Source organism: Leptosomus discolor, chromosome 5 (genome assembly GCF_034619465.1).
Source record: "Leptosomus discolor isolate bLepDis1 chromosome 5, bLepDis1.hap2, whole genome shotgun sequence".
Classification (NCBI taxonomy): Eukaryota; Metazoa; Chordata; class Aves; order Leptosomiformes; family Leptosomidae; genus Leptosomus; species Leptosomus discolor.
Window position 1 is genome coordinate 56,128,565 of NC_141395.1, and position 71,486 is coordinate 56,200,050.

The 71,486-nt window shown below is 41.7% G+C and overlaps 2 protein-coding genes across 3 annotated transcripts; both read left to right on the plus strand.

Annotated features, from left to right (window-relative positions):
- Positions 1 to 655: 655 nt before the first annotated feature.
- Positions 656 to 32,519, plus strand: TMEM67 (transmembrane protein 67). 2 transcript variants are annotated; one of them, XM_086465315.1, is made up of 28 exons: positions 656 to 842; positions 2,943 to 3,031; positions 4,991 to 5,084; positions 6,554 to 6,653; positions 7,093 to 7,162; positions 7,269 to 7,343; positions 8,599 to 8,661; positions 11,012 to 11,166; positions 11,287 to 11,395; positions 12,998 to 13,084; positions 15,068 to 15,133; positions 17,324 to 17,480; positions 17,875 to 17,998; positions 19,180 to 19,285; positions 21,248 to 21,304; positions 21,401 to 21,499; positions 21,986 to 22,084; positions 22,431 to 22,517; positions 23,245 to 23,344; positions 23,446 to 23,585; positions 25,900 to 26,040; positions 26,523 to 26,603; positions 27,754 to 27,870; positions 29,079 to 29,195; positions 29,277 to 29,381; positions 29,736 to 29,838; positions 31,816 to 31,958; positions 32,410 to 32,519. In XM_086465315.1, exons 1-28 carry the CDS (start codon positions 656 to 658, stop codon positions 32,488 to 32,490), a joined length of 2,952 nt encoding a protein of 983 aa, XP_086321441.1. In that variant the 3' UTR covers positions 32,491 to 32,519. The 2 variants fall into 2 exon arrangements, with proteins under 2 accessions (XP_086321441.1, XP_086321442.1); XM_086465316.1 differs by lacking the exons at positions 656 to 842; positions 4,991 to 5,084 and having other exon boundaries at positions 3,016 to 3,031.
- A 30,392-nt stretch (positions 32,520 to 62,911) lies between these two features.
- Positions 62,912 to 68,165, plus strand: PDP1 (pyruvate dehydrogenase phosphatase catalytic subunit 1). The gene is made up of 2 exons (XM_009947724.2): positions 62,912 to 62,972; positions 66,243 to 68,165. The coding sequence occupies exons 1-2, from the start codon at positions 62,912 to 62,914 to the stop codon at positions 67,892 to 67,894; spliced, it is 1,713 nt and encodes a 570-aa protein (XP_009946026.1). The 3' UTR covers positions 67,895 to 68,165.
- Positions 68,166 to 71,486: the final 3,321 nt, after the last annotated feature.

The window sequence follows — 71,486 nt, forward strand, 5'->3', positions numbered from 1 at the left end:
AGCATACAGGCTTCCAAGCAATGCCAATACGAAAACGTAACAGGCGATGAGCACACAGGAAAGGGGCAGTGAGGAACAATTAAAATCTGGGACATGAAGCGCCCTGCACAGCTTACGTAAGGTTTGAGGGAATGTAAACCAGAGCGTCCCGGCAGGTGGAAAAGGTAAAGGGGAGCGGCCGGCTGTACATCCATTCCTCCAGGCGCTGGTGTGTTCGCCCTCCTGCAGCTGCCCCTCGGGGGGAAGGAACGCGCACGCACACGTTGCATTTGTCTGGTACGTTGTGTAACGCTTTTAGAGAGGCGGTACCAGGCAGCGCAGGCTGGACCTCTGGCTCTGGACTGCTTCTTCCCGCTCATCTCGGCCGGCTCCGTGTTCCAAAACAACCCGAACACCCTCCGAGCGCCACTTCTGTTTCCAGCTGCTCCGCCCCCCGCCGCTCCCCGCCCCGCTCGGGCTACCAGAGCTCCCTGCCCCTTTGTAGCCGCTACCGTAAAACCCCCCCGGGCCCGTGCCCCCGCCGCCCTCCCCGGACGCTGCGCCGCCTGGGCGGGCTCCTCGCTCGCCGTACGGGAGGCGCTGACCGGCGGGGACGCGCCGCGGGAGGCCGCGGGCAGCCATGGCGGGGACGCGCCGCGGCAGGCCGCGGGTAGCCATGGCGACGCCGGGCCGCCGGGCCGCCGCTGCGCTGCTCCTGGCGGTGGCGGCGGCGACGGCGCCCCCCGCCCGCGGCTTCTCCCTCCCGCTGCAGCGGCCCGCCGACTGCGGCGACGGCCGCTACTTCGACATCTCCCGCCTGGCCTGCGGGCCCTGCGGAGCCAACCAGCGACAGAGCGCCGGCGGTGAGCGACGCGGCCCCGCCGCGCGGGGGGAGCGGGGCTGCCCGGGCCCGGGGGCCGGCGGAGCACAGGCAGCTCCGCGCCGAAGTCCGCCCCCGCCCCGGCAGCGGGAGGTGCGGGATGCGGGCTCGGGTTTGGGCGGTCAAACAGCAGTCCTGGGCGGCAAGTCTGAGAAGGCAGCGGAAAGAGCCCGGGTCCCGCAAAGGCACGAGTGGCTGCAGCACAACTGTGACCCCTGTGTGCGATGTGCATCCCAGAGAAACGTCCCCAGACCTTTTTTTATAATCTTTTCTTTCCTCAGGCGTTTACGGGGTTATAGGTATTCACATTTTCATCAGTAAAATTCCATGGGGCCCTGAATTTATATTCTTGAACATTTCTGTAACTTGAAACGCCCTGTCAAAACCTGCCCAAGTTGTTAAGTATCGGGTCTTCAGGCTGTGCACATGCTAACCCAAGTCCCACGTGGGAACTTGAAGCATACACGGAATACCCTGACAGCACTAAATGAAAAATACAGACGGTGGTTGGCTTTCTTTAGGAGATAAGATGGTATGACAGTGTCCATCTTTTATAAACACACAGTCCAAGAGAAGTGGGAGTTCAGTGTGGTGTGTAGAGAAACAAATTTGAGACCCAAGAGCCAACAGCATCTTTCTTCATAACTGGTACCTCAGGCAGATGCAGGGATCTGGATGGCTGCATTCATAACTGCTGCGTAAAAGCTGGTCACCTCTCCCACCACTGTCAGGGCATCTTAAAAGAGTAACCACGTAGTTGCAGACAAAAGGCACTGTAATAGTTTTCAGACCCCCTGATACTGTCTAGATCCGTAAGTCCCTTTTGGGCTTGAATCTCCCTCTAACTCAAAGGCTTCAAGGAGAGAGAAATTCCAGGGGAAGGTCAAGGATTTACTTTTTTCCGCAGCATCTGACTGGAGCAGTAGGTTACTGCCACTCAGTCTACTGTTTGCATCTTGTCTGAATTCCGCTTGGGATTGCACAAGTTTGCCCATGCACTCCATGGCTGGCTCATCACTGTGAGTTCTGCTTTCGAGCAACGTGCCTAAAAGCTTAGGTGTCATCCCAGTGAATGTCACAACTCTAGTCTCTTCATTGTTCTAATCCCGTTGGGCTTTTTCTTCTGTATAGTTAAGTATGAAGGGTTGATCATGTTGACAAATGTTGTTTTTGTGAAACTGGTCTCATGAGGATATACTTTAAGCTTATAAAACTTTGCACAGAATTTTACATGATTGTTACATGCACAGTTCAATAAGCTTATTAATAAATACAGTTTATTAGTACATCAAATCAATTTTTGTTTGTAGTATGTGTAAGAAAATACAGAGAGGGTCGTGATAGCGAGACTGAAACAGTTTCTAAAAAGTTGTTGAGCTCTAGCAGATGTGCACTACGATGTGCCATGAAAGCAGTGTTTAATTTCATACTAAGTGTTAAGTATGTTCTGTTATTCACTGAAAACTATTCAGTATAAAGCTTGATCCCCAAGCAACCTGGTCTAGTGGAAGGTGTCCCTGCCCATGGTAGGAGTTTGGAACTAGATGATCTTTAAAGTCCCTTCCACCCCAAACTGTTCTATGATTTTGAAAGCTTTGAGTTGAAAATAGCTTTACGAACAACAGTCATATTTTGAAAAACCTTTGCATGTAAACATGTTTTGTGTTTAGGACTGACTTCCTATTCAAAGGATAAAAGCTGTATATAAATGTATAATGCTGGTGGTGTCGAGAGGATGGGCTGAGAATGGCACTGTGTCAAGATTTAGACGGAGAGATTGTATCTGTCGTTAGGCCAATGGACACAGTTTAAAAAAACTCACAAAACCACAAGCTATGGGTTCCTGTTTCACCGTGGTATCTCAGTCAGCCTAGTAACGTTTTCCTAAAACATCTTTGCACAAACTTTGCATAAACATGAACATTTTTTAGAAAGCAAGATGATTTTCATGCACATCTCAGGTGTTTTATCTATCTAATAATCTAGATCTGTTGTACAATATACAATAGCAGTTGTTCTTAGTATTCTCTGAAAAAAAGTCAGTTTTATATAGATTAAAAGTGCATTTTTATATTTTTTTTAGGTAGTTCATGTGTATGTCAGCCAGGATACAGGATGGTTTCTAGTAGTGGTGGGTCCTCCATTATTTGTGAAAAATGCCCAGAAAATATGGTAAGTATTGAACTTTTCATACTTTGCCATAATAATGATGCATTTTTTAATTTTAAATTTCCTCCTGTCTGCAAGTTATTTTTCATTAATTTAAAGTTGTTTGCATAATAATCTTTGCTTGGAATTTTTAAGACCATGCTTATAGGTAGTATTTTTTCCTCTTTAGAAGTGTTTATTACTGTTATTTTGCAGGAATTTTTAATTATAAATTTGACCCCACAGACAAAGTAAGAGTATTTTAAATCTTTTATTGCCTTCCACTGCTTTTGTTTTCTGCTTCATGCTATCCTTGCCCAGAGACCACTGTTTTACAGAATGCCAAAGATGCTTTTCAGCTCATAGGTATCTTACTTCATTATTTAGATAAATCTTATTATTGTAATATTTAGGCTGTCTCTTTGTAGTTCCTCATACTTTATCTTTTTACTTCTAAATGAGCTGCTGCTATTATGTTACTTTAATTATATATATCTTTGTAGTTTGCTAAGTTTTTTCAACCTTTCTTGACAAATTAAGCTATAATTTTGGGTCATAGTCACAGCATTGAGCCAGAGGTACCAGGCTTAACCAGCTTTTTGCCGCTATAGTAAACAGAGAAATAATTTTTCTCCAGCAAAACCAGCTTTTCAGCATGAAAGCCTTCCTGAGTACTTCTTTCTTTCCAGTAACTGTAGAAGAACTCTCTGTACTTGGTAGAGTAGGGTTGGTGGTTGGACTGGATGATCTCAAAGGTCTTTTCCAACCTGAATGATTCTGTGGTTCAAGAGAGGAGCTTAGTTGTGTTAAGTTAGCTTTTTAATGGCTAATGGGTAATGTAGGTAATTTGCCTCTTCTTTCCATCTTCTTGCTACTTTAGACAAAGACATCAACAAATATCCATGGGCATTTTGATCATTCTGCTGTTTCTCTTTCCTGTAATGGTGGCATTTGACTTTGATCCTATGGCAAGGTTATGCAAAGATAAAACTATGGTAGTGGAGAAGAAAATAACCTCAGTATCACCTGAGGAATGAGCAGTTACCTTCATTTTCCTCATTGCTTTTGATCTGAAGTACAGCTACTTCATAGTACAAAATAAGTGTGGATGTGAACTGTTTGGGTACGTGCAAAATTCCATGCAGTTATAGAAGCTGCTTCGCTTAAACCTCCACCATTTCAATTACTTCTGTATATTTATATGCAAATATGTCTATTTAGTGTTATGTGTCGGGGATAGCCTGACTGAGGAAGATGAAATTGGGCTCGACAGCATCCCAGTATACCCGTGAGAAGATGAAAGAAGTGGATGAAGAATGTTGTAAACAGGTTTGAGGAGGTGATAAGAGACTGAGCAAGAAGAGACTAAACAAGTGAATACCACAGAGCAGAAATTTGGCAAGAGAACAGTAGATGAAGTGGGAAATACAGTAGGAGCTCCAGCCAATCAGTGTGTGAATAGAGGCGAATGGACAGAGCTATTGAGCGAATCATTTTAGCAGCCTTAGTGCAGGAACCGGTGGACAGATAAGAAAGGTTATAAAAGGGTATGCTTTTTCTGCTGCGCCAGCTCGGCCTTGGCTCTTGGCTTTTGTAACTTAATAAAGGCTGCCTTCTTACATATATTTTTGTTGGTGTCAGTCTCTACCGCAACGGTTATGTTTATTGATTTTTTTTTCCCAGTGTAGAACCTCTATATCTTTTTTAAACCTTCCACTTTTAATCAACTCTTATCTTCACTAAACACTGTTAGCTAATGGGTTCAGAAAAACTTAGGAACACTTTTTTTAGTCTGTGTCTGCATAGGAATTTCATTTGCCAGATAGTTTAGCCTTTTTTTTATCTTTGAAAGCTTTGTGAGTGTTATCAATGTTGTTGTATCTGAACACATTTTCTAGTTAATAACATCTAGATCAGACATTCTTCACAGATATCGGTGAGGTCTGTGTTTTTGAAAATTATAATAGTTTTACATTTTTTTAGAGCGGAGTTACTCAAGATGGGTGGAATTGTATTATTTGCCCTAAAGGCCTAACTTCAGAAGGAAAATGTAGATGCCTCAATAATGAAATATTAGGTAAGAAATATGTGCAAGTTATGAGATATTAGTGTTTGTTATACATATTTGAGTTTATTAAGACATGCTCTTCCGTTAAATGAGAAAGGAAATTTAACATATGTTTACATATCTAATGTAAAAATTCAACGTTCCTCTTGATCTTAAACGTCATTCCTGAAGGACAACAGATAAATCTGTACCGTTATTCATTGCAATAAAAACTCTTACGCAAACGTTCAGTGGTGTATCGCTTCCTTTAAGCTGGTTGGCACTGGGCGGAAGCATTAAAATTGGAGTAAGACCAATGTCAGTATCGACTAAGAAAAAACATTAAAATGTTTTGAAGTATATAATGCATAGGTACTCTGCAGTACAGAAATACATATATGAGTAGGTGGAACAGAACGGCCTGAGCAAGCTGAGCAAACTCCTGTGCATTAATATCAGTGGATTTCATGCCTTCTGGAGACACGTGCCTGTATCTGTGCTTTCCTGTGACAGGCTTCCCTATGTCTGTGCCTCTTGCTTGGTGTTCTCTAATAGTTGCAGATTCATTTCAGTAGACACAGAAAATTAATTTTAATGTTAACTTTAGTGTCTGTGTTAGCTATATTTTTGTTTGTCTTGCATAGTAAAAAACAAAGAGCAAAGTGTAATTTTTGTCAAGGATGTGAAACAGAAAAGCTCCTGGGACCTCTAGTTGTCCTTATTTTCAAAGACACAGGATGCAAAAGACTTTCCATGTGCCTGTAATTCTTTGAATAAGTATTACTAATATTCACTTTGATTACATTTCTAACAGAGTATACTGGAGAATCAGTTTTCTAGATCATTAATTTAAAATTTTTCTAGGAATCTCTAAAAAAGTGAATACCAGTCATCTCCCTTAAACTTTATGACAGTTACAAAATACATGCTGAGCCTTTATGGTAAAATATTAAAAGCAAAGCTGATTCTATAATTTAACATGCAGAAAAAATATTAGTATTGTAGTTCTTTTGATTCTCTTTGTTATTTTGGGGGTTTCCTTAATAGTTAGGCTTGAAATCTCTTGCCAAGTGATTTAATTGCTGGAAGATACAGTTTTGAAACTTTGAATTTGTGACATTTGCATGAATCGTTTCAGATGAAAATTAAAAATATTTTTTTCTAGTAAATTTTAATGAGCTTTAGCTTTGCAGTGAAGCCTTGGTTTGAAATTTGGTTCAGAATAAATAACAAAGGAACAGCAAAACTGGGTATGAAATACTGCATTTCTCATTGAAACTAGACTGCATGTGCACCGCTATAAACAATGCACATATACACATATGAATGTGCGTTTATAGTGGGTGTTATTTGCAATTTCTGCTCTTGAGGTTTTTTTAAATAAGATCTTTGCATTTGTTTTAGATCTGCGTAAACACTTTATTTTTTCACGCTTTTCTTGACCTTAACATACTGTGCATCATGCAATTTTATCACAGTTGCTTTTCTTTTCCACTTAGTGGAAAGGACTGTCGATGGCATTTTGCTTAATGAAGCATTGTGCCTACATTGTAATGGAAGTGAGCAATCGTTCTCTGCTTCAGATGCGTCAGGAAATAGGTGAGTAGTCTTTGCCTTTTGTGATGATAAATTTGAACGTCTCATGTTCTGTTTAAATGGAACATTCTTGAGGAACAGCCTGTGTCTTTGGGATGACACTTTTAAAAGCAACCCCATATCAAACTCAGTATGTTTTATGTTAACTAAGGTCCTTATATGACCGGCAGCTTGGTTGGTTTGTTTGTTTTGCTTTAGTGTGACTAAAAAGTGGGCTTTGGATTCGAAGTAGAAACAGAATTCTTATTTTGGTGATTAACTATTTAATTTCTTTTCTACTTCATTGACAGTAGAAACAAATCAGTAATGTCTTTCGGATTTCAGTTCAAGCTAGTGAAGATGCTGACTGTTATCAGGCATACTATGTAATCAGCTTTCATGAAGTACTAGATCTCATGCTTAACTACATTTTAAGTACATTCTTCGTGTTTGGGATCCACAGGTGTGTAAGATGTGAACAATCATTCGTCAATGTAAGCAAGTCTTGTGACTGCAGCAGCCCAAACATTTTAGTAAGTAGAAGAATGCTTGTGGTATTGAAGCTCAGAAAAAGAAAAGTTATGTTGACAGGTGTATAAATTTAAATTTATTATTTATTTATTCATTCATTCATTTCAGACTGGGGGATTGTGTTTCAGTGGTAGCGAAAGCTTGCCCCCAAAGGGAGTTGCAACTGTTCGTTTTGGACAGCTAGTAAGTGCATTTATTCTAAAACGTTTTCAAGCTATCTCATTATTTACTTTCAGTAAGTCTGTTAAATTCTCTTCCTGAAAAACAAAGGTGGTGGTTTGGTGTCTGATCACAGTGATTGTAAAGTAATTTACATCAAGGTAGAGTGTAGACATGTAGACTGGGCAAGCATTGTTCTAATGGAATATGTTTAAAAAATTCATGCCCTCTTGGAAACTGAAAAAGGGAAGTAATTTACGTGGTTTTAGGATCAAACCAAGTAGCATGTGGTCTGTTGCATTAATGGTACAAATGTAAAACACAGTCTTGTAACACAAAAACATGCTGAAGAGTCCATGAGGGCCTCTGGGCACGTTTTTCCTTTCTTCTTTTTTTTTTTTTTAATATGTAAAATTGGTATTCATATAAAATACTTGAAAGAAGATGTAAGGATTGAAATTACATTTTTAGTTGTCAGACAGTTAGAGCTGATAGAAGAAAATGGACACCTGTACGATTTGAGATTGTGTATGAAATCGTTGAACTCCTTGAATTGGCTAATGAATGAAAATATGTTCTATTGAGCAGAATGAAGTTGTTTTCATTGTTTTAGCTAATGAACTTCCATTAGTTGTGAAATCTGCTCAAAGTTAGGACAGTTCTCTAAATAGTTCTGAATTTAGTAAATGCTCTGTGACTAATAAATGTAGTTTGTTCTTAAATGAATTAATGTTGAAAGCTACTGCTTGAAAGAAAGCAAAAAGCAGTCTTCAGTTTTCCTGATAGCAAATAGTGGTCTTGATTTCTGAAAATGCTGTCTTCTAAATAATATTATATTGAAAATGTGTCTTTTCAGTTGCTTACAGTATATATGAAATCTATGGTTAGTTCAAAAATAAGTAGTTATAAAAAGCAGGTTGTGAAATAGTTAATTTGGCAAATTTGGTCCCGAGTTAAATTTACCACCCAGTCAACACTTTACCCTTGAAATTGTTAGTACTTTCCCTTGTGCAGTAAAGAAAACTCCTTTGTCACAGAATCCATATTAAAAACTTAGATATTTCTGCTCTTGTTCTGTATATGTTGTCTAATTTAGTGAATTGGAAGAAATTACTGCATTATAGTTGTGTTTTGAACTGAGCTAGTTTGATAGAGACATTTAGAAAGGACAGAAAGCTCTTAGAAAAAATAAGTAGCAGCTTTTAGCTGACATAGTTTTATAGACTGTTATGGATAAGTTGTTCTGAACAAAGACAGTGAAGCAGTTCCTTATTTTCAGGGTATAACACTGACTTCAGCATGGTTTCTGAAAAACCTACAGTCCTCAGCCTCTGCCTGTTGGGTGAGTTTCATTAATGTTTGCAGTTTGCTTTTTTATACAGAAGTGATACTCTGAATAAAAGCATGACACTAATTTTTGAAAGTTATTTTGCTTATTTGTGACGAATCTTACTTTGAGATGACAGTAGATAAGAAAGAAATATGTATTCAGAATGTTCAGAATGAATATTGAGCCCAGTCAATGTTAATGCAAGTCTCCAGGGCTGGAATCCTTACAAGGTGAATGGTGCTAAAGAAAAAATTCTGCAATAGTCAGTAGGTGTGTGAACTGTTAGTGAGTATACTCAGTAAGGGATCACCCAGAAGATTAGCTTCTTACATATTCCATATTGATTGGCAGCAGGTCTTCATCTCTTATTTGGCTTTCATGTATTCAGTTTGTTTTCTAAGGGTAACCACAGAACCATCCTTTTTAGCTTTGCTTTGCTTTGTGTATGCAAGTCTTATTTACTATTATGTTGCTCTGGGTGGCAGTAACCATGGATGGAAGAGTGGCTGCAGCCACAGAATCGTGCGCATTTGTGAAGGCTATATGCCTCTGCCTCCTTTTTACCAACTCTTTATCATACATCCTCATTTCCCTTCTGTATTACTCTTCTCAAAATCAGATTTTAACTTCTCAGGCCCTACTTTTTCACCCAGTCTGTCACGACCCAAAGGGTTACCTGGCCTACAGATGTATAAAGATCACAACAGCAGAGTTGCAGAATTCCGTAATCACAAGCACACGGAGTCTTTATTTCCAACATTTCTTTGTTACAGATTATTACAAATTACTATTAGTAAAGTGAGTATACTTATGATTAATAAAGCAAGTATATATGTGTTCCAATGATAGCAGCAATCAATAGTAACAGCAAGCATATATTTCAATATTACGAGTTACAACAAAATTATCACTAGTAAATGATCAATTACCATATAGGTAATGCCTATGTATATATGTATATTATTCAAAATAGTACCAGTACAGTGCTTACCAAGCTGCTCCCAGGAGTGGGGCCTCAAAATCAAGGGCAGAGGAAGTCTCACTTCCAAGATGATCCACGTCGCAGAGTCTGGAGTCAACCAGGCATCCCCAGCGATGCCTAGGAGAGCTCATCGAAAAGTTTGTGCAGGGGGAGTTCTCTGTGTGTGTGTGTGTGTGTGAAAGAGAGAGACTGAGAGACAGGGATAGATTCACTCGCCATTTTCGGTAAAAAGTAAGTCATTTTTATATCGCAGAGACATGAGGTGGTGTAGGACACCACCACCTGGAGCAGCCAAAAGGTGGTGATGTTTTATATTCTCTCAGACCATTTTTTATTTTTCCAGACTGTTTTTCTGCTCTTTCAGTGAGAACAGCCAATAGCAGTTGCCAGTTCCTACTTTCTTAGAATGTTATCCCTCTTTTCCAGACTATTTTTCACGTTTCCAGCTAAGTTGCTATTACAGTTCCTTGGTTTTGTGCTTATTGATGGTATCTTAGGATGTCTTTGGTGTTTAGGTACCCAGCTGCACTTCCCAAGGATGTTTCTGATTTCTAGGCCTAGTTCCTAGACTGGCAGGCATTCTCTCTGTCAGTATTTCAGCAGAATTCAGATTTTCCCAGATCAGCTCTGTAGCTGCTCTCGTCACCATCTCATACACACAGCTCTGAGATGTGTTCTCCTACTTAGCCCATTCTTACATACTGAGAGTACGCTCATCATTTACCTAAGTTTATCCTGTTTGTTTACCTCAGCCTGCTCAGCCTTACAGAGCTTCTGCCTGAATGTAACATGCAACTGCTGATCTGGCCCGCACAAAGGCAGTAGGTGGTGGCAAGTTAATACTAGTGCAGTGATCACTGCACACAGATGCCAGGCATCACTTCTGCCTATCACATGGCAGTCGTTTGTTTACCAAAATTCAGCAGTGGTATAAATACAACATAGTTTAGGACAGCAGAGTTGAAAAAGTCCTAAAACTGAAAAGAAGATATTTACGAGACATGCAACTATAGTTGTCAGTCTTAAGTCTTTGATGGAGTCATCCTTGTCATACAGCCTAAGTGGTGTTAAACATTGTGATTCTTACTTCATTTTCTAAATGCAGATTTTGACATTTCTGTTACATCATACCATCTAGCTGCTGCAACTAAAATAAACTGAAAAAGTGAGAGCATTGATTTCATACTGCCATCTGCAGACATATAAAAATATGGAACCTGAATAGCTGGGAGAAAATATTAGGTGTTGACAAAACAAAATTACTTTTAAGTAAAAATTGAGGGTTTAGGAGTGGCTTATTAAAGATAACATTAATTTATGACTGCCTTACAAAAAGGAGGGGTAAATACTTTTCTGTGTTCTTGTGTTTCTTCACTGCAGCTGTACTCTAATCGAACCGCATGCCAAGCTCTTGGAAATATGTGTGTGATGAATATGAACTCACTGAGTTCTTCAAGTACTGATGCCTGTGGTTTATTTCAGTATATTTATGTCAATACAGCAAGGCTAGGTGTTGTTCATTCGATAGCCTTCTGGTAAGTTGCCTTTTCCATAACTTTTGGTCTTTAATAATGTTTTATAGAAATTACTATTCTAAATGTTCTTTGATGTGAAACTTTACGTTTCTTTAGAGAAAACATTGTAATTGTTTTCAGGAGGCATAATCTTCCATGGCTGTATTACGGTGATCAACCAGGATTAGCATCCCAAGTGCTTGAGGCAAACCATTTCCCTACAATCTTCAGTTTTAAAGGAACAGATAAGGTAGGTGTTGGGTAGTAGACCTGGGGAAGCAGGCATTAGGAAGAGGACATAATCACATAAAGAAGTTTAGATTTATTACCGATGTGGCTCTACTAAAGATATTTTTTAGGCAGTTAGTGTAACAAAACCCAGTGTGAGATCTTATGGAAGAGGAAGGTGATATTTATGTAAAATTCTCTAGGTAAATTGATTTTACGGACTTTCACTCACTCACTTGCACATTTGCTTTGCACACGCTCCCATACCCACATTCTCTTAAGTCCAAGATTCCCTTGCCTGAGTGGTCTGACCAGGATCAATTGTGTGTGACGCGAGGAACAAGGGATGCTAGCTATTAAGTTCTCATTGTGTCCCCAAGGTTCTTCTGGATTGGCTGTGATGAACTAGTAATTAGACAAATCTTTTGTACCCCTTAAGAGTTAATAGTTGTTTTGGCATTGTCCTTTGTTTCAGAGTCTTGTTTACTTCAATCTTTGTAAATCTGAGGCAAAGTTGGTCTTTGTCTTTTCCCCTTGTTTGAAATATAGACATCCTTTTGTCAGTTCTCATGGTGAGCTAATTGGAAAAACAGGGGTATATGTGATGTGCTGTAACTCTGCTGCCGTTCTCCTGGTGCGAAAGTGCAAGGTCTTTTGCTGGCAAGTTGGCTGTGCCATGGTTTTATTACAACCCATTTCTCAGCTCTGTTGCTGGGAACAGTCGTCTTCATTATTGCGCTGCTCTTTCTTTCTGTTGGTTCTGATGCTTACACACATATTTCTGTCCCTTATTTATACCAACCTTAATATTTCTGTTACAAATCTCTACAAGCTGAGTTGTATCAGAGATGGATTCAGTCTTATTACTCTAGCCTTTTCCTCTTCCTACAGTGAATTAGAAGAAAAAAAAAATTAAGGAAAAATCATTTCAGTGTTAACAAAGCCAGGTATCCATCCCTGGGCGGGGGATGAACTGCTTAAGTAGCTTGTTACCTGGCACAGTTTTAAGAAGGAATCAAAAGATTCGTTGTAAAACTTGAATGACTGGAACAGTTTATTCAAGTTAAGCTAATCACAGAAAGTAAGTAGTGCTGGTGGTGACCTGTTTGTTGGTTATACTGCCAGATTTGTCTTAAGTTTTCTTATTGACTCAAAACCAAACTGATAGATTTTTTCAGCCGTATTCTAAAAGGTTGTGTTTTAAATTAAACAATGTTGCAACGCAGCAGGTGTTTTAACAACTAAAATACTTGTTACTCTTCCTAACACTGAAGGTCCTGGAAGCCCTCAAGATCCAGCCTGGTACACATTAGAAATCTGCGCTGGTATACATTGGAAATCTGCATAGAATTCCAGTTAGTTTAGGGCATGTCTAACTGAGTAGAAGTTCTTTGGGAACTTTTTCCACCTTACCAGTGAAGCTGTAGGAGAATGGTAAAAGTATGGTTTTTTAGAAAAAGTAAACTACCAAAACCAAGATTAAAAACATCAAATCAAAGGGGAAAAAATGAAGCATTATCCTGGAAATTTTAGGGAAGCATCAAACGATGAAACAGCAGCCCCTAAAACATGTATGTCCACCTTATGGCAGTTTCATTCTTTCTTTATCTTTTTTCATCATCAGGATGTAAAGCTGCAATTTATTGCAGCCTCATTTGATGCAGCAGGAAACTTTCTTAAATGGCAACGTTTGGAAGGAGGCATCTTACAGGTATATGTGATTTTAGTTACCTCTTGTTGATACCATAGTGTTCTGATTGCCTTTAGCCAAATTAAGACAAAAGTCAAGAATTTGGTTACTACAGTCGTGACAGTACGTAAGATGACTGTGAAGCTAGATTAGGGAAAATAGCCCTTGATCCTTGCTCATGATGATCTCTACAAAATCAAAAGTATAAATTGAGCAACATTGCCTTCATCTGTTGGACCAATATAAATTTGGAATATTGGAAAGCTCTCAAAAACAGCGCTAATCATTTAGAACCAGCCATCTCTTTCTTCCATTCAGCATAAAGTTACCCATGTACATAATTTATTATTAGCCCTTCTTTTCTTATCGAGAAAAGTGTATTTAGTTCTCAGTCCACATATGTTTATAGATGATGCTATGAGTATGTCCCAATTAGATGCTGTCACCTGTTTTCACACATTGTGGGGCTGCCAATCAAATCAGTGGTTATGTCACTGTCAAGAGAGGTGGGAAAACTGATCTACCACCTCATTTTCTTTCAGTTCTCTTGGGATTTTTTGTTTGCTTATTTCATTCAGTATTAAATATAAAGTGTGCACTTTGGACACCATCTGTCTGGCTTTTTCATAACAGAAAGTTATAAAAACTTCCTGAGAGACTTTACTTAGAAATGGGGAACACTGGCTAGAAGATTCACAGTACCCTTGGACACTCTACCCTCAGATTTCAGTGGCACACACACATTCTACTTCAGCACTCCCATGCTGTATAGATAGGGTGTGAAAAACACAAGTAAGCAGCAAGTAGAAAGTGCAATAGTAATTAGCCTACCAACAGAAACTGGCAGCTATGAAACATGTTACAGAGTAGAATTTGTTAGCAGTCCAGTGGTGATCTAGGCACTCTCAGCAATTCCCTAGGCAGGCAACAATAGGAACACTAGCAAGAACAATTGGGAATTGTCTGTCACCTTCTCTAGGCTCTTCATGTCACTCTTGGAGCATGTCACTTCAAATGCTCCAGTATCTACAGAAAAGCAGCTGACATTCAGGACTGCTGTTTCTTTTGTCATTGTCTCAGGATGAACTGTCTTGCATCTGCCTCTCAAATTTTAAGGAAAACTAGTGTCTGAGAAAACAGGTTACTAAGCCAATTACTGTGCATAGAAAATTACATATTCTGACATAGATTTAAGGTTTATTGTGACACATTAATTTCCTAAATGCAGAGCTTTTAGTAGCTATAAAATCAATGGGAAAGGAATAGCTTTTCCATTCAAAGCCTCTTTTAATGTAATAGATTGTGCATGATGATAAGGCATCACAGTGCTAAAGCAATCGCAGTGAGTAATTGTAGCAATTCCCAGAATTTCAGTTACACACTAAGAGAATTGTGTTTTATGTAAATGTAGATTTGATTTTCATTTTGGGAAAATGGCTATGGACTCCACTTAGTGCCATGCTTATTTAGTTAGAATTTGGCCCATTTTTCTGGGTTCTGATTAGAATGACTCATTCTTTGCAGAAAAAGTAAAAGTTACATTGAAAAAGGAAAAAAAAATCTTGCCATGATAACTTTGATCCTGTGGGAATGCTAGCTTAAGAGAAAGGGGGCAATATGGAGTTGTTTTCTCATGGGATTCTCAGATTTAGCAGAAGCCACTAATAAAGCTTGAGACAGCACAATGCATTGGACATTCAGTCCCTAAAAGGATTATTCTTGCCTGGTTGGATGCTGCTGTCCACAGATTTCAACTTCAGTGCTGGAACTGAAAAATGCTATGCAAGTGTGAATAAGGTAAAACAGCTTCTTAAGAACATCAGTGTTAGTACAAGAAATAATTGTGTTTACGCTTCAAAACTAATCTCTCTCTTCTTAAAAAAATGGAACAAAATGTCTTTTCTAAGAACTGTGAATACATAAACTGCTTGGGGTACCTGTAAATATTTCATGTGAGAAAATTATACCTTTAACTTAACCTAATTATGAATCTGTTTTGTTCAGCTTTGCCCTGATACCCAAACTAAATTGAATGCAGCTTATGCATTTGGAACAACTTACCAACAAAGTGTAAGTAAGAGACAAAATGCTATTCTGAATTTTGAATTAAGTTGATTTATACATCATCAGTAGTTCAGTGTGTATTGAGGGACCTCTGGAGTTTAGCTGCAACATGGACTTCTTTCTTGTGAAACTGTTGTTTATTTTAATTCCTTTATTATTGAGTGAAATAAATGTGGGGTTTTTTAATTATTTAACTATACATCACAGAACTTGTTTACTACATGGGATAATCAAAATAAATAGAACTGGCATTTCTGTTATTGAGGTTGCCAACTTATCGGTGAAGGAACACAATTTCTGAATTCTGACAGTCATCTACTTTGCGTAGTAACTTCTGATTTTCCTGCCTCCATCTTTGGACAGATTTCCTATGGAAAGAAGGCACATGCAGTCATACCATGCTTGTATGTTGTCCCTGTTAACTCTTTAATGTATGCCCTTATTTCAGTGAATTCAATAAAGAGATTGAAAGCAAGTTTCAGTCGAACAGATGACTCAACAGAGGAAAGAGATTCTTTAGCTGTCTTAACTATGGAAAAAACTGTTGGAGGCTTCATATGTTACTAAACATCAGGAAAGGGAGAGGGAGTAGAGCATTGGAGCTTGTGTATTCTTAGATACTGAATTCAGTCAGCCACAGACATGGTTCTGCCAGCAATAAAACTTCATTAATTTTTGTCACTTACGTGATAAATGGGAGGTGGTGGTCTCTTTGGCAGGGGGGTGGAGAAATAATGTCTTTATTTTTATAAAACTCCATATATGTGTGCAGCATCTAATACCTATGTATCCATTAATATTATTTATTAACTCATCTACATTCAAAACCATTCCCCACATTATGTGTTGCAGTGTAAAAATATATAAACTCTGGCTGCTGTTTGGGTGGTATGAAAGTCTTGTAGCATAATAGCTGTCAAAGCTTTAGTCCTTGAGAACTAAAGCGTTTACCAAATAATTCTGACAAATCTTTGTTAAATAGTTTTACTCTTCCATATTGTTTAATGTTCTTTAATCCATATTTCAGTACTTCAAACAGAATGGGAACTTATTTTTTGTATAGGATCAATGGACTAGTCAAGTATGGTTATTTTTAAAATATTTTTTATTTGATATATTGAGTCTGTAGAACCTGGTTTTAAGTATTAACAGCAGTTAATATTAATGGGTTTAAATACAAACACCAAAAATACTAACTTACTGAGTATTTTTTAAGGGAATTGTTTTCATGGATTGCATGCATCAGTTTTTTTTTTTCCTACAGCTTTGGAGAAAACATGGTTGACTTGTTGTATGAGTATTTAAAGACTGCATGGTTATTCACGTATGAAAAAACTACCTACTTTCACATTTAATTTCTTCACACAATCACAGAACGGTTGAGGTAGGCAGGGACCTCTGGAGATCATCTTGTCCAACCCCCTGCTCAAGCAGGGCCACCTAGAGCAGGTTGCCAGGACCTTGTCCAGATCGCTTTTGAATAACTCCAAGGAGTGAGACTCCACAACCTCTCTGGGCAACCTGTGCTAGTGCTTGGTCAGCCTCACCATGAAAAGGTGTTTTGGTCAGAGGGAGCCTCCTGTTTCAGTTTGTGCCCATTGCCTCTGGTCCTGGCACTGAGCGTCACTGAAAAGAGCCTGGCTCTGTCTTCTACACCCTCCCTGCAGATATTTGTACGCATTGATAAGATCCCCCGTGAGCCTTCTCATCTCCAGGCAAAACAGTCCCAGCTCTCTCAGCCTTTCCTCATAGGAGAGATGCTCCAGTCCCTTCATCATTTTGGTGGCCTAAACGGGACTATATCAAGTAGCTCCATTTCTGTCTTGTACTGATGAGGCCAGAACCAGACACAGTACTCCATGACTTCAGCGTTTGTGTTTCTTGGCTTCAGTGTTTATGCCGTTTCAAATTCTATGTCTGCAAAATTTGCTAGCATTTTTTTTCCTAATCTGTTGAAAAGTGTTAGCAGAGTTTTCTTCTCCACATTAGTCATTCTAGTCAATTGCAATAATTTCCAAGAAGTTTGTATAAAATCATTAGTACTTTGTAATTGCTTGCAAGTAGCTGGAATGCCTTGTCTTTTGGGAAGAAATGGCACAGTTTCCACAATAATTTTGTAGGGGAAGAATCCACACCTTGATAAAAATCATTAAATGGCTGAAGTGATCCTTTTATTTTAACATTTTTTTCTTGTAGTGCAAAATTTCAGTTTCCAAGATTTTATTGGATTTTGCTAATCCAATCTTTTATGACCTATTCCTTGAATATAATGGTGACAATGGACAACCGTATCTTTGGGCTGTGCCAGTTTTAAACTTGAATCTTCAATACAGTGAAATGTTTGTTAATCAAGGTAAGACTGTCATAGTAACATTTCAGTGAATTTAAATAAGCTGAATAACTTAAAATAGAAATAATTTGTCTTAATTACTGTTAACGAGATGTTTTTAGAGATTCCGCAACACACCATAACTTGTTTCTGTTTTAAGAATTTAATATTTTTTGGGCAAGTTCTGATAGTGTTAAGTGCAAGCTGTGGTTGCATACACCAGCCCTGTCAATAATATGCACAAATAAAGTAATCTTATTTCATTATGTATTTGTTTAAGTTGAAAATAAATAATTTTACATCCTGAATACATTTATGTGTATTTTACAGTTATATGTGTCATTTCCAGTAAATTTTATTATTTTTGTATGTTGAATTAGTTTTTTAAATATTATGTGACTGTCATGTTTTTTCAAAGGCAGTAGTATGAACAACTGGCTTTTGACTCGTCGATTTTTTTTGGTGGATGCACTAAGTGGAAAAGAGAACGACTTGGGAAAACAGCCAAGAGTGATTCGGATTGCTAGCAAAATAACAATAAGGTGAATAATTGTATATGATGCATAGTACACAGAAAATAAAGCCACTTTTGTGCAGTATGCATTTTATTGTCTTAAAAGAAAGTAATTTTATTAAGTTGTTTCTAATATGTCCTGTGCTGCTTTTTCCTTTGAATACTTGGAAATAGCAAGAGTTTCCGTAGGTTGTTCTGATGGGTGAGTGAGAAAACATAACATTGACTTGCGGGGGTTAAATTTACTGTGATTACTTCCCAGCTACATGGGTCAGACTGGGTGTGCATGCAGTTAGCAGGCATTCACTCACCTCTTAGAAGCAGCTGTCATCTGGAAAGACCTAAGAACTCCTCTGTTAATTCTTTTTTTTTGATGTGCATGTTGCTGACTGTGCAAGGATGCTGTTTCATACTCCATATTTTTTTTTTGCAGTATTTTTGCAAACTGTTGCCTATTGTGTTATACAATCCAGAGTAGGCTTGTAGTCATTTACCTGAAATTGTGAGACTACCTGTTAGGGTCATTACTGATGGTTAATCTCAGCTGGAATATGTTTCGGAAGAACCTTTTATTTCCTTCTTATGTAGTGTATTCCTCTGAGATGGCCGTCTAAAAAATCAAGATATCCCTTTTCCTTCAGCTCTTCCTCATAACTTATTAGTTAAAAGGAGTGCTGATTAGCACTAAGTACTGATTCGTACAAGTAATCATCTTGAAAATTAATTTAATGTACTAACTCCATTTGCTGAAATTATATATTACATTATTTCAAAAAGAAAGGATTAGCTTATGTATCTTAGGAGAAACCCCTGACAGTCTCCCTTCGAAAAAAGGATAATGCCAGAAATTCAAAATACACATAATGAAGGCCATTCCGTAAAGTTTTGAGAAAAGTTGCATTTTGGAATTGACCTCAGTTGCAGCTATCGTAGTGTGAGCAGTAGGTAAAGATTGATTCTTACAAATTTTCTTACAAATAAATAGTCCTTCCCAGATTTTTCTTTTTATATATTTGTGTACATGCCTTTGTACACTCCAGTTGCTTTTAAAATGTGACTTGCCATGTCATTGGGTTTGAAACTCAGATTTTATTGATCGGGTCATTCTGTTCATTTAGTATTTTCATATTAGTACAAGTTTCAATGAGTACTTTCCAAGCAACTCATCCATTTTCTGTACTAAAAATAATACTGTTTGTATTTCTGCAGTATTCGTCTGGTATCCCATACTCAGAGAGGAGCTATCTACCCTCCTCTTATTACTATTGCTTACACAGATGTGCTTGTCCAAAACCCTGAGACCCAGAGTGTGATGGTGAGATCTTTGTGCTATCTTAATGGAAGTGATTTGTTAATCAGAATTCTAGTTCTATTGGTATTCCAGTTGAGTGAATATTGCAAGGAGGGGGGGGGGGGGTGTGTTATAAAAATCTAATAAGCAGTTTCTAGTTCTGCTCAGTTTTGAAGCTGCAAGTTTTCACTAAAACTTAACAAGCTTTTAAAATAAAGCAGTTAAAAGTATTTTGTTTTTAATTTACCGTGAGTCTTTTTTTAACTTTTTAATTTTTAAGTTTAACTTTTTAAACTTAAAATACTTAAAATCTTACAGTTGGTTGTATAATGCTACATTAGGCTACAGTTCAAATAAAATTATACACACAGAAAACAACAGGCAAAGTACTGTTTATGCAATGTACTGAAAGCAGCAATCTATGCAAGAAATGCAATATTTTTATTTAAAGCAATACTTTAAGAGGAGTTTCTTATGGCACAGACATTTCAGGTCACCTGTAGTCTAAGTTAAGATATTGGTAATACTGTTAGTGTTTTGACTGCTGTGTATTATTTTACAGCACACCTCTAAGAATTAAAGTAAAATAATCCAAAAATCCATAGCCAGAGGGGTTGGATATCAGTTTGGAGGATGTTTCTTTGCTGAAAGCCACCAAATTCTGCTGCAGCAGATGCAGAAGGAGCATTTCCTGCTAGCCCTTCTGCCTGCCTTGATGGGCAGCAGCTCAGATGTTCCATTTCTGTGCCTTGTTTGCTTGTTGGATAGCACTGCTTTAAAAAGTTAAAATGTTGTGCTTAATATAGTAAATTTATCATTCTGCTATTAAAAAAAAAAAGGGATGAATGAACATTTTCTGCTTATCAGTCTTCAAGAGTTCAGGCTTCCTGTACAGATAGACATCTAGCTAGAAATTTCTGGTGCTAGAACCATACCTTGCATTCCAGATTAGCTGCATGAAAGGAAGGAAGAGACGGGGAATTAGAAAGGTAGAAAAATTAGTCAGACACCTCTTCTCTGCCTAAATGGTGTCTTTATTTAACCACAGAAACAGCACTGGTTTTAGAAAGTAATTCATTCAAATGGCAATGGCAGGAACAATTGTTTTCAGTTTCTTTGTTTTCTGTAAAACTATTTCACCCTTACAGCTGCATCAACGTACTTGGGTGTTGTCAGTTTTGGATGTCTTGCTGCATTTAACAAATTTTATGCAATTAAAAAGAGACATTGAATTTCATTCCAAATTCTATGAGCTCTGACAGGAATAAATGTTTTGGGAAGCCAAGGGCGGGGAGAGGAGGGATTTGCTTTGGGGGGTTTTGTCCTTTTTTTAAAACTGAATTTTAAATACTATTCATTATCATACTGGTGTTAACTTTAGCCTTGCAGTGACAAAGACTCAGGCCAGAATGTTATAAAACCAAGACAAACATTTCCTCTTCTTGTACAAATCTTTCAGACCAAAGTCAAAATAGATCTTAGGTTAGATAGATATTTAAGCTAGCGGGAGCAATTTTGATGCTGTATGACAATTTTTATTTCATCCAAGCTGGAAAAAAGAATAGACTCTGATCTATCTAAGAGCTCACTTTATGATTTTGTATATTGGTGTAATGACATTAAAGTTACTTTTAATCAGCACCGATGAAAGGGATAGTGTCAAACATTCGGTGTCTCCTTTCAGAAGGAAAAAAAAAATACACACATTTGGAAGGATTAACATTAGGTACAGCTAGTAGCATGCAGATAGCAGGCATCCATCCCCATCATTACTGTTGGTAAAATGTGCACTAAGCATAGCAGAGCACATGCTAATACTAAGCCTGGCACTGCAGCAGACCAGGTCAGATGTACACAGTAAAAGAAGATACATGTTGTGTTTGTGTAGTAGCCCTAGATGGGAGTTTCCACCAACTAAACATGTGAAATCTACCACTGTCTTTCGGAATTTCTGGGCATATTTATTCTTTGTATCTTAATATTCAGGTTTCCTTCTCAGTCAATTACGAGATGAATCAATCAGAGGCTCAGATTCAGACTGATGTAAGTTGTATTTCCCTTTAATTTGTCAATATAATGATTTACTTCTATTTTGTATTTTGTAAAAAATATCTGCCAATATTTTTTCATTCTTTTCAGATCACGCTGGGTGTGTTGGGTGGGCTTGCAGTGTTGTGGTCCCTTCTCAAGACTGCAGGCTGGAAGAGGCGTACAGGAAGCTCTATAATTGACTTGCAGGTATAAACAGTTGGCAAGCTGAAAAGGGCCACTTCTTTCTCTCTTTGAGGAGACCTTTGCTGACATTCCCTGTGGTATAACTATTCTGTTTCTTAAGGTAACTGAAATAATTTCTAGCCTAGCTGCACAGATCTGGAGTTAGGCTCACTTGAGGCAGGTTTTTTGTGTTGTGTTTTTTTTTATTATTCTGATGTTGTCATTTAGGAAATACTTTTGCTAGAAATGAAGGTATTTACAGAGGTATTCTGATCAGTTGAGTGAACTTAGTTTTCAAACTAATTCATCTTTGAACAAATACTAGCATGTAGGAGTTTCAGATACTGACTATACCATAAATATATGATCACAGTAGAAAAATTTTTTTCGAGGCTACTTTTCAGTACTAGAGTTCCCTGTAGTGTAAGCTGCATAACATTTTACATGACTGTACATATGTATTACTTAATTAGTTTTACAGATCCCTACAGTGTGTTTTCGTAATTGCAGACAGTTTTGAAGTTCTTACTGTTTTACGCTGGAGACCTTGCCAACGTTTTCTTTATCATCACAGTGGGCACAGGGATTTATTGGCTTGTGTTCTTCAAAGTAAGTGTTTTTCCAGATTTGGGTGTTATGAAAACCTATTAATATTGCACACATTTTCACATAAAAATTAATTTTCTTTCTTTTTTCTTTCTTTCTTTTTTTTTTTTTTTTTTTGCCTTTCTGGTCAGAGTATTGAGGCAAGTTCTATATCATATTATGTTTTGAGTGCTTAAATTTTTGGGTTCACCTGTTTCTTTACCTTAGGATTCATTGTATTGCAGTCTGCTTAATAGTGACTTTTAAAATATTTTACAAATTCAAAATGATTGCACATTAAGCACTTAAGCCCTTAGTATATTGTTACATATGCCATCTATGCTATTTCAATGTAACTTCTCAATTATAGGCTCAGCAGTTTGTCTCTGTTGTTTTACCACTTCCATCTCAAGAAGAAGATTTTGTTACGTACCTAGCATGTGCGTTTAGTTTAAAGGTAAGTATTTTTTTCTTCAGGCGTTAAAGACATTTTGATCTGTATATTTTCAATGGGCTTGTTTTTAAACATCTTGTATGGTTCATTTTATTAGTGTATAGACATAAAGAATTATTTAATTCTAAGAATTCAGTAATTTTTCCATAGAAATTTATTGTGTCACGTCTTTATGGGGAAACAAATGTCTAAGGAAGATGATTTATGGAAAATTATTCTTTCAAGGATAAAGGTATAAAGAAACCCACATAAAATAACGCCGTATCAAGAAAGCAAGTGCTTTCTTTTAAAGCAGAATATAAGTGCTGTCAGTTCCTGATTAAGAGGAAGACAGACTAAAATAGTTATGTTCAAACATACTTGTAGAATTCGGAGATCGGTATTCTGTCTTCATGGGATATACAAGTATTTTATTAATTACGGGTATTATATTGAATTGGAATTCATTATACAGGTTAGTATGTTATGGGAAAATACTTGTTCAATTTTTTGGAATTTGTTACTTTGCTGTGTTTTCTTCATAATTTTGGTCATGACTAACCATTATTCCAAACTTTTAAATTAAAAAAAGAAAAGGATCAAAAGTTGGTAACAAAGCTGCAGTATCAAGTGCAGTCAAGTATATTACTTGTTATGTTTAATGAGAGACATGTGCAATGAGTGTTTCTTCATCTTTGTCTGTATGCTATTGCTGTCCTTACTTGTTATATTTCGACTTCTTCTTTCTTAGGCTCTGCAATTCTTACAATTGCTGGTTTCACAACTTACTATAGATATTTTCTTTATTGACTGGGAAAGACCTAAGGGCAAAGTTCTCAAAGCAGTTGAAGGTAACTCAAACTATGCTTGTTTGTATAAACAGCTTTGGTTAAATTCAGATATTACTGTCAATTATTAAATTTGAGAGCCTTATTGTATGTATTCTTTTTAGGTGAAGGTGTTATTAAAAGTGCTGCTGCACCTGTGAGCATATGGAGGACATATTTTATAGCAAATGAATGGAATGAAATTCAGACAGTGAGGAAGATAAATCCCCTCTTTCAAGTGCTTGCAGTTCTTTTTTTTCTGGAGGTATTATTACTACAATTTTTACTGTTGTTAATTTTTTATGGTTCTCAACCAGAGTGTAACCTCAGGGTCTGTGTTTTAATTCTTGCGTTCTCTGTAGTAACAGTGGTTGACCTTCAAGTTCACTTGAAAACATGTAACTTAGTAAAGTAGTTATTTTAATACATTTTTAATTTATATGTATGTATGTATAGGTCATTGCAGTCTTTCATTAAGGAAGGCTTAAAAAAAAACCCTAACCAACCTTTAATTACCTTAGAGACCTTTCTTTTTTTGGGGGGTTTTTTTGAGGTAATGAGTTACCTGAAATGGCTTAAGAGACTGATAAATCTGTGTACACACTCAGTTTTTTTTATTTGCCTACTGGCTCCTTCCTGCCACAGTCTACGGCTTTATTTCTGATTTCATATTTGTCTGAACTGAGCTTCCTTCCTGCTAATTTGCTGGAGTGACCTTTTATAAAGCAGGAAATGAAATGTGCCAGTTCTGTTCCTGATGGCATAACACACAAGGCAGTATGCCCTCAGTTAGAGCTTAAAGATATATGAGAAATTGTGCTTTAGCTTTTCAAAACCATTTTGGTTTGTTTCTTTTGTGGTTTGGTAAGCACTTTTATTTTGGGAAGTATTCTTAAAGAGTGTAGCATATAGTTGTTCATATGGGGTTCTTTTACGTATTTTTAATATTTTTATTAATTTTTATATTTCTGTTTTAAAATTTCCTATTTTTATTGTCAATTCAATCACTCACTACATCAGTACTTTTGCTGTTGGTAAATACAGGCCAGGACCAACTTAGGTACCATGTTACAAGGAAGGAATGAGAGAAAAGAAAGCATGTATTCCCAAAACTAACTAATCTCATTGGGTTACTCTTCATAGGCTCCTGGTATTACTAGAAGGGAGAGGCCACTTTTGGTAGGGAGTGATTAATATCTTTGTCTATAACTCCTGCTATGAATTTCCCTCTGAAGAATCACTTTCTTGCCACTATTGGTGGAGGAAGTCATGAAAGATACCTAAATAGGCTAAAATTGGTGTTTGTGAAAACCTCAGATAATCTTCATAACTTTCATTGTCGTGCTGGGGTTTGGAATGTAGATCCCCTAGAAGTGTAATGCACGGGGTAGGTATGGCAATCAGCTGCTCACTGCAAGGGGGAACTTCTGTATTGCTCAAAACCTCTCTTCTTGTGTTAGCAATTTTGATAAAGTGACTGCTCAGTTCACATTAATCATGGTGACAGGCTCTACAGTAGTAGAAGACAAGCCAGGAAGAGCAATAGCTGGAGGAAGTTGGAAAGAGCAGAAGGAGTCTCCCTCCCCTCAGGCCTCATGTCTGGCACCAAAGCAGCCACTGGTTGGCACTGGTTGCCACGGCAGTGTTGACTACGTGACTAGTGCAGATAGCACTCTGGCAGCAAAACTGAGCTTCTCAATATTGTACTGGGTCTGGCTGGGATGGAGCTGATTTTCTTCATAGCAGCCCATAGGGTGCTGTGTTTTGGATTTGTGGCTAAAATAGGGCTGGTAACACGCTGATGTTTGGCCATGGCTGAACAGCGCTTGCACAGTGTCAAGGCCCCCAGTGAGAAGGCCGGGGCTGCGCAGGAAGCTGGGAGGAGAACACAACCGGGACACCACCTTCTTCCCTTTTCTTTGCTTATTAAACTGCCTGTTCTTGACCCACAACTTTTCTTGCTTTTGTTTTTCCTGTTCCCCATCCTGCTGTGGTGGGGGTCAGCCCACCAGAAATGTGTTTCTGGTGCAGCTTCAGTTCTGAATGATTTTCACAAAATTTCCACCTCTTAATAGTGTTTTTCTCACCTTTTTTTATTTGGGAACTTTTTCTAGATTGTTTGTTTAAAATAGATTCAGCCATAAAGACAGTGGAAGGAAATGAATTTCTCTTCAATAAAAACAAAAAAATCAGTTTCTTACAGTTGCAAAACAGTTAAAAGTTTTGTTTTAACAAGGGAATATATAGGACCAAAAAGCTGAAATTTGGCAGAAATAATAATCCTATGCAGCAGAATCTTTTGGATTTTTCAGTAAGATCAGTGTTGACTTTTTGTGAGATTTAGCTGCATATGTTTTTCAATGTATGTATCAACACATATACGTACAGTTTAGGTTTTTAATTATGTTTCTCTGTAATAATACCGGATCACACAATTGGGCTCTTTGAACATGCTACTGTTCCCAGGTCCGTCTTTCTTAATTTTTTCTCCTTACTTCCTGTTATGATGGAAACAACAGGGTCATAATTAAAACTATTCATTGCCTCATGTTGTTATATGGACCTTCTTATCTCTTCAGGTGGTGGGATTTTCAAACCTGGCTTTGATGGATTCTTCTTCCAGTCTTACAAGAAGCAGTGAGAGTTACATAGCTCCTTGGAGCCGCATTTTAAGATTCGGTGTGTCTGCTGCACTCTGGCTGGCCATTGCCTTCTTACAGGTATGTGAAACACATGACATGCTGAATTATCATTTTCAGGCTGGTTCTTGGAAGTTAGAATACACCACTAGGCCATCCGTACTACGTATTGTAGCGTTGGGTGTATTCCTAACTGTTTTGCTTGATCTAGACTTTTAGCTGCTTCAGCATGGTACACCTTTAGAACTCAAAATGAATCTTCCGAGCTATGAGACATCTTACTTTGTAGTCAGAATTTTAATCCTCTCAAAGATGTGAATTTATGCAACTACATTGTTTTGTTTTAAACAAGTTTTAAGTATCTCCAAGTTCAAAATGAAAAGCAGGTTATTGCTACAACTTTACTTATTAGAAGAAGGATGTCAATCCCATTTCTTAGAGTCCAAAGCAATGGTGGCCACTACAGAAGCCTGTAATTTGTGGGTGTTAAACTGTTAAATTAATTGCTTAAGAAAGTCAAATCTGATGAACTAATGAAAGCAAATTTGGTTGATTTATTTCAGATTATATTTTTTGCTGTGTTTTATGAAAGATTTGTTGAAGATAAGATAAGCCAATTTGTTGATTTGTGTTGCATGAGCAATGTAAGTATTTGTCTCATTTGTACGGTGGTATTTTTGTAGAATAATACATAAGAGAATTTTAAGAATATTAAATAATATTTATTAATTTAATTTAATTAGAGCTTAGTAGCTAACAGCCAAAGTCAATGTTTCTTTCAGCTCACTTTATTGGTGCAATCTACAAGAAGATTGCAGTTAAACTTTAATTGGAAAAAGATTCTAGAACCATAGGTATCAATATGTTCTTCTAGACCTGTGATTTTTGGGGTTGTTTTTTGAAGTTAAATTGGTTAAATATGCTCATACAGGATTAAAAAGTAACAGATTATGACAGAAATTAGGTGTGGAACCATTTGCTGCCGTTCTGTCTGCTTAGTACAGCCTTATAGACACAGCTGCCTTGGTTTTATTTCATATGTTTATGTTTAGTTTTGGCTCCTATCTTGTGGTTTTCCCTCAACCACTGAACTTCGTGGTTGTCCCTGTTGGACAGTTACCACCTTTTTCATGCTTTTTCACTTACATCTGAACTACTTCACTTTCTCTAGTTTAAATATGGGTCTTGAAGGTTTATACTGCAGGAATTCCTTTTTGACTAAAGAAGAGTGCAGTCAGAACAGGTTGGATGAGCTCATTTGTCCAGAACTTTTTAAAAATCTAGAGATTAATGCCTTTTATCAGCCTTTCCAGCCTTGGTTATTCTTCTGTTAAGCACACATGTAGTCCATGGGATGTAGAGAGAGTTAATTTTGGTTTTGCGTGATATGTAAGCATTGTATGATACTGAATTAAATTCTGTTAAATACAGTCTCCTAGGAGCTCAACTGGAATCATACATAGGTATTACGTATGACAGAAATTTTGATCACGGAGATTTCATATTTTGATTCAAAATAAATGCTAGTAACTTTGCTTTCATTTTTTGGCTCTGTGGAATTAAGTAGTGATCCTTGCCATTGGTAAACTAAACTTGAAGCTAGTGTGTGATTCTAGTTAAACGTAGATAAAACTAATCAGTAAAAGAGTTATTAAATATTTTTCTGCCGTATTTATTTTGGTACCTGCCTACTTTGTATTTGTAGAAGGGCTGGTCTTGCTGGTCTCTGTTGTGAATTCAAAAGTTAAAAAATAAAATGATAATGTTTAATTAGTCTTCCCCCATCTCTTTTAGATTTCAGTGTTTCTCTTGTCACATAGCTGCTTTGGTTATTATATCCATGGTCGCTCTGTGCATGGACATGCAGATACCAATATGGAAGAAATGAATATGAACCTAAAGAGAGAAGCAGTAAGTAAAAGTATTAAAGTTTACACCAGTTCTAATTATTTATTTTATTAAAACCCCCACACCTTGGCATTATGGATCTGCGCTTGTGCATTACATTGCACCACGTTATGATACTTAAAAGATACCAGCTGTTGGTGTGTAAATATATAACTCAATGGTTCTTTTAACTAGCTCTTCATCTTTCTTCTTCTTCAATATCTCTTCTTCTCTGTTACTTCTTCAGATTTCATAGATATAAAATTCCTGGTTTTCTAAAAAGTTTTTTCCTGTACTTGAGAACCTTCCTTTTGATATTGAAGCTTTTCATAAGCTCATGGCCACATTCAAAAATGTGCATACCAAGAAGCTTTCATAATGAGACAAATCTGAAAAACGCCTAATAAGCATCTACTCTTCCAATAAATTCTTTTATTCCATCTCTTCTCCTGTGATGATATAACCTGTTCTTTACAGAAATTAATTTGAGTAAGTATTTTTTCTAGTTTGTCGTATATTGTTTCTTTGCTGCAAGATCAGGCAAATGTAAAATGTCTAATACGAGACTGGAGCAGTTTGCACTAAATTTCATGACATCTTGCATCTTTGTAGGGACGAGTAGGACGAAAGTACCTTACACAAAGGTTATTGCTATTTCAATGATAAGTGGACAGAGAAAAACATAACTGTGTGAAAATTAAATCTCAAACATTGAAATGTAGAGGAATCTTTTTTAATATTTTTGTCTTGTGTGTTCCTATAATTTTTTCCTAATTGTTTATTTTAATATAGTTTTGGGAAAAGCAGTTTTTTCTCTATGATGACAAATTTTCTGTTTTCTTGGTGGTTTTGAGGTTTATTCGTATTTGTATTCAGTGACCTGAAAAATCTATGGAAAAAGTCAGGAATCCAAAGCACAAAAAAAGGAGGACAAGTATAGAATAAATGACAAACATAAAAGAAAGGGCTTCAGAGTTAAAGTCAAAAGCTCTATTAGAAGGTAATGAACTGAACACAGGTGAAAAGAGGAATATGACTTTGTGACAGCAGGGGTCAGGATTTCATGTCCTAAGAAAATCTTGCTGTAAAGAACCAAGAGTGCTGTGGATTCAAATATTTAGGGATGTTAAGTATTATGTGTACATGAAAGAGAGGAGATGAAAAGCTTTTGACTTTTTGGGGTGTATGAATGACGTTAATAATGTTAATTTACAATTGCTTTAATTGTATAGGAAAATCTATGTAGTCAGAGGGGTTTGCTACCAAACACAGATGGCCAGACATTTCAGATTTCCATTTCAAGAAAAATGCGACTGCACTATGACAGGATTCATGAAACCCTAACAAGAGTAAGTGAGATACTCGCATTCTGTAAATGTTGTTTAAAATAGTAATCCTTCCGCTGAAGTCATGGTCATGTTATGTTTCAGAAACGTGGTCCTGCTAGGCTTTTGGACTCATCTACAAATACTTTCGAGCAAAGCACAAGGGCATACAACACCATGAACAAATTTCTCAGTTCTTTTATTGATCACGTATGTATATTGACATGACTACATTAAGGAAAATATCATTATATTAAGTAGAGACTAAAAAACATAAATCCAAAAGACTACAATTTCTCTTTAAGCATGTGTGCTTAAAGACTTGTTGTTAAAGACTTTATGAAACACTGCTTTATTCAAAAAAAAAAAAAAAGAGTACTGTTCAACAATGCAGCCTGCTCTTAAAAATGACAAATCCTTTTTTGTTATGTATTTATTTTTGTCTTGGAATAGACCAGCGCTTTTTTTCATTCATAAAGGTCTAAGTAGCCGTACTTCCCTTGTAACAAGTACTTTTTCTTTGAAATCATAAACCGAGAAGTATTGTTTTCCCTTTTCTTATAGGTTCATAAAGAAATGGATTATATTGTTAAAGATAAGTTGCTGCTTGAACGGATTCTTGGCATGGAGTTCATGGAACCAATAGAGAAAAGTATTTTTTACAATGGTAAAAAGATTTGTGACTTGGTATTTGTACTATTACAAGTATGTAGGTTTCTGTGTACATTTTTTTCCCAGGATTTACAATCTAAACTGGAGTTTACAGCAGGAGTGGTCATTAAATGACCGCTTGTGAAGGAGGTATTTAAGAGAAGTTCTTCAGGTTACAGAAATCCTATTTATAATTTGTCACTTAACTGTAATGCTTTTTCTTTTAGGCAACTGAAAACATACTGTGTAGAGACATGCACATGTTTACAAAGTGCTCCTTTGACTTGCTATCTAGATCCAATATCCGCTTTGTACATGGAAAGAAGACCTACAATATTTAAATAGCTTCATGCTGGGTTTTTATATAGAACTAAGTTTCTTATGAAACAACTAAAAGTACAGAAAAACAATATCTTTAAAGAGGATATTGATCACAATGGGGACAGTTTTGTGGAATACTTGATGTTAATACTGCTCATCTTTGCAGACTCCACTAAGTAATTTGGGTTCCTGAATATTTTATTTTGAAGCTTTTTAAGCATTGACAGGACCTACAGCAAAAATGAGTATTCCAACAGAAACACCAGTTCTGATCCTGGTCCCTGGAGCTATGCAAAATCAGTCAGACTTGGGGTCTCCAATGCATCATCATGAATTCCAAACCCACACTAAACCTAGCCATAAGTATTTCCAACTAACCAGTACATGTGTTAAAAATAGATTTAGTGAAAGTTCTTGACCATATTTGAGCCTTCAACCTAGGTTCCTAAATCGGAATCCCTGGAAGACTGAAGCCTAATTTGAATCTCAGACCTTGCTATATAATGGAGAATGCAGCACATGCCTTCAAACTAGCCATGGTTGTAGTCTGATATTTGTGCTCAGTCTAGATGTCTGAGGTACATCTAATTCATTAAAGGCTTGGGCTTTCCTCCCCTGTCATGGTGAAGCACGATCTTTAGTAATAAATGTGGCCAGAGAGCCAATATCTGCGTTGAACCTGCGACTAGGGCTTTCTTCAGCCTCAGTCTGTGATTCCACTGAGATTGCAGTCTCAGTCATTCCAAAACCCAATTCTAAACCCCAGGTCTGCTCAGCCATCAGTATTGTCAGGTATGCAAATTCTGAGTTAGAATTAAGTATATAACCATGATGTGATGTCACCAAATTGTGCAGTATTCAACAAAGGTTTGGTCTTTTGACTGCATTTGTTTCGAAGTTCATAATCAAAAGCATTGATGTAAATGCATTGTGTGATGGTTTAGACTGCCATGGTTCCCAGAAGTTTAGATACAAATCAGGATTTCTTGACAGCAGGACATAGACAATTTGTAATGAAAATATGCAGTTTCCAATAAAACTTGGATTAGACATTGTTCTGAAAAAGTAGGAAGAGGGAAGAGAATCCATTTTCTGTAATTTTTAAGTGTTCTTTTCTCTTTTAAAAGTGGTGCTTTTTGATAAAATAAGGAAATGGATAAGTGGTCTAGACTACTTTGGCTATGAAAAGGTATTTAAAGCTTAAAAGACCCATTTTCTGGGAAACCGTTGACCAATGAACAAACACAATGTTAAGCTCTGAACCTCCTCCCAAGTAAGGCTTTAAGCAGTTGTTTTTAGTATTTTGTTGAGTTGGGGCCAGAATTAACACTTGCTAAAAATTCAGTGACAAGGAAGTTACACCTGCTTGTTCAAAGCAGCCTTTTTTAAACAGTCTGGTAGAGAATTCAGGAGTGAATAAAGTTGCGCGTGGCACATGGGCTTGTCCTGTTGTGTTCCGTCAGTATTAAGCCAGTTTATAAGTGAAAAGGTTTGTATTATTTCGCTTCACTAGAATGCCGTAACTGGCTGGTACGATGCCATAGCCTGCCTTAACTAGCTCTTGCTCTGACTTGCCCTTTTTGTACCAGCTTGCTCAGCAAGGACTGATGAACTCCACAAACTTGCACTTCACAGAAATAATAATTTTTCAAAAATTACTTTCTTTCTGTAGATGAAGGACACTCTTTCAGTGATGTTCTCTATTACGGCAATGAGACAGCACTGCTCATCTTTGATATCCTGTTTTTCTCCGTTGTGGATCTGGCTTCGCAAAGTTTTGTTTTAGCAGCTATTCTAACGTATTTGCAACAAGAGGTAAATTGCAATTTAAGAACAAAGTAATATTTTAAAAAAGGTGGGTTACTATGGAAGTTTATATAGTAACTAGATAATTGAGGCAGTAAGTTGGCAATATGCAGTGATGGAAGATTATACTGAGAGCTTATAAAATAGGTTTTTGGGGGTTTTTTTGTCAAATAGGCTTGTGAGAAATTAATTTTATTCACATGCTTGTCATGAATAAAGAGGCTACAAATAACTTTCAATAGAAAACACAAATATCTGTTAAAATTAATCAAACATAATTATATTGTATTTCAGGAAAGATATTTAGAAAATATTTCAAAACTGCTAAAGGGAGTCAAGCACCTCAGTCACTCATGTTATTTATGATTTAAAGATAATATGACATTATTTTATGTTAGGTACTGAAGCAGACTGTTTCAAGTAAGTCTTCATTAATACATTTTTTCTAAAATGTTCTTAGATATTTAGGTTTATTCGTAATACACTCGGGCAGAAGAATTTGGCATCCAAAACCTTGGTGGATGAACGATTTCTCATTTAATCAAGAAGATGAAAAACTTTGTTGAGGAGTTAATCATGGAAATTACATCCACAATCAAAGCATCTCTGAGGTGTACTTTTCAATAACAATATTGTAATGGTTTTGAAATTTATCATTTTTGATATTGTGTGCTATTAAGCTTTATTTTTGTGTATTTTCAAGTATTTTTTTAACTTGTGAACACTAAGCCATAGGCCTTTAAAAGGAAAGGTACATGAAAATAAAGACAGAAGTAAACTTACTGTTGTTATTATTAGAATAAGATAAAAATTATTTAATGGCTTTTGGTAAGGTACAGATCGCTCACTTTAAGGCAGTAACTCGCGCATTCTGGTTGGCAGGAGAGGTTGTTAACTCTTAAGTTTTCTGAAAATCCCTTAAATTTTTTCTCTTTTTTTTCTTTCATTGATTTTGATGTATGATGGTTAGCAAATGTATTTCCAGTTTTACACAACACAGGATTTGTTCTGAATTAAGTTAATATTTCAAGAGGACTTTTTAAAGACCATTTATTTACAGCAACTCCAACTCAAAATTTTAAATTTTCTTTATTGTGTCATAGTTTTGTGTACTTTTGTCTCTTCTCTCAGAGTTTATCATTGTTTTTCTTGGGTGTGTGCTACACATGACAAAGTTACCTTGTGTTTGAGGTACCATAGCATTAGAGCGATGCAGAAAAGCAGGCTAGTTATGATCGAGCAGAGGAGATGGTTATAGTTATTGGGGGGTTGTTCCTGCCTGATCTTCCGTCACCTGATGCGAGATGCCCAGGGACGTGCAGTCGTTATTCTGTGCTGTTTCCACACAAGTGAAACAGAAGCAGTTGTTCTTATCTTTTTCAAAGTGTTTTCACAGGTGCCTATATATGCTGATGTACCTCTGTCTCTCTCAATTATCTGGCTTTATTATTTTTAGATATAACACAGAGACCATAATCATGTTACCATCACCATATTTTTGGAATTTTGACAAGTTAATAATTATTCAAGTGCCATTTACTAAGTGTTAAGGGAGATTATGAATGGCCTTCATAACACCTTAAAGTGAGGTGTCTACCTCCCATTCATATCTGCAAAGTCTCCCTACCCTTTTTAAATTATGTTTTTCAGTAAATGGTTGAACAAGAATAGTGTTTGCTGTTTTTATAGCTGTTACTTGTCTTTAGATGATTCAACAAGGGACTTTCACCAGCAAAAATACCATAAAAATGTAGGTTGAGGTTAGCACACTTGTTCCAAAACAGAGACTGAGGACATGCTTAGTTGGACCTAGCAGATTTCCAATGCAGATGTGCTTATCTGAGTTGAAGCAGCGTTGTACTTCAGGTGTTTCTTGGCTTCATAAAGAGAACGTGTTCTCATGTTGATACCATATCCTATCCTATCATATTAAACTTACAGTAACATGGACATAAATCTCAGAGTCACTACTGCTGTAATGCATTTGCTTTTGGTGTTGCCAAACCTGTGTAGCTTGGTAGTCCAGTATAGTTGCTGTTAACTGATAGAATGTGCCTGCCAGTAAGGCTATAATAAGGAAGGTAACGGAACAGCTGATTTTCAGCAGGACGTCCGTTTGTTGGTACGCAGTTTAGCATGGGCATTTCCATGTCGTGCTTTCCTTACTTGTGTCTGCTTATGTGCACAGTTCGTAGTTTGCTGGTACACACTGTGCCTCAAAAGTGTGTAAATACAAAACTTCCAACAGAGTGAAATGTCCACTGTAAATAAAATTAAGGTTGTTGTCTTTGTAGTGAGTGTAGTAATTACAGTGTGCATTAGGTTTTGGATCTGTTAAAAAAGCCCAAAATCGTATTTCTGCTCAGTACCATGACTATATGACTTCATTAGTTGGAAGGTTTCTGTCGTATTTCTTGTCAGTGATCCACTGAATGCCAAAACTGTAAACTAAGCTAAGGAGCCAGCTGAAAAATGGTCTGTAGTAGGACATTGGCAAGGCAAAGTTAGGCTCACGTAATGTCCTTGTATTTCTTCGGTCAGTATCTTCGCATAGCTTAATTAAACTTTACTAAACTTTCCAAATGTTACAAGTCCTACCAAAATGTCAGTGTACAAGAGGAAATACAATCTTTCTCATGTGACCGTATTTATTCAAGGTGACTGGTGTGTGGCTGAAGGGATGTAGAAAGTTGCTGTGGTCCATAAGTGAGCAAGTATGGCCCTAATGAATTACCCTAATACACGTCTTTTCTTACTGTCACTTCACAGCAGTAGTACTGCGCAGCGTTGTCAATGGTAGCAGGCACAAGTGTTTTCTCTGCGTGAATTCTGACGGAGTGTTCATAGTCGTGAAGTTATTCTAGGGAGCAGAACCACACTTCAAACATTCCTCCTCCAGAATGCTCTGATTTATGACCGGCTTCAGTCAGAATAACTAAAACGTGGTGGCCAGACCCAGGTAAACCAGGGAATGTCTGCAAGCAAAATGACGATGTGATTGTGCCATCTCTAGACACAGACGTGTAGTTATCAGTTAGTCTGGTAGCAGCAGAAGTGGAGACGTTTCAGCATGTGGGCTCTCACTCTGTACCCTATTCTCGATGCTTTTGCTGACCAGGTACACCTTTCCATGCAAAAATCGTGCTTTGAGTTTGCTTTAGATATGCCTTTAATTACCTGCTGCTCCAAAGGGCACATGAAAGCTTTAATGACCTTGCAACCTGCAAGAACTCCTGCTAAGGGCAACTCTTGTTGCAGATAAATGATACATTAATCTAAAAATGTCCTGTCGAAACAGTTCAGTCGCTTGGCCCCCTCTTTCTCCTTGGTGCACACACCACTCTGTCGTGTTTTATTTTTCCAGGTCGTTTATCTAAACTGCTAATATAGCTAACGTAGGCACTCTACGTGATTTAGGAAATAATTACAGGAGTCAAAAGCTCCAGGAATTCATGGAAGCTTTTCTTCATTCTTGCTGTCCAGTGAACACTTGAAACAGGTTGACTGTGCTTTGTCCTCCAATTGCTTATTTGTTCAAGAAATAGCTGTTGTGATTGTATTTCCAACTTAATGTTTTTCCTTTTTTAAAATTATTGTGCAGCTACAATGTGTTGTTCATGTGATGAGTGTCTTTCAAGTTTCTAAGTGTTTTAATCACATGGCATTCCAAACTCTCATATCTGTCCCTCTGAGCAATAAAAAAATTTTCAAGGATTGGAGAAGTTTTTTGCACTTGTTAAATCAGTTGACCAATGCCTACAACACGCTTTTCCTTCCATGAACATGTGAGGTTTCAGAGGAGGGCAGGAGGGTGCGACTGGCTCTGCAGTCCAGGGAAGCTGTGTCAGGACAAGCATAAGAAAGGGATTGGCAGTCGGTGTGGCAACGGCCGGTATCGTTTTGGATGGCCACAACTAGTGGAGTGAGATGGTTACTTTTTGCTGAGCATCTTAGGGGTTAGATGCCAAAGTAGTTAACTCCACAAATGTTTAGAACTCGTCCATACGATAATTATAACTCGTCTATACAGACAGGGTACAGTAATTTCAAGAATATGTTTGAAATTCACTGGTTTCGTTTACTAGTGAGGACTTGATTGGTTTGTATTGTACTACAGCATTCACCTTAATGGTAGGGGTGAGTGTGTGATTAAGGTAAATCGTACCAGAGGCGAGAAGCGCAGCTGGCACAACGCTCACAATGTCACCCCGCCCGTCAGGTCGCTGCAGCCTGGGCAGCGCGGCGATGCCAGCCGAGCCAAGCTCGTGAGGTTGTCTGATTTCAGTCTGGAAGGGAGTGTGTGAGCAGTGGGTGGCTGCGGGAGGGTGACATCGTGCTATGCTCCTATGAAAATCACGAATAAACTGGGGTGGTGGAAGGAGGTAACTGTCAAACCTCTCAAAACCGGTCTCCCTCAACACCTGCTTTCCCCTAGTCTGTTCTTTTGTCTAGCCAGGATCTCAGTATCACGCCCTGTTCTTTGTACCTTTTCACCCTCTAAAAGCACTAATCCACTGTCCCTCTCTCCTGTGCCTCAAGCCACAGCCTCCTACTTTGCCCCACCACCTCCAGCTGACGTGCAGATCCTGCCCCTGCCTTCCTGCCTGCGGGTCCGGCAGCGGGGCTCTGTGCCGGGCCAGCTGCTGCCTGTCCCCGCTTCCCCGGGCAGAGGAGGGCATGCAGTCTGGCAGGCCAGAGACTGAGGGGAGGTGGCCTTTGCAGGAGAAGGCTACCAAGCTGGGTAGCAGTGAACTGGGTGCCAAGGTGTGCCTCGGGGTAGCAGCCCCGGTTCTTTGGTGAGAAGGGTGAAAATCGAAACATAGTATTGGAAATCAGTTTAAAAGCATGAAGTCCCAGCTTCTGTGTGTGCCTAAAAGGAAGAAAGAACGAAACCAAGACACCCCCAAACAAACTTTTCTGAGCACTGCCGTCATCCAGCTTTGCCTCCTTTATTGTCTACTTAGCATCTCCACCGCAGCACTCCCAGCTTCCGCGTGTGACTCGTGCCGTGCCACAGCAGACAGATGACACCTGCCACAGGTGGCTTGGAAAAGCCGCCGTCCTCGCTGGCCTGCCACTGGCTGCCAAAGGGAGCGGGGCTGCGGATGTCACCCTGCAGGCAGGGTGGCTGAGCTGCTGCCAGCCTCTGCAGGCAGGAGCAGGTACTTCCACTCTCCGCTGCCCACAAGGAGGTCCTGGATCCACAGATTGGGCTGGGGATCGTGGAGCCTGAGGGACGTTCCTCAGGAAACCCCACGGGAGATGCATTTGCCTCTCTGTAAGATGAATGTTTCCATCTTGTCCTGGTAGACCTTCCGTAAGCCTCGATAGTCTGGAGCCCTGACCATCTGTATCCCTCTCTGATCCAGACTGCCTTACCAACCTCGAGACTTGCCACCCCCTTAGCTTTCCCGGATGACCTCCATCACAGCAGGAGTAGCTGTAAGCCTGGCATCAGGGGAGAGGTGAGGCAGCCCTTGGGGTTAATGAGGAAACAGTCAATGCTCAAAGCTCACCTGTGGAATAGCTCTGCAGCTTGGTGGCTCTGCAGAGATCAGGAGGCAGCGCTGCATTATCTGACATTGAGAATTTCCCTTTGAACATTCAGAATTGCTCTTTTTTTTTTAATCTGTAAAAGCTGAGCCCACACCAGACAATCTCCTCACAACCTGTGGTGTTCATGGTATCAAAAGCAGAGGCTATATTTGAGCAGAGAGAAGGAAACTACTTGTCGTAGCACCAAAGCAGTTATGCCTAGAAAACTCACAACAATTAAGAGACAGAGCTAGATGGTTTCTGTCTGTGGTTGCGTTGGGGTTTTTTTGCATAAGTGCCTGCTATTACAGCAGTTACCAAATTTCCATATTACAGCTTGGTGCACCAGGTGGCAGGAAGATTTACGCAGTCTGGAAGAAACTGGAATGAAAAAACTGACCTGTAACCTCATGGTCTCCATGACCTTTTCACCCTGGTTTACAACTGTGGGAAAATAATCCCCCCTTCAAATCATGCAAAAAATAAGTCTCCAGTTCTTCCTGCAAATGCTGGATGGAGATATTTGATTTTGGCTTTGCCTGATCCCTGGGACAAGAAGAGTTGCACTAACCTCCCTCCTGAGCAAACAGCTCGGTATCTCCCGGAGCCTGGCCTGGTCCCCCTTCCCATCTGTGCCGCGCCAGGGGCAACCGAGCTGGGACAAATGGATTTTGTTCTTTCACGTGCTATGGTTTCCCCTGAATCCTTTCCACATGCCATGGAGCTTCTGGGACACCGTGGGGCCAGCACCTTCCTCCACGGCCTCTCAGAAGACATATCCAGGCACTGGCTTTGGGGCAGAGCACAGGCTGCCGCCCCACCTGCACCAGCCCTTTCCTCACCTCTCTGTTTTCAGGTTCACCCAGGCCTGCAGAAAGCCTAACCCCTGGAAATCTTGGCAAGGGGATGCAGGAATTATGCTGATATCTTTACATTTAATAACAGCTGTGCTGAAAGCTCAGTATTTATTACATTATACTAGAAGGTCAGAGTAGAGATGATGCCGGGAGAGGGACCTCTCAGGTGTTCATTTCTGCTAAAAGCGTACAGTCAGAAATTAGTTTCTGTTTGTTTCCTTCTGGGAAGGAAAAGGCTGCATTTCCCATTTTCAGCATTTTCTTTCTTTTTGTGTGTGTGGATATAGTGATCTGAGCTTCACTGTTGAAAACACTGAAGCTGCTTATCTGTACCCTGTATGCAGTAGTTCTCTCTACAGGCACTAGTAAACATTACCGCATGGTCAGACACATGGCAGGACACGCAGACAGTGTTCTCTGTCAGGACTGCTGTGCAGAGGTGGTTGTGTCAGGGGCCACCCACACTCAGTGTGGAACTTGCTGAGACTCCAGGTTCCCCCTGCAGCATCCCAAACCCACAGGGACAGGGCGACATCCCTCTACATAGAGACACAGACAAAGCCTGACAAATTCCTCTGTGTAGATATCATTACAGTCCTCTGGAAAAAAAAAAAAAAAAAAAAAAAAAAAAAAAAAAAAAAGAGAAAGAGAATATGGCTGCAAGGTTTGCACAGGCAGCTGCAGCTCTCATTCTCTCATTCCTGACTGATGCTGATCTTATTGCATGTTATTTCTCTTAGGTGTCAGCCTGCCTTTGCATTTGCAGAGAACCCAGCAATATGCTGTTTGGAAGGCAAAACACTCAATTCCTTTGAAGGCTGGAGATGTGGTGATGGGTCCTAGGGCTTCGTGAGCACACTGATGGGAAAGAGCTGGATTTGAGACCTGTGGATCAGGACCATCTGGTCTGGCAACAGAAAGAGCAGGACCAACACACAAGAGCTGTCTGGTGTGCAGCTGCGACACCCCCGTTATACGGGTTGGTGTAACAGAGGGTCGGCTGCTGTCAGTGGGGAAGTTTCGCTTCCTCACCCCAAATGCTGCGAGCAAACTGCAATTTCCTCAAGCTCTTCTGCTGTTTAGAGGCAGCGCTGCTCTCCCGTGGCTTATTTCTGACAGTATGAATAAATGCAGCGCAATGCTTTGATGACACTCTTCTTGGAAATAATAATATTCATTGCACATACTCACCAGATGTCAAGCCAGAAGAGACCACGAGGTGATGGAGTCTCTCTTGGCGGTGCCACCATGTGCTCTTGGCTCCTCTGACCCAGCCCTCTCCGATTCCCCATCATTTGTCATCGAGGCAACACTGCAGCCTCAGCAGCCATTAACAGGGAAGGGCTGGGACTCTTAAAGATGCAATTAAGTAGCAGAGGCATTTAAATGTATCCAGGTGGAGGAGCAGAAAGGAGCTGATCCCCTCCTGGGAATGGCTTTTGTTTCCTGAAGGTTTTTGCTTTCACTGCTTCTCCTTTGTCTCCAGCACTGCTCGGTTGCAGCTGCTTTCACTGGGAGAGCTAGAAATGGGTGCAGCGGGTGAAAGCAGCTGCTAGAGAATTTGGGAAGTGTAAACCCCCCCCAGTCATTGCCATGCCACCGGTAGTTACAGCTGTACTGGAAACAACAGTGTATAATTAAAGGAGGTGGATGTTTTCACATTCTGTGCCTGTGTATATGCTGGAGTGCAAAATCCTAGCTGCTTCTCACACCCCTTGTCAGTCTCTCAGCTCAAGGACAGTACAATAGGAGTCTGCAAGGAGAGTGAGCCAGCTCTGGGGGTGCATGTGCTCCGTCATAAACACCCCTAGAAATCAGCTCAGAGCTGGGGACGAGCCCTGGCCCCTGACACCATCTGTGCAACAACACTGAGATGGATCTAAATGGGCAAGCGGCTTGGAGGGTTGTTGGTAGGGAAGGAGCCCTGGCAGGGTTTGCTGCCTCGCAGGGCCAGGATGATGCTGGTGGCACCAGGTGAGGAGAGGAACAAGTGGAGGAGCCAGGCCTGGGAAGAGGTGCCTAGGGCAGTGTGGCCCAGCCTGGCCCGGAGGCACTGGAGCAAAGCACCATGTCAGCCCGGATGCACCAGCTCTTTTGGCTGGGATTTGCATCGCATAGGAAGTACGAGGCAGACAGTTCTCGTGTGCTCCTTCTCCGCAGTCCCTTTGCCACGAGAAGAGAGCGCAGCAAGTGTGAATGCTGAACACACGGTACTGCCGCGATCCCTGGCTGTCTGCAGCCTGCCCGCCTGACGTGTGCTGAGCTCGGGCAAGAGTGAAGGACCCAAAGCCAGTGCAGCATAGCCCTGTGATGGTGCCTTCTCATACCATTTTGTATTCAGGCTTTATGCAAGAATCACCAGACAGATTCCCTTGCCCCAGCAAATACAGCATCTCTCAAGAAAGGTGCCTACAGTCCTGGATGTTGCCAACTTCAAGCTTTTCCCTGTGTGACAAAGGCTCAGGAGACTCACACTACATATGTGATTGGGACCTGCAGGTCTGGTTTCTGGACACTAGACTGACTGATGCTCCTGTTTGATCCCTGGGCTCCCTCCTGGTGTTGTGGCCACATGCTTGGCTGCCTGTGTGTGCCCAGCCAAGGCAGGCTGATGTGCTTCCACACGGAGCCCTGGGGTCTCTGCAGTCAGCCCCAGAGTAAATGAGGGACATTTAGGGAACCACCAACCCTCCCATTCCATAAGCAACCATAGAACCATCGAATGGTTTGGGTTAGTTGACCAGCCCCCCTGCCATGGGCTGGGACATCTTCCACTAGATCGGGCTGCTCAAAGCCCCATCCAACCTGACCATGAACATGTCCAGTGACAGTGCATCCACAATCTCTCTGGGCAACCTGTTCTAGTGTCTCACACTCTGACTCATGACTCTGCACCTGTTTTTACTCCTGTATGAGAAAAAAAGCTTTTCTGAACATGTTGTTCCTTCCAAACCCCTCTCTGCTGTACGCCAGTTACATTGAAGAGCATCTGCTTCAAGACCAATTTAGGCTGAATTTTTCACTCTGAGTGAAACCAGCAGAAATTGCATGCACAAAGTGAAAAACTTCCCATGATGTGGTAAACAGCAAGAGAAAGTGTGCGCCTGTGTTGAGTTGAGGGGAACATGGTGTGTATCTCTGGTCTGTCCTGATAAACAGAGAAAACATCTTGAGCTCCTGCTAAGAAACAGGGAAAGTTGGCCGCCTCTCCATGGGACATCTTAACAGGCCAAATCTCCCTAGTTACAAGCACTCTGAAGCAGAGTTTAAGGAAACATGTGTTTATTGAGAGATGTCATTTTAATTTAAGAACAGAAGCCAGCAGAGCATATGTACATCTAAATAATACAACGCTGCCCAGCCTGCTGGATAAGTTTGTCACTGACAAGCCTAAAACCCATCCCTGAGACGTCCTGAGGACTTGTTTCTTCCACCCCAGGTTGATGGCTCCAGCCCAGGTCGCACCCCTCGGGACCAGAGGCAGCCCCCCAGCACCTGCCCTTGTAGCCTCAGGCCAAGCCAGGTCCTTGCTCTCCATGGCCATCTGTTCTGGGATTTTCCCAGGAGAAGCGTCAGAAGCCCAGGGGATGGCCAGGGACAGCACCTGATCCCTCAAGACAAGCTGTCTGCTGTGAGAGAAAAGCTCCTTTTCTATCCCAGAGAATCCCTAGGAGCTGCCCCCTCCCCTGCTCCCTGCCCGTTCCTGTTGGGAGGCAGCCAGGACCAGTAAAGGCACTGGGAGCCGCTGGCATGCACAAATTAAACTCTCTGTTGACAGCATGTACACCATCAGCAAGGTGGGGGGTAAAGAGCACCTTCCCGCAGGGCTCCCGACAGCAGGTCTGGGTATCCCCAAAGTGCACTTACCTCCCCCAAACCACCTCTGCAAACAAACTTGATGGTTCCCAGCAGGGTGGCCATGCCGACAGCTTAAAATTTAGCTTCCCCGGCCCCTGGGTGCTTGTAACCATTAGCCCAAGAGCCTGTAGGGTCCAGTTACCCTCCTGGCTCCAAGGCATTGCTTAAGAGTTTAAAAGAAGGCTGTAAGCAATCATAAAACTGCCCCAAAGCTCACAACCCCATCCAAAGTCCAGTGATGCTGCAGCTCTCGGTCTCCCCTGTTGCCAAGGCCCAATTTTAGCTAAAGGAAAAGGGAAATCACCCTGTTTGCTTTGGCTGGTGACGTTGGTGCCTGCAAATGCTTTTCTCAAAAAAGCCCACCAAACACATGCTGAAACCCACCAGTGGCCTGTTCCCCCTTGCTGCCTCATAGCACAGGCTCTCACATGGTTTGCTCCCAAAATATTTATTTTTGGGGTTAATTTCTGAGTGGGGGAAGGTACACGTGCTCCTGACAAACTACGCTGTTAATCAAATGCAATTTTTCTCTGGGTTTACACATGTGTAACGAAGGCTGTACTTGAGCCAAACCTGGAACAGAAATGTTTTTAAAAACCTCCCTCTTGTTTGCTCAGTCCCGGAGCAGTATTGACTCAAGAATATTGTCTTGCCGGTGATCTGTTAGGAAAGTTTAAATTTCTTTCGTAACCTGGAGAGAAAAGGGAGCCTCTCAGCGAAGCCCTTTCCTGGCAGTAGCAAAGGCTTGTACTGGGCTCGCCGCAGCCGCGCTCCCGCGGCAGCCAGCTGTGCCGTTAATTCTGCTGGAAGGCTGCACCAGCCCCTCGTAGGCAAAACAGGAGGGCTCTGGAAAAGCATGAAGCAAGGCAGCTGATAATTCCCCTTTTGCCTATGCCTCAGCATGCAGGTTGAAATCAGATACAGCTTCAGAGAAGTGATTTTTGGAAGGCTGGAAGTGCCGGAGCCCTGCTGGGTCAGGGGGCTGCACTCCCAAAACGCGATGGAGAGCTGGCAGGAGCGATTTCGCCACAGCTGGCATCTTTGGGAGCATGTAAAAAGTGGGACAAAAGACACGCTCCTGTAAGCTGTGGGGACTGAGGGAGGAAGGGTGTTTTCCAACACCCCTTCCTCTCTCCAGCTGCTGCTCCCAGCACAGCTGCAGCAGCGCTCCCACACCCCTGCGCCACCCACCCACGTCCAAAACGGCCCTTTAGGCATCAAGGCGGTGCGTTAGGATCAAACCCATTGTGCAGCAGCAGCTCTGCTGTCAGGCTGCGCTCTGTTCAGCAGGAAACTCCTCCTCACCGCCACAGGAAGACGAGCTGCAGAGGCTCTCTGCTGCCAGGCCAGTGCCCCAGGGACAAGGAGCGGTTGTCACGCCGCTCTCGGACATGTTGCTGGGGCTTGCTCGGCTGTCACCTCAAGCCCCTCTTCCCTCCTAAGCCCACAAGTCTGCTCTTTTATCCTAAGGACATTTCCCCTTCTTATCCTCCTGCCTCTCCCAAACGTTACACCCCTGCCTACCACCATACTGCAAGACACTAAGTGACCCCTGCCTGCATGTCCTGCAGCAGGATGGATGCCAGCCCTGTAGTCTCTCCACAGGGACAGGGCTGCCACTGGGAACAGGCACTGCCAGGCAGCTCTGGCTACCACCACCCTGTGCGGTTACCCCCAGCTCAGCTGCTGACAAAGCCAGGTCAGACAAAGCCAGGCTTTTTCTTGGACAGGAAGTGACTACGGGACCACCTTTGGCCCAGGGAAATTCTGCATCCAAGACAAATACAGGACTTTGTGCTGTTTCCTGGGGGCTGGGGGGAGGAGGGTAAAAACGTCTGGGAACATAGGAGAAATGCCTCTTGATGAAATCTGCTGTTGTTTTCCAAAAATACCTGGGCTGAAGGCTGAAAGCATCGTGTGGCAATTCAACTCGCATAATGCCACTGCATGTTGGGGTGCCCACTGAGAAGTGGCTGAAACAATCCAAGCTCCCCAAATACTTTGCAAAATGTTGTATCACCTCTTTGCCATCAAATCTCTGCTGAACACATGGAGACTCCGGGTCCAAGCCTGCTCTGCGCAGCCTGCTCTTGCCCAGGGCCAAGCTCTGGCCCAAGCGCTGCCTTTCCAGCAGCGACCCTGGCGCTGCCAGCTGCATTTCAGTGCTGAGGCTTCTCCAAAGGGAGCAAAACCATGACCTCCTCCAACCACCCCATCCACTGGCTGCATATCAGACTCTGGCGCTGCTGGCTGCCAAGGGGATGATTTTGAGGCAGAAGCCAAAGGAAGAGCCTTCCACTTCTGCTTGTGACAGCCTCTGTGTTGAACTCCAGTCAGGTTTTTAAGTGTCCTACAAAAGCACAAAATAAGTCTTAAAGGGACTTCAAAACAACATGCATGGAACAGGATCTCGTAGAGGGAGAGAGATAAATGTGGACGATTACATGGATATACAACTGTGTGGCAAGAGAACAGCAGATTAAATATATTAAATGTTGCAAAATATCAGGTTATAAAAATACCCCCTGCCAGGAGGTGACCTTAAATATTTGCTATTTTATTTGTTATCATGAATTTGCTTGTGTTTATTTGCTTCAGCCCACTCCATGCTGTGTCATTGGCACGTCTTAGTCTGGTGTCTGTCATGTCCTCCTGTGCTGCCCGGAGCTCCACCCTGTGCTGTCCCTGCTCTCTGTGCCAGGTGAGGAGGTTAAATGGACAAAACAGCAGAACTGGTGTTTCCAATGGAGAAAGTATGGTCCTAATTAAACCCAATCTCCCTGTAATTGTCTCAGGTTAATGTTGGTTTTGTAATGTTACGCCTACAATAATCTGAGTTAAAGCTGTTATATCATGTTGTTATATGTCATATATATGTATTGTCATACAGAGCAACATGCAAATCACTCCAGGGCCATCAGCTTCTTATCACTGCCATCTACATCTTATGAGATTTACTCAGAAAGAATGAACCAAGGCAAAACAGCCAGACATTACCAAAATCCCAGCTATTTCAGATCGATTATGATCAGAAATACACTTCCATGGAATTGTATGCTGGGGCCATACACTCACCTGCGAATGCACATGTTTCCTGTTTGTGTACCTGGTCAATTCAGTGGTTAAAATCACATTTTTCTCGTCCCCAGCATAGCGAAATCTAAGTAGGCAACCTGTTTTGCTGCTATGCTCCGTACTTCATTGTCGAGCATCAACCACAAAAGGGTCCAGGAGTTAGTGCTTAGCTGGCAATTTTGCTGATAACACAGGAGGCAGAGCAGCCTGCTCATTTACAGCCACGTTGCCTCTGCTGACAGAAGTAAAAATGGGCTTTTGTCATTGTCAATAAACAAATTAGAAGCTGCTCTGGAGATACTCGAGCGGTAGCCCTGTTGCATCAACAGGCAAAGATGGGGAGGGCCAGGCCCTTCCAGCAGCTGGCTGCAGGAGATGTGAGGAAGGACCCTCCTGCCTACGACACTGCTCCTCTCCGGCCCTGGCCTGGTTTGAAGGCAGCTTGTAGACCCTGGCCGGGTGCAGACTGAGCAGGGCCGCGCTCCCCGGGCATGGGGGCTCAGAGCTTGCTGGCCCGGCTGACACTGGTCACTGCAGCTCCGCCAGCCAGTGACGTACCTCCTACAGCTGGTGGGAGTTTTTCCATCAAAACCATCAGAAAATTCCTGTTCCTCAAAGTCAGCAGGCTTTGAACAAGCAGAGCAGTTTCTAATGAACTTCTGAGAAAAAAGAAACAGATTTTTTTCAGGACCTGTCTCATTCCTTGCTAGTTTCTTGAGCTGCACAGTTGCTCAAGACTTTTGCATCCGTGGCTTCGTGGGGCTCCTAGTATTTCAGACTTTTTATTTTCCAGGGCCTAGCAGGTACAGGGCTTACAGTTCCCTGCAGCACAGGACAGAGCCTAGCATCCCAGAGGGTACCATCTCACACCAAGGACATTAAGGTTCCCATGCCTGTGCCCAGGGAACAAGGAGCCTGGACGCATCAAAGAGGACTTGGATAACACAAAAAGGAAATTCTGGGGGGAAAAAAAATGAGGTTTACAGGAACACTAAATCCTAAACAACCAATCTAAACCCCAGGATTTCCATTCAGGTCTTGTGCTATCCAAACTTCATTTTGAAATTGGACACCTGCTGTGTGGTCTGTGAGGAACAAACCCACCACCTGTCCTCCCACTGCTGGGAAAGGAGAGTATTCAGGCTTTGTAACTCTCCATCCTTTACTCCCACTTGTTGCTGGAACTGCAGGTTTTCCTGCAGATTTCTTATGGGAAAATACATGCCCTTCAGTGCTGGCTTCATGGTATTGAGAGCACACAATTCGTCCTTTTATCCAGGTGCTTATCTCTCCTGTGTTTGATGTTTATAAGAGCCATTTGCCGATGATTTCCGAGGTGTTGTAACAACAGGTGTGGCTTCTCTCCTGTATGCCAGAGTGAAATTGCCTGTGTGAGAGCCAGAGACAGGGCGGAGGGGTTCTGCTTCAGCTGCAGCTACAGTAGTCACTTCTTCTGGGTAGACCTTTCCTTCTACCACCCAGAGCAAGACTGGATGTCCAATTGGGCAGGTCTTTTAAAACATCTGGTGGGGCTACTCGGCACAGTCCAAGGGTGCTTCACACAAGGTGACAAGCCCGCAGCCCTCATTTCCTTACCCACACTGAGCTGTTCAGATGCCTTACTGGCACTGAGTACCTGCAGCTCGGGGAGACCCAGTTTGCAGGACTCACACTAGAGGTGACATTCAGGGGCATTTTGCAGAACTGCAGATACCTGGCTCTGATGGACACACTCCCCAAAGACACAAGGCACACACTTATAACCTCCCTCTAAAGTGCTTCTGTTGCTGTTTCTGGTTGATTAACTGTGGTTAAGTCTGCTCAATGATAAGCACTGGCTTGAATTCCTCATTAAGAACCATATCAGACACCCACATGTTCCTCCAAAGGTCTGACTTAGCATCATCTGCTGCAGGTGTGAGCAAAGGACCATCAGCTGCAAAGGGTGGCAGACCCTAAGCTGGGAGCAGAGAATTTGTCCCATAGCTCCAGCAGGATTTGAGGAAAGGCACTGATTACATTCCATTTCTTTTGCTTATGGAAAGAAAAGCAGTAAGCAATATGGGGAACAACAGACAAAAGAACGTGAGGAAAGATGAGTGTCTTGAGGGGGAGAAAGGGTTTCCCCTTGTCACCACTGAGGCTTGGTGCCTGCAGTAGGGGTTATGAGACACCTTCTGATATCAAATATAACCTGGCCTAATGTATCATCCTATTTTTTCCTACCATTACTTGATTACCAGACCACTTTGTTGCTTTAGTGCACTAAAAGCATCTGCCAACAAGGTTGTAATATTGTGCCTCCAGCAGAAAGAGCCAGAAATCCTCACCATGTTCAGTGTAGTGCCTTTTTTTTGGTCCATCAGAACCACATGCAGCTCAGATGGCCCTGCTGCCCTCTTTAACCAGACAACCACCCCTTCAGAAACAGAATGGGCACAAGAAATAAAATGTTTAGAAAAGGTTAGGATTCAATAAATGGAGAGACAAACACTTTGGTTCAGGGAATGGCCCATCCTTTTCCCACTCTGATGGACATAGACTTACTGAACTCAGAGACACACAACTGACCAGTCCTTCACCTCTTTCTCTTTGGTTTCCTGCTTTTGCCGTGTTTGCTGCTGGCAGAGCAAGTTCCGTGCTCAGTCACTCACATCCAGATGTCATGAGAGCCGATCGGCACGGTGCACAGACACCTGAGCACAGAACGTGCCCCACTTTACTGGCTGACCTCCAGCTCCAGCGCTACTTTGCTCTTAGCCTCGTCAGATTTTCACCACGGGAAAATCTGGGCACTCCTTCCACTGCTTTGGTTTTAATTAAAAACATGGTTTTAATTCCACTCATTATTTTGAAGAACTTGGATGGCTTTAACTGAGCTAAATGTGCATTTATTCCTTTAATTTCATTTTTTTTTATCATATTACTTTTCCTCTAATTACTCCATCAAGGCTTGAAAAATTATAGATTTCCTACGATCTGTGTTTCAGATGAGGGCTCAATGCCAGTTTGCTATGGGGGTTTGAATATAAAGCAAAGACGAAAGAGTAAATGCAGTCCTCTGTGCTCGATACAGATGCCGACCGTACTGTTTCAAGGCATGTTTCAGACAGAGCCATGAAAACTGATTTGGAAAGGAAAACTCAGCTGCAGGCTGGGAGAATTCAGTGCTAACTGCAGCAGTGATCTCTCTCTCTCTCTCAACTGAACTTTATCAGAAAAACAGAAACATCCTTAATATTCCTAGCACAAACCAGGCTTGGATCCAAAAATATTTTACCTCTGAGTAACTGGGGAAATGAGCTTCTCTAACGTGCGTTCTACCCCAGTGACTCACCAAGCAGCTCAGCCCCCAGCGTAAGGCATCCTTGCACAGCGATCTGTCAGCAGCAGTGCTCAGCCAAGCATATGCCATCACAGTTCATGGGCTGCAAGTAAACTGAAGATTTATTTCACTACAGGTATGAAGTGCATATTTCATTATGTCCACTACATAGATGTGACATGCATACAATCTCAGAGAGCTTGATTTTAATGTTAAAGCATGGTAAGTGCTCGTTTTCCTTAATTTTCTACCAGTGTTGCATCAAATATCACGTTCAAAACAAAGCCCTGTTCATGTCAGTTTATGGTTATTTGTCCCAAATGGCCAGTGGATCCCTTCTGTAAGGTACACACATGCCTTACTGCAGTCTGGGAAAAAAAAAAATCCAGGAAAATGCTCACAGGACAAAGGTTGGCCCTGTCCCCCTTGTGTGGTGCTCCCTGGCTGCTGTGGATGTGCCCTCCTGCCCACTGCCTCAGGAGAATAAAGCATATTTATTTTCAGTATTGTATTAAGAAAGGGATGCTGATTCTTTAACAAATCCCATGGCAACACACACCTTTAAGCTCTAAAGGCACAGAGTGATGACAGCGCAGAGCCCAGAGGAGAGGCTGATCTGCTTCCCTCACGCCCCCTTGCTTCTCTCCAGGAGTCAATCGCTCCCCTCGCAGCCCTCTGACTCCTCTCTGGACAGATTCAGCTCACTGAACCAGCAGTATTTAACGTGATGAGAAAAAAAAATTAACAGCTCTCTATTTCCAGCTTTGGGAGTCGTGTTGTCCCAGCAAAGGGTCCGCAAAGCGTGATGGCCAGCACAAGGAAGGGAGCTGGGCTGCGGGTGGGAAATGCGGGTAGGAGCAGGCAGGAGCGCAGTGAGGAGGTATTATTGCAGCTGCGTGGCTGAGCCGCTGCCCCATTCCCCACTCGGACCTGTGAGCAGCAGCAGCCTGGAGCAGGCGTCGCTCTCGCCGGTGAGCATAGGGCAGACCCAGATGGGCCGAGTCCTCGCCTGCAGGGCGGTACGACCCAGCTCCCAATCCGCTTTGTAATGGCCCAGGAGCCTGAAAAAACTCCTGAATCATTACCAACTATTCATGTGTCATTTTTGATGTGTTAGCAAACAGCTCATGGAGACAAGTTGTTCTGACAGTAAGACAGTCACCTTGTCGTTCCTCATCTAGAGGAGAAGGCATTTGCTTTTCAGTAGATACAACACAAAGTCTTTGACAATTCCTGCTTACCAGACACCATCTTGAGACCTGATCCAAACCACACAGAAGTCAATATTAAGACCTCCTGACTACAGTCACATTGGGACCTTTTTTTTGGACAAAATAAATGCCAACGTAATGCAGGTCTTTACATGCAGTATATCCTTTATGAAAGGAAGTCATGGACATGCCTGCTTACTTTATGGTGTACGGTTTTGCAATGAATTAAAATGCCAAACAAAATTTCAAGGACTAAGCTGAAGTTATGCACAGAAGGTATGCAGACTGGGTGCAGGAAGTACTGTGTCACTCACTGGTTTTGGTGGAAACAAGAGAATGGGAAATGTCCCTCCTCCCACATTTGCTCAGGCATTTTTAAATGAATGAGCAAGATCTTTTGCATCATGGTTAATTACACAGATGGAAACGTGACCTTCATTGTACCAGAGCAGGAGGAGCAAGATAAGAAACTGGAATTACAATGCAACAGAGCTAATTTCTGAACTCGGCTGTAACTACGGCAACCTTCATTCACAGTATTTAACTGACAGTATAGGAAAATAGTGCACTCAGCAAGCCTGAATAAATTATCTACATCATTGGCTTACAAACTTTTCAAAGACATGAACTTTTTCAAAAACTAAACTTTCTAGGAGGATTGTATCTGCAGAAATCATTTGACATTACCTCTGTGTTCCCTGTTCATGTTGACTACAGGGACAGGTCTTCACAGACTGGACAGGCGCTAAGGCAGATACACTTCCAAGATGACAGGAGAAGGGGAAAAAAAAAGAGGTGAAATCCAAAATTAAGTATTAACATAAATTCTAATATCATGTCCTCCAATTGTGCAGTTACTATGAAAAGCTGGCACTGTCAGCAACAGTATTTTAGTTTTCCTTGATTGTATACAATCAAAAGGTGACACAGATTGTTCTCTCACTTAAATGTATGTTTTTCCCTCCCACCTCTGTTGGCGTCAGCAGCCTCAGCTTGCTGTGTTGTCACAGTCCCCAGTGCTCCCCATACGTGAGCTTGAATAAGGGAGTAGTGTGATATTAACAGAAAACAAAACAAAACAGAAGCAATGGATCAATATAGTGACATTTCTTCTCTGTGCCCAGCTCCTCCGATGTTCCGGGCTGTCAGGGAGGTGCTTCACTCTCCAGCTGCTCCCTGGCACATGGCACAAGCCTGTCATTCATCTTTGTTTCATACAGCGTTTTTCTCTGTTCTTCTGGTGCAGAAAGTGGCTTTAGCTGACAGAGGATAAAGCAAAAGGAAAGAAAAAAAAATTTTCAAACCCTAAAACCAAAACCTTCATCTTTATACATTTGATGTAGCTGCCTTGTTTGAGGCAGATAGTGAATGAGCTTTCACTTGCTATTTATCGGTGACAAAAAGAAGTGGTAAAATGCTCCAGATCCTGTATTTACTTTGAGATTCACTATGCCTATGTACCATATGGAAGCAACCGCACCATAGCTATACATGACAAACCCTTAACCTAATCCCTAACCACACAAGATTGTCTAGTGGCGCTTAGACACGAGGAAGAAGGAATTTCCAGTTCACAGGGATGGGTCAGATTTCCAGCTGGATTCCTATCACTGAAGCTCTAACGGGGTCACGGACATGTGGCTTCCCAACACCACACTACACCTGAGGATTTGGCCTTGGTAGCAACGCCGAACAGGCTTGGACACAGTCACAAAACACAAGGTAGAGGTGGCAAGGTGCCTGGCAGAATTATGATTGCTGCAGGCATGCTAAAATCCTGAAAACATGAGGGTCTGGCACTGTGAGTGCTGTAAAGGTGGCCTTAAGGAATGACCCTAAAAAATGGTATGATGGCCTTAAGGAATGACCCTGGAAAATCATATAGCATGGGAAGAGACTCAGTCACACTACAGTGGCTGAGTCTCTTAGTCCAATTTTCCATATACAAAATCCCTGTTCACGAGAGGGTTGGTATTACAGGTTACAAGCACGCTGGGAGGCATTTGAGACCCTGCCTCCAGAGGTTTGTCTGTTCTCATAGGTCACCCTTAAGTATTTGAAACTAGTCTCCTTTTTTTTTTTTTTTTTTTTTTTTTGAGGAATACCTGGCAGAAAACCAACATTTTTAAACTTTTCTTTCCTGACTGGAATGTTTGGGTGTGAGCCTTGCTGCAGTAAGCGTTACAGCCTAAATACTGTGCAGAAAGTCCTGTGCCTTTGAGCACAAGCTGGGCACAGAGAGGGCACTTCTTGTGCACATGGGAGCCCTGATATATCGCCGTCTGGAAGCAGTTCAGAGTTGTCGACGATGCAGATTTGCTAATCAAAACGCCGCACAGCTGAAGGACACAACACGTTGACCTTTACTACAGCCCTGGGAATGTTGCAGCAGCCTGAAATGATTTCTAGAGCTGCTCCCACTGCTCAAGTCAAAGAGCCAGCACTGGTGGGGATACTGTGCCTCTGAACAAAGCACCTTTTTATAGGAACTTCTCAGAGAGAGGAGAGGAATTATCTCTGATTCAACAGGGCTTTCAGATACCCTTTCCAGATTACTACAGTGGTTTCATTCAGTTACGCAGGCTTCAAACTAAAAGTTAATGAAAACTAACACACTTCTCATTTCTCCTGAGGCGCATTTGCTCTCTTATTTAGATGGCTGAGAAAAGTAAATCAGAAGAAAATTCCTCCTTGTTTGACAAAGGGTGCGGGGACTCTGAGAACTGCCTGGCAGCACATTCCTGCATCAACAGCATTGCTGTCATTTTGAATCAATCCTGCTCATTTTCCAAGTGCGCGTTAATAGCCACCTCCCACATGGCAAGACGTGTGCAAGTAAAGTATCATCAGCTCTGATGGGCACCCTTTGTCTTCCCAGGAAATGACTAAACAGTATCCTCAAAAAGCTGACAATTGGAGAGTAGTAGAAATTACAGACTCATGTTTGGCACGGAGCGTCGAATTCACAGCTGTACTGACTGCCTGCCAGGAGCCGCCTGCCTACAGAACATGCTGTCTTCCAGTTGCTCGACCTGAGATAGTTCAAGAGGATAACAGCAGTGTTAGAGGAGTGAACAGACCTTCTCTCTGCAGATTTCTCTTGCTTGGTTTTATAGCTCTCTAGAGGAAAGCAAGCTTGTTGCCAGTTTCCAGGTGATAGCAGATTCAAGCAGTGGTTTCCAGATTAACCTAAGGCATTGCTTTTTGACTCTGGCAAGGGCATCCATTATTAACATGCAAGAAACACACAAACCTTTGAATCTTATATATATTACCCACTGATACATGCAAATACAAAACAGAATGACTTGAATCTAGGAAAATCATTGGGATTTTTTTTTTGCTAACATCTTTAAATTCTTACAGCTTCATAGCCCCTGCTCTCCCTTATTCCAGCTCTTTTTTTATAGCTGTTCATGTTTGATCCTAGCAATCATCTCAATACCAGCTGGTACTGGGTATACTGCAATAGACTTAAGTGTTATTCTTTATAAAATTCCTTTATTTAAGAACAGGTGTACAAAGTCCTTGTTTTTCTGTACACAGCAAAAAGCAGGCAGGCAAACAGCAAGAGACCACCTGTGCTCATATTCAAGCCTTTTCCAGGAAGCTCTTTGCCCCAGCGTTCTCTTTCCTTTCAGGGTCATGTCCCCAAACTCATTTTCCTGTGCTCTTTGCATTTCTACCCTTCATTTTTTGGTTGTTCCCCCCTGCCCCTTACAGGCATATGTGTGACTCCACAACTCATGGCTTAACCGCTTTCTATCTGTATCATTTACCAGTACACTGTATCACCAGCCTGCATGGGACATGCTATTAACTTTGTGATACTGGTGCAATGCTTCGGGTGGTGGACTATACTGTTTTGGTTTTCAGTAATCAGAGTCATTTAACTGCTTCCTCATGCCAAACAAATTAAATGTTTGGGTTTTTTTTTTCTCTCATCCCATAACTTTCTCTTACTGTTTTCATCAAGAGGTGATGTGATCACAGGCTGTTTACATTTTGCTGCATGAAAATGAAAGTAAATTACAATTGCATATGTAGGATTTTGCAAATGGCTAAAATGATGCTGGGATAGTTGCATAGGCTGATGGAGAGAGCAAAAATTACTCCCAGGGTGTGGCTCTGTATTCCCTCCTGCTCCCCCAGCCCCACTGCGATGCCGTTCCCTTCTGCCAGAGACTGCTGCCTGTCTGCTCTGCCTCCTGAGCTGTCTGTGGAGCCATGCCCTGGACTTCTCTTTGAAGTGATCCAAGATTAAAAGTGCTTTTGGGGTAGTTAAGAGCACTTCCACTTTAAAGTATGTCTGGACACACTCTTGCATGGGTAGTGACTTGGAAGGCCTGGGAGGGGTCATAAAGGAGGAAGCAAGAAAGAGCTTCCTATAAATGAGGGTACAGATGGATGGCTTAAACCAGACAGGCGACTGAGTAAATATAAACACACAGACCTGCCGTAGGGACCTCTGCAGTTATCTGTCCTTGTACCTTTTACCTGAACGGCATGGGTATGACTGAGCCAGATTACACAGCACTGTAGTGACACATTGTAACCCGCTTCTCCACTGGGTGGAACAAAGCACTCAAGTACACACTTCAACCAAGAATCTAATGTTTTCCGTTGAGAACAAATGGTAAGGGAGATTAATTGCTGTGAGCGCTGAAAACGAATGAGCATGAAGACTGTGCCTATGATGACACTATTTGTGAACACACTTGTTTTCTGAGGATTGAAAGTAAGTATTTTATTCCTTGTATCATGTGTGAATGCATGATTATATAAGCAATGCATATAAAAGAAACAGTCCCTGCAGTTTGCTAAGGAAACTGAAATACTGACCTGAAGTCAATCAGTCCTTGATAACCAAAGCTGTAATTTAAAACGTAAATGCCTTCCTGAGCTCATCTATTCTAAGCTGGATAGAGCCCAGCATGTTTCAGTTTTTAAATAACTCATTCCCATGACCTTTGCAACTCACTACCTTACACAACAGTGCAAAAAAGAGCCTCATACACATGACTCAGGCTGCCTTAGGGTTGCTGAAATTTAAGAAGGCAGCCTACATAACATGATCACAAGCAAAAGGAAAATAAAAGACTGATTATACAACATCCAGCCAAACTGAACAAACCTCTGCAGTTACACAAAGCTGTGGGCTGCAGGGATGCATCTGAAGTTCAAAGAAGTTTTAAAGAAATAGCCTGATGTGGCTGGCATTTAGCCCCAGTGTTCAGTATCAATGCTGGTAGATGAAATAGTGCTTCCTCTCAAAATACTACTCTAAAACACTTAGCTTGCAATCTGGACATGCACCAGGACATTTGAAATACATTGAGTAAAATGATCACGGGGAAAGAGTAGGGTGCCTGGACTGCTAACTTGCAAACCCAAAATCGTCCACAGGAAATATATGCCATGAGCTCCTGACAACAAGGAGGGCAGCAGTCACCTTACGCTTACTGAATGTCTTCCCAATGCTCCCAGGTCTTTCTGGAGGTTCCTCAAAGGCACAGCCCATCTGTGGGGAAACCTGTGATCTTGCACCACCTCCCTGGCCTGTGCCACCGGGACGTCACTGATCTGTGCAACTGAACACGCAGGTTATTCGGCCTTGCAATCTAGATCCAGGCCTGGGCTGGAATCCAGAGCCAAGGAAGCCACCCAGGTGCCAATCCAGGGCAAAACTAGAGCAGGGAAGCCTAAATGACCTTCTAAAAAATTCCCTAGGACAAGAATGGCACCCCTAAAGCCGGCCTGCTAGAAATGGTCACAGTCAAGCCTTCTCTTTTGATTAAAAGCCTGGCACAGGAGCACAGCTCTGTTCTGCTAAGATCGACAGGATCTCTGAGAGGGAGGTGTCTACCTCCAGTTCCTGAATACCATAAACAAAGCTGCAACTTCTGTTCTAAGACATAGTGCTGCTGCTTCTCTGGTTCCTATCTTACTATGTAATAGTGGCTAAAGCTTAGTCCCTGTAACTGGAAAACACTGGTATAATTTTCATCTTCAGTCCACACGGCCTGTTTTTGTAGGCGAGCACTATTACCGTCCGGCCGTAGGTCAGCTGAGGTGAGGGCAATCCTTCACACTGCAGTGAAGACTGGTCCCCAGCTCACACAGGAATCCACCATTCCTTGGCTCAGAGGCAGCAGCTGGGACTCTGTAACCTTCTGCTTAGGGCACCTGCCTGGAAGAACAGAATAATTTACTGGATCTAGCCCTAAGACTTCAGTTCTTTTTAAATTATTGTATTAGTTAGAGTACATTCTCAGTTACTTGTCTGTGGCTATACCCAGGCTAACTCCTTTCCAAGCCACAAGGAAAGTATTTTCCTTGTTTTGAGAAGCACACTGTCTAGGGGCAGGCAGACAAACCAGACTGAAGGTAAGAGCATAGGCAAAATACATTTTCGGTTTGCTGTTTAAAAATATAAACTAAACATACAGTATAAAGCAAACAGTAAATATTTATGTAGGTGGGTTCCTTTGAGATAATAGCTCTATTAACCAAGGAGAACAGTAACCTAACTCATCTTTCTTCTACAGGAAAAAAAAATTGCTTATATTTTTTCATCAAATACAAATTTCAAATCCCAAAGGATACAGCTGGGTCTTATTTTCCCACAATTCAGGCAAGGATAAACTGCAGGAAAGTAAGTAGGAATGAAAAGGAGGTCACTTTTGTCTGGTAGTCTTTCTAAGCTTTCTTATTACAAGTGGAAATGGGACCTGATCTAACCCTGGGCCTCGAGACATCTAAGAGACTGGATGAGAGTCTGCTCTGGGTTCTAAATCTAAATTTCTAATTTTATTTTCCATAGCTACTTTCCACTCCAAAGTACACCCTCATGCTAACAAGATAACACGAGTACTTTTAGTCATTGGCACTGGTTGCTCTTCCTCATTGCTGGAGAAATTATTATTCTTTAACATTCACGTTTGCCTAGCAAGATCTCAACTCAAATCAGTCAGCTGTTCCTATAGACTCTGTTGGCTTTCCATCTCTTGACTCCAGTGATCCTAAGTAAAGACAAAAGGCTGTATCCAATTACCAGTCTCTGAACAATCTTTAATTTCAGAATTATCATATACGATAAAATGAAACTGGGATATCATTGTTCCAGCAATATTAGATAAATAATATTTTGTCTGTTGCTAAGCGTAAGCTATCCTCTTTCTGGAAAAAATGCAGGCAGATTCCCCTCCCAACTTTAATCTCCACTACTTCCCCTGGAGCCTACTGAATCTTTTGCATGGCAGCCACCATAACTGCAAATGTAGTTACTTTTCAAAATGACTGTAACAAATAAATTTGAAAAACGCATACGATGAACTACAGCTGGAAAAGGGATCATCCTCTTCAGAACCAAAATAATTCTTGGAGCCAACCTCCTGATATCCTGAAACTGCTTCTTCATAGCACGGACACTGATAATGTCATAAGTATCGTGCTTGAAGCTTGCCAAAAAAGTGTTTTCCAATAACATTTTGCTACAAAATTTCCTTTACTTCATCAAGTTGTCAGAATACTTTATTCCTCAAACAGGGTGCCAAACCCTGAAAGACCAACCCAGGTGAAGGGTGCAAGGTAGTACACAACTCCTACCAAACGCAAAAAAATGCATTTAGTTCTCTGAGATTTGAGGAATATAATAGGATAGTGCAAAGAAGTCCTGAGGGCAGGAGGCAATAGATACAAGCTAAGCAAGGAAATATCTGATTAACTATAAGGAAAAAAATCTTCACAATGTAAGTGGTGAAGTGGTGGAACTGGGCCCCAGGCAGGCTGGGGCACCTCAGTCCTCAGAGATGTCCAAAACGGGACTGGCCAAGCCATGAACAACCTGACCTAGCTTTGAAGCTGGCCCTGCTTTGAGCAGGGAGTTGGGCGGTGTGATCTCCAGAAGTCCTATCCAGCCTCTGTTACTCTGACTCTAGGAAGCTGGATCCCAACTGCTGAATGAAGCCAGACCCACTGCTTCTGTTCAGAAAGGAACTGAAAGTGAAGATACAACAGGCCTCCAGAGGTGGCAAAATAAATCAAACTATCCCTGGGTCCCACAGTGACAGCAAAATACCCACCAAAAGCAACTGTCTCTGTGATTCCCCATTGGTCTCTCCTTTAGAAAGGGCAGGGAGAGATGAGCTGTGGGGCTCAGCACCGCTGCTTACCCTAAGGTTGATGCTCTTAAGAGATGTTTTCAAGAAATCACCTTTTGCAGGGCTCATTGTAAAACTTCAGAAATATTCATTGTGCCCAGGCACCCCCCAGCTGTGTTACAGGAGGGCAAATGCACCACCCACCACAAACACTCCCAAGAGGGCAGCAGAACACATGAAGGTACAACCAAAACCTTCCTTTGAAGCAGACTGAGGATCACGGGCCACTGCTATTTACAGTCTGCTTTGAGCTCTACTGACACATTTATTTTTGCCATGTAATGCTCCTGATTCCTGCTAAAAATAAATTACTGCTCTGTGGAACAGCAGACTTACATCACTGTCATTGCTCCTATAATGCTTTCAGGAAAGGAAAGAAGATAGTTTAGTCTTGTCCTATTCCTGTTTGTTCAGCACATGGCATTTCTCCCTTATTTTCCCCTTTGTTAGGCTTTTCTTTACGCTTTCAAAACTTGTACTACTCTTCTATTACTTTTTTTTTTTTTTTGCTCCAGGTTGGTATGGCAGCATGCCAGGTGGAAGTGTTTGATCTGCATGCACAATTTTGAGACAGGTTTTATGAGTGACTGCACTTTTCAGCAGGCACAGGAGCAAAATGGCATTTCTGAAACACTGCGTGCAAAGATATCATAAAAATGTTACACAGTCAGGGGATATACAGTCAATTGAAGTATTACCCTGTGTTCCTGAACAGGTTTTCAGTAAAACTGAAGCAATAAAATATTTATATGCTAGGCACAAGAACTTCTTTAACCTAGAAGGTTATTGCAAACACCTGATTTAAAATGAAAATGGATTTTGATGATCTGTAATGGAGTTTCTCTGGAAATGTGTGTAGAAAGCTTTAGCGCAACTACTGCAGCACTCTAGCTGCAGCAATAATGCATAGCTGCCTGTTGGTTCTGCAATGCAGAATTACCCACTGACAGCAACAGGCACCGTAGACAAGAACAGATGTCTTTTGTTACACTGATGAGAATCCTTCCTTCCAGTGAAACAGAGAGACTTCACGTACCTTGAAGCAGTTATAAGTAATTGCTTTTCCATCAGTCCCTGATGTAAAATGTTAAACATGAACAACATTGTTCTATTCATTAAAATATTTTTTATTCTTTAGAATCAGCAAAAACGAACTGTTGCTCAAAATGCACAAAAAGGCCTGGGCAGCAGCAGGACGAAGAGAAGTAAAACCTCACTTTTCAGTCAGATTGCAACAGCCAACTTCTGGCGCACAGTGAACTCGCATCAGCTCGAGGAGCAAAATGTCAGCCAAGTTTTGGTATTTTGTCTTTCATTTGTGGGATTTATGTGCGGCTGCTAAGGCCAAATTCTATTCTCACTCAGTATTTTAAAATTCAAATCCTGATTTTTGTTCAAAGAAATATGTGGTATCAACAAGGTACTGTGAGACAGGCAGCCACAGCTTCCAAAACCAGCTCTAAAAGTAGCTTCTCTCCTGGCCTTGAATCAGGAAGAGAAAGGGATAATAAAGTAAGTAAACAGGGAGCTGTGACACTAACCTTTCAATTTCAGAGCACATTACGTGGAATTGAACTAATGGTCACAAGATGTTCTGCAGACCAAAAGTGCTAAATGCTAATTATTTTGTGGATTTTTTTTTTCTCAATAAGCAACTCTAGACAGCAACATTCTCTTCAGAAGTCGAACATGAATCCACTCTACAAACCCCGTACTTATCAGAAATAGGAGGTGATCAGCGGTGACTTCATCCCAAACTCATTTCTGCCTATCTACTCATACAACTGTCACTCAAATACACCCAGGCACAGGTCTGCCTTCCCACAGCCTTTACCTTCTGACGGGGTGAGAGGATGCCTTAACTGTGCCATCTGATGTATCTTTAAGAACATTTCTAAACTTGGGTGCTTCACAGTCACTCTTGCTACAAGCAGAAAGTTATGTAAATGGTGGTACAGCACGCTCTGCCAATCTATTTCTAACCATGTGCTACTGTTAAAAAGGAATGTAAATTATTCATCTTCCATGCCATTCAACGAAGCCTTCATTGAACAGTGGTGTCTGTCAGATGCTTTTTTATGTTATTCCAAAATAAGCCTCAAAGAGAAGATGGTGGCATACTGCTCTGGATAAACAAATAAATGTCACAAAAGTCACCCAGAACACCAATAAATGAACATTCTAATACTTTGTGCTTTCAACTACCATGGAAGACTTGCTGTTTTAAGGCAGTGTCTCCATTTAGCCTGTACTCAGGGCTAAACTATAACAGCCACTCTATCACCCAACAACCCCACACCAGCCAGGGAGGGGAACTGGAAAAAAAGAGAGCAGACCCACGGGTTGAAGTGAAAACAGATTTAATGAAACACCACCAATACCAACAAAGGTGTACAAAGTCATACTCAGTCAAATGAATATGCAGCTGTCACAATCAACAGGAAAGCAGTCCTCAGGAGCAGGGCAGGGAGAAGCCAGAGGAGGAGCAGGAGGAGAAGGAGGAACCCCAGCACGAACCCCACAGGAGTGCCCTCTCCTCAGTAAACCTTCCCCCTTTATAATGCCCATGCCATTATGGGATGGGCTACCCCTGTAGCCAGCTCAGCTCAGCTGCCCTGGCTGACTTGAAACTGCTGACAGCCTGCCTAGCATGGCTGGGGTGTGATTCTGTCCCAGCCAAACCAGGACAGCATGGCACCATTTTATCTTTCTGGATGGTTTTCACGTGGAGGGTCACAGGGCAGGACTTTCCGCTATATCCCAAGTAGACCTCTTGAGTCTTCTGGGCACCAAGTGCAGATTTTCCTTTGTTTCCTCTACTGGTTTCAGTATACAGCTGTAAACATGATAAAGATGATAAAGATGCAAGTATAGTCAAAATCTGTTTTGCTACGGCTGCTAAAAGAATGCTAATGGCAACACTCCACAGGCTAGCTGAACATCTGCTGCCAACAACACACAGCAAAGCGGGCATCCTGGCCACCCTGAAAATAGAAAGCCATGAGAGCAGGTGCATCTATAAACAAAGAGATGATTGAGGAAATCAAAACATTCTTGAATTTATATACTTTCCGGTGTTCAAAAATCTACATGAAGAACAAGGCTGGATCAAAGAGTCTCAAAAGTGTATGCAAAATGGAACGTTGTCCTAGAGATGTGGAACGGGGACGGTATCTAACAGAGGGGAGAGAAAGCAAGGAGGCTGCTGCTCCTGCCACGCTGGTGGGAGCGACAGGTCCTGCTCTTCTGGGGAAGGATGGATCCTTCTTGGTAGCCATTGTCCTCAAACCATTCCTTGCTGGCAGCAGCAGCATAAATGTGGCTTTCTCAGAAACACAGGGCAGGGAGGTCCCTGGTCGTTTGCACTCCGTGGCAGCCTGCTTTGCCTGGAGTGATTCTGGTGAAGACAAAACACCAGGGAGCAAACAAAACCCAGAAAAACCAAATGTTGCAGTGCAGGCTTCAGTGGCGTCTTGCAGAGTGAACATTCTTCGTGATGGTTAAAGGCACATCATGAACATTTCAAGGGAAAAAAACACATTTCCCACTCCTTAAAACCAACTCAAAGTCAATACGCCCTACAGAAGTGTTCAGACGTTTTCCCGTTTTCAGTCTCTTTAACAGGCAGAAGTTAAATCACTGGCTCCTGATCAAAGGAACGTGGGGGCAGGTTGCTGCAAGGGTGACTCTGTAGCATGGCCACACTCGCAGGACAATGGCACAACGACCCACCACGGTTTTCCCTTCAGCTCCTCGACTTTGTGCCAGGCGCTAGCAGGAGGCCGGGGACAGCGCTTGTCCGGTTTTCATCGGCAAATCACCGGTAATCTAACACCCGCGCAGCGGTCCGGGAGGAGCTACCAGCCGCAGGCACGGTAGCCCTCACCTCTGCCTCAGTCCCCGGGGCAAGGAGGAGGAGGAGGCGAGGCGAGGCGAGGGCAGGGCGCGCGGCCCGGCGCGGGGTGCCGCAGCGCAGCCCACTCTCGCCACACCTGACCCGCTCGTCCTCCCACCGGCGGTTCCCTGGCGGAGGGCCGGCTTCGTGCCGCTCCCGCGGCGATGCGGTGGACCGAGGGCTGAGGGGCGGCGCGGGTCTGACGGGCGGCGAGGAGCCCCCTCACGCGCACCCGGGAAGGGGGGGCGGGGACATCCCACCACTGCCACCGCGTTCGCGCCTTCCCGCCCCTGCGCAATGCGCGCGCACGCAGCACCCCCTTCTCCTCCCCCGCCCCGCGCTCCCTCAGACGCCGCCGAGCCTCCCTGTCACGTGACCTCCTTGCCCTCCCCGGCAGCCAATGGGCGGCGCGCCGCGGGGCCGCAGGGGCTTTATAAGGCGCCGCGCAGCGCGGCGTCCGCGGGCGTGAGGCGGGGTGCGGCGGGCGCTGGGCGTACGGGGACAGCGGGTGTGGGGGCGGCTGGGGCTGCTCGGTCCCTCGAGCCGCTTCACTGTTCCGCCCGGGGGGCCGGGCTGAGCTGTTCGGGAAGGGGCCAGGTCTGTGCCCGCGCGGCCCGGGGCGGAGGGGGTGGCGGGGGTCGATGGTGCCGGAGGCGGGCGGCGGGCGGGGCGGCCATGGGGGGGCCGCGCCGCGCCTGAGGGGGTAGCGGTCTCCGCCGCGGCGACGCCCAGCGCTGGCGGGCGGGTCCTGCCTGCGGCGAGCGGGAGCGGCGCCTCGCCTCCGCCGGAAGGGAGAGCGGGGCCGGCGGGGGGCTCGGTGAGCGGCGGGGAGGCGGGTGTGGGCGCTGGCTGCTGGGCTCTCCGCGGGGCTGCTGGCTCCCGTCGCCGGGCGGGCGGCGGCGGCTCCGGGCGTCCGCAGGCGGGCTGCGTTGTGTGCGTGTCTCCTTCTTTCTGTCGTCCCCCCTCCATGTCGGAGCTCTCCGTCTTCTCTAACAAACTCTTCGCCTTGCTTCTCCCCCGCCCCCCCGGGCTTCTGCTTTGTGGATGTTGGCGGCTTCTTGTTGTGACAGGAGAATGTGTGTGTGTCCTGGGCCCAGGCGGATCGGTATGTATCCCGCACCGGTACGCGCTGGAGCGCCGGGCTCGGGGGTTGGGACCCGGGGAAGGGGCTGCCAGGCTGGGCTGTGTCCGAGGGCTGAGACTTGGCCGGAGGGAAGGGTTAGCGGTTGTGCTTGTCCTGAATGTTTCTTGTTCCTTCTCCCACCCTCCCCGCCCTCTCCAACAGGCTAATTCATTCAGGTCTGTCAAGTGTGTGAAAGGCACCTGGGGTAAGTGTTTTTATCTGAAGCCATGGGTGTCTTTGGCACAGTTAAGGCGGGTGTTTTGGAGGAACCCGTCTGTGCAGCATCAGTTAGCCTTAATAGTACAGCTATAACAAGCCTTTATTAAAGCAAGGTGTAGTGGGGTTTTTTGTATTCAGTCAGTGTAGTACTACAGAACCCATAAATTGACCATCTGACTCATTATTGGCCATATTATATTTGTTATTATAGTATATATTATAGCCTGAAAAGCAGCATTTTTATCATGTTCTGGGCTTGGAGAGGTGTTTGATACTGGCTTGATTCTAACCTTGACAAATTTTGATTGGATTGTAAAATTTCTACTTAATCTCTTTTTCTTCTCTGCCATTTCTTGATTAACCTTAATGAACTTGGGATCTTAAAGTAGTTATTTAAGGGCTAGTTGGAGTGTCTGGTTGTATTTGGGGCATCCATGTCATGGAGATAAATGGGAGAGACTTAAGATAATTTCACTTCAGGTTGGCAAGCTTGGAATTTCTCATTTACTTAATCAACTGGGATTTATTAAATCTGGTATGTGAAACAGTGATGCCTTAAGCTGACATGGATCTACTGTAAATGATACAGGTGGTGGAAAACTTGAGGCATATTTCTTACTACTTCCTCTTGGCTTTCATGTAATATTTGATAAACTGATGATTAAAAATCAGCAAAATATCCTCTGGTGGCACTGCAGAGCCACTGTAGCAGCAGTACACTTGTATTTTTGCTTCATCATGGATCAGCAGCGAAACTGTCAGAACAGTTGTTGTGGCACCACATATGGGTCAGCACTGAACACAAATGCTTGACAGGAGAACTTGATTCAGTTGGAGTCTTAACGGGAGGCCGATGCTGAATCTGAGGTGCTGCTGTAGTTCAGGTACACCTGTAGAACCTTGAGGTTCCTATTCTGTAAGCAAAGTTGTGGCTTTTAAATGTCATGTGAAGAAATATACATAATTGTTACCAAAATAGCTCCCATATAATTAGAAGGCAGTGAATAGATTTAAAAATCTATATTTGGAGTTGCAGTTTACTTCTGTCAGGCTGTATGCATGTGAAGCCTGAGCTGGAGAAATAGACTTTCTGGGAAGCAAATAGCTAACATAAATCTAGTGTGCATCTGGAAGTTCAGCCCAATACACTGCTGCCGATGGGCTGTGGTCCACAGGACTACAACCAGAGCTCTTCCTGGTAGCTGTACAACAGAAAACTGGCCAGTTCAGTCTTCATAGCTGTCAATGGGAGTCCTGGGAGAGATTAATGGACAAGAATTCTTGCCAGTTTAAGTAGAGACTGATGGTCACTCATTAATACTAGGAAGCCAGTGGAGTGGTACAAACATGAATTTGGTTTCAACACTTAGGTATTTTGTAACCAGGAGTGGAGCCTGTTTCCCTTTTACTTAAGGAGAACGAGCAGGCTTGGAGGGAAGAATGTGACTTGCTTCCTTCTCTTGCAACACAGAGAATGGGGTGAAGCTTCTGTATTTCCAGACACTTCTCAGCTGGTCTAGGTGGTCAGAATCCTGTGGCAGAAGCTGTGGAAAGCTTACAGAAAAGGGTGATTGCAGAATGTGGTTACTCCTATATTGCATGATCCTTTAGACTGAGTACTGGAGCTGACTGCATATTTTATAGGGGCTGTGTCTCAGCTGAAATACTGGTATGCCTGCTAGGCCAAGAAGAGAAAGTAATCAGTTTAGTGACTGAAACACCTTGCACAACAGCAATATCCAGTTTTTCAGTAGAACAGTTAAATGTGATGTACAGTTGTGCTGATAGGCTAGAACTTATGACTTCAATAAGCCTTATATAAGACAATTTGTAATAGTCTTTTCTAATAAGCTTTTATGATGAAACTTGATCATAAAAATTGGAAAGAGAAAATTGAATTTTTCTGAACTGTGTGTACTTTACACAAGGCACAGTTCAAATTTTTTACACTATGGAATTGTCTTAAGTATGACATTGTAAAGGTCTTCCTCATAATGAGGCATAGTGAATAAGGGATTTGAGGCACTCATACTAATGTGAATGGGTATGTAAATGGGGACAAGGAAGAGTATGTTAGAATAATCCTTCTTCAGAGGAATGAAAAATTATAAGGAAGGTTTTTAGATGTGGCAAAAAATAGTAGAATACTTTTCTTGGATACTAAACTCAATAGTTTGTCTTAACATTGAACTACCTTTAGACTATTGTGCAGGTCTCTATTCTAGTCATGGAAGCAAACACAGCTTGCATGTAGTCCTTCAATTGAGTAGCTTTTTAAAGCAATTTATAATCCTAAAATTTACTGGGGTAGATGAGCTGCTAGGAGAGATGCAGCTGCTTTCTGCCTCTTGTATTTTTATTTGATAAGCTAGAGAACTGCTGTGTAGACTGCTGTGGCTGTTTTGTACATGTACACTGTGGGGTCAAGCAAGTTTGATGTTTTACATGTGAAAGGGGGGAGAAGGAACAACCTGCTACTGACTTGTGATTGCCTGAAGAATATCTGTCTGACCTATTGCTTGCTTTTATTGTTTAAACTATCTTCATCTTCATTATGTCATCTCGAAGTTGTTTTTTGAATCTTGCTATTAGATGCTTTATCTCTTCAGTCTTATAGAAAAAGTTTGCTGTGTGCCACGTCTGGCTCGGTCAGCTGCGAAGTCGGCAGGAAAATCTCCATAAAAGTCTTGTAGAAGGTGTCAATACTGTAGAGTGCTCCATGCTAACTGTTGTCTTAAGTTCTGTTTGAGGCTGCGTTTTCTATCTGGATGATGGTTTTGCTTCCTGCCTGCTATCTGAGTAGGTATAAAAGCTAAAATATCTATCCTGAACTTAAATATGGTACAGCTTTTTTCTTACCGCTCATGTAGTGTCCATAAACACTTCTTAATGCCTTTTCTTCCTCAAGACCTGTGAAGCTATGAACTCCATATAATAAGCAACTTGGTTAGAGGCTGTAAATGTCTTGATGCAGAGTTCTGGGAAAAACCTGTTAGCTGTCCCCCTAAGCATAGTTGTTCTCTTGTCTTTCAGCAATTCCAGTCCGAAGCTCCAGGCTACCATTGCTGTCTGATGCCATGCCAGCACCAGCTCATCTGTTTCCGTTGATTCGTAACTGTGAGATGAGCAGAATATGCAGTACTGTGTGTTACTGCCACCATAAACATCTGTGTTGCTTATCATCTCACTTTGCTCACAGCCACTTCAGATATGCACCTCAGAAGAAATTTGCGGCACTTTATAGGCCAAAGGAGAACTTTAATCACTTTTTTCACACAAGGGATTATGCGTCTACACCACAGAGATTTTACCTCACTCCTCCACAGGTCAACAGCATTCTGAAGGCAAATGAATACAGTTTCAAAGTCCCAGAATTTGATGGCAAAAATGTAAGTTCTGTCCTTGGCTTTGATAGCAACCAGTTGCCTGCTAATGCTCCAATAGAAGACCGGAGGAGTGCTGCCACTTGCTTACAAACAAGAGGAATGCTTCTGGGTGTGTTTGATGGCCATGCAGGTTGTGCTTGTGCTCAAGCTGTCAGTGAAAGACTGTTTTACTACATTGCTGTCTCTTTGTTACCTCATGAGACTTTACTTGAAATAGAAAATGCTGTGGAAAGTGGCAGAGCTCTGTTGCCCATTTTACAATGGCACAAGCATCCCAATGATTACTTTAGCAAAGAAGCTTCCAAGCTTTACTTCAATAGTCTAAGAACTTACTGGCAGGAGCTCATCGATCTCAACAGTGGAGAGACTACTGATGTGAAAGAAGCTTTAATTAATGCTTTTAAGAGGCTTGATAATGATATTTCTCTGGAAGCTCAAGTAGGAGATCCAAATTCTTTTCTCAACTACCTAGTACTGCGGGTAGCGTTTTCTGGTGCAACTGCCTGTGTGGCCCATGTAGATGGTGTTGACTTGCACATTGCAAACACAGGTGACAGCAGGGCAATGCTTGGGGTTCAGGAAGAAGATGGATCTTGGTCTGCAGTTAATCTGTCCTATGACCACAATGCACAAAATGAACATGAAGTGGAACGTGTGAAAATGGAGCATCCAAAGTCTGAAGAGAAAAGTCTTGTGAAACAAGATCGTCTTTTAGGTCTCTTGATGCCTTTCAGAGCCTTTGGTGATGTGAAATTTAAATGGAGTATTGAACTACAGAAGAGAGTAGTAGAATCAGGCCCAGATCAGCTGAATGACAATGAATATACAAAGTTTATTCCTCCAAACTATCACACTCCCCCGTACCTCACAGCTGAGCCAGAAGTCATATATCATAAATTACGGCCACAGGATAAGTTCCTGGTTTTGGCCACAGATGGGCTGTGGGAGACGATGCACAGGCAAGATGTGGCTAGAATTGTAGGGGAGTACCTCACTGGTGTTCACCATCAACAGCCAATAGCTGTTGGTGGCTATAAGGTAACTTTGGGACAGATGCATGGTCTCTTAACAGAAAGGAGAGCAAGAATCTCTTCAGTGTTTGAAGATCAAAATGCAGCGACTCACCTGATACGTCATGCAGTGGGTAACAATGAGTTTGGCACTGTGGATCATGAGCGACTGTCCAAGATGCTTAGTCTTCCAGAAGAGCTGGCTCGAATGTATAGAGATGACATTACAATTATTGTGGTGCAGTTCAACTCACATGTTATAGGAGCATGTCAAAATGAGGCACTGTGAATTTGATGTCGTGAACTAGTTACCAAAGCTGTAACAGTGGCCAGTATGAGCAGCATATAAAAAACCAACCATCCAACAATAAAACCCCAAAACTGGTCAGCAAACAAATTGGTTGCTTGCTAGATTCAGCATATCTATTGTTCCTGCCTTCCCCCAGAGCTCTTAAGTACATGGGAAGTGCTATTGACCTAATACAAACTTGAGGGTGTGACAGCTTGGGAAAAGAGGTTTTTGTAATAAATTTGCACTATTGATTTCATGAATGCTGCTAGAACAATGTCTTGAATTTGTCAGACTTGGATGAGGGAGGGAAGGAGGATAAAGAATTAACTATCAAAGATCTGGCTGTTCAAGAAACAAAGCCTGTTCATAAATATCTATAAATATCTACACAGTATCTTAAAGATGAGTAAAAAGGAGTATTGTTGAATTCTTACAGGGCTAATTCTTGCAAAGTAGATAGTTATTTGTGAATATGTTGTCTACTGTTTCTTCTAAGCAGAAGGTCACTTGAACCAAGTAAGTGTAACAAACTTGTCTCACTTTCATATAGACAATGTCATTCACTTAAAGATATTTGTCTAAGTGTTGACTTTCAATGCAGGTCTAAGCCATAATCAATACCTGAGATTGTTACAGCTTAATCATATCTTATGCATGGTAACTTCTTAACTTCTTGTGCATTGATAGTGTCTTGTGTGTGGGTTTCTGCATAACTTGTAGGGCAATAATACATTAAAACATGCAGTGAGATACCAGATAACTTTGTGGAGGACTTCAGTTTGTAGTATGAAGAAACTTTGAGACTTTTCAGAAAGTCAGTGTAGTTGGTCAAGACTCTGTTGGCTTTCCTAAAGGTGATGTCCTTCATGGACTCCACCCCTGTCTGCTGTTCCTCATCTGGTAAATAAATTTTCACCTGAAAAGACCAGGAAATCATTGATAAACCTCTGTGGCTTTGTAATTTGCACTCATTTTCGCTTTGACTATTTCAGATGCTCACATATTGGATGTCTTGCACTTGAACTTCTATTTGTAAGTCGGGTTAAAAACTACAAATTACAAAAATTGAAGTATGGCTTGTAAATAGTGTTCTAGTTGAGAAACTAACTGGCATGTATGTGTATGTTTAATGGCTTTTTCTAGCAACTTCTTTATTAGCAGCTTTGTATTTCTGGATGGCTGGTGTGTGCATGTTCTTAGAGTCCAGAATGCTATCACAGAGCAATCTCTGAAATGGGTCTCTGGCTTGTAATGGTTGAATTTGAACTTAAAAGATTGACTATAACTTGTGTGCCTAAGGTTGTTGGGCTTGTAACTGTAAAAAGTAGGGACCGACAACTAATTTATTGGTTGTCATTGCATCTATTTTAGGTATGTTGCATTATACAGATTTATTTTAACCTACTCTTAAGTTAAAAACTCAAATATAGCCTGAAATACCAGCCCTTGATGACTGAGGGAACACATGTTGCTTGATTCCTGTGTTCTGGAGAAGAATGACAGGTCAGGTTATTTCACTTTGCCAAGGTGTTAAAATACCTCCTTAACCTTCATAGCTGATTAAACCAACACTTTAAAAAACCTAGCTTATTTTGGTTGAGTGGCGTTTTCTACTAAATAGAAATATTGCCAGTTAATGCTGCTGTTATATTGGGTACACTTAGCATGGGTTGATTATTCAAACCATAGTAAACATCTGCTCCTCAAACTCACAAATGCTGTGTGTACTTAGTGGCCTGCAGCTTTGATATGTCTGTTTCTTTACCCAGCCTTAAATATCAGGATCAATCTTGCTGTAAGGTTAATGGTACCTAAGTTCACGTTCAAGATGTGCACAACCCTTCTTTCTTTGAAGGGAAAAGAGGAACTCAAATGCTTAGACAAGTACTGGCTGTTGACATTGCTTCTGTATGTTGTGCTTTGGTGACCATGTCATTAGCTAGGTCAATGGACTGTATGTTCTGTCATTCAAATGCAGTATGTTTCTAAGCTGTTGCAGTATTTAACTTTCTTACTTTTTTACTGTTAATGCTCTATTACATGTATTGATGTATTTAACCTATGATTATTGATATGGATTTGGTACAAGTCATAGCTGGAAGAAATCAACATTGGTCCCATGGATACAACTTTTACTGAGGAAAAGCTGCTTTTTGTAGTAAAGATGCATATGTACGGAGTCAGACATAATATTTGTGTTGCTTGGAGACTTGCTCAGTATGTATGCAGTGAACAGAAGCAGTGTAACTGCCTGCTGAACAGGTGATCTGAACAAATGTCTTCTAACAGATTCCAATAAAATGATCAATTATGCAGAAATCCAGGTGTATTGGATTGATATAGAATGATAGCTAGTCTTCTAGAGCTGAAGCTTATGAGTTACTTTTATTTCAAGAATGTGTTCTGTTGTGTCGTCCCTGTTATGAATAGACCAGATGGCCAAACAAAGCAAAGTATAAATGGAAACAGATTGAGAATCAGACTTCAGAGCTCTTAAATGCCACTGTGAGGCTTAAACCCCTGCATCAGGCATGCTGGTGCTGCCGCCCCCTGGCAGCAGAGCTCAAATCTTTGTCATGTCTCTGTTCCCCATCATCTCATGATTACCCTCGGGGGCAGTGCTGCAGATAAAGCAGCATAATTTGAGATCATTTAAGTTGTGGACTGTACCCTATATAGAGCAATACAAAATTTCATGAACAGTCTAAAATACTTAGGTGCAGATTAAAATGGCATAAGAATGAGTTGATGGTAAACTAAATACAAACAGCTCTTCTGCCACAGGCAGAGGATGTAGAATCATAGAATGCATTGGGCTGGAAGGGACCCACAAAGGTCATCTAGTCCAACCCCTGTTACATGTTCTGTTTGTGTCTTTTATCAAACTTTGTGTTGCGGAAAGTACTGCTACTTTATATGTAAGGGGAGTGCTGTGTTTACTTTCCCAAATAAAGGTGTCACAGCTGCAAATATATGGCTTAACCCAGAAAGATGGCTGAATCTTGACAGTCAACACAAGCCTTCAACTTCATCTTTAAATCTTAAATCTTTAAAACTGGTCTAGATGAATGTGTTAACAGAACTGTTTAACAGTAATACTAGGTAAAAGAGGAGTGGGAGATCTCTTGGTCTGTGTTTCCAACTTAAGGCTCTGTTATCTGTTCTCTTGTGTTCAGAATGGTGTGTGCATTATATTTGCTTTCAACAGTATTTTATGACTACTGTTGTGATAAATTCCATATTCTCAATTTGCTTTCTATGTGCATGACGTGGTGAGTACAGAACTTACTATTTTCCCTTTTCAGTCATTTCCTCATTGCAAGGCAGACTTTTGCATGTAGCAGACTAAAAAATGTGGCACGTGCAGTGAGGAGCATAATCTCATTGTGAAATGTTGTTTATAGTTAGACTCTTAAACTCAGGTCCCTGTACTCAGAACAGCTTAGGAGTGAGAGGATGCCTGATAACTACTTCTGATAAGTGCTCTGCAGAGTGGCAAGGCTGCTCTGTTCTTCCTCATTGGGGAGGCATATTTGTAATGAGATTACCTGGCATAGATAATTCAGTTTTCTGGTTCTCGCAGTCTGCA

What these genes read in the sequence shown, in the direction of transcription:
- TMEM67 (XM_086465315.1), top strand. Translation starts at nt 656, where the DNA reads ATGGCGACGCCGGGCCGCCGGGCCGCCGCTGCGCTGCTCCTGGCGGTG. An exon ending in GAACAACTTACCAACAAAGT is followed by an intron (nt 15,134 to 17,323) that starts GTAAGTAAGAGA and finishes TTTTTCTTGTAG; the next exon opens with TGCAAAATTTCAGTTTCCAA. An exon ending in ATTGGCTTGTGTTCTTCAAA is followed by an intron (nt 22,085 to 22,430) that starts GTAAGTGTTTTT and finishes TCTCAATTATAG; the next exon opens with GCTCAGCAGTTTGTCTCTGT.
- PDP1 (XM_009947724.2), top strand. Translation starts at nt 62,912, where the DNA reads ATGTTGGCGGCTTCTTGTTGTGACAGGAGAATGTGTGTGTGTCCTGGG. An exon ending in TCCTGGGCCCAGGCGGATCG is followed by an intron (nt 62,973 to 66,242) that starts GTATGTATCCCG and finishes CTTGTCTTTCAG; the next exon opens with CAATTCCAGTCCGAAGCTCC.